The sequence below is a fragment of the Ambystoma mexicanum genome, chromosome 8, assembly GCF_040938575.1.
Source record: "Ambystoma mexicanum isolate Mex_15411 chromosome 8, UKY_AmexF1_1, whole genome shotgun sequence".
NCBI classification, from domain to species: domain Eukaryota; kingdom Metazoa; phylum Chordata; class Amphibia; order Caudata; family Ambystomatidae; genus Ambystoma; species Ambystoma mexicanum.
In genome coordinates, this window is record NC_090929.1 from 770,487,541 (window position 1) to 770,559,629 (window position 72,089).

Sequence of the window (72,089 nt, forward strand, 5' to 3'; positions counted from 1 at the left end):
CGCCCCACCCCAGCTCTTGCCCCGTGTGTCTGTCTAACTCCCCCCCACCCCGGCTCTTGCCCCGTGTCTCTATCCCCCTCCCGCCCACCCCCGCTCTTGCCCCGTGTCTCTTTCCCCCTCCCGCCCACCCCTGCTCTTGCCCCATGTCTCTTTCCCCCTCCCGCCCACCACCGCTCTTGCCCCATGTCTCTTCCCCCCTCCCGCCCACCCCCGCTCTTGCCCCGTGTCTCTTTCCCCCTCCCACCCACCCCTGCTCTTGCCCCCTGTCTCTTTCCCCCTCCTGCCCACCCCCGCTCTTGCCCCATGTCTGTTTCCCCCTCCCGCCCAACCCTGCTCTTTCCACTTCCCTCCCACCCCCGCTCTATCCCCCTCCCTCCCACCCCCGCTCTTTCCCCCTCCCACCCACCCCCGCTCTTGCCCCGTGTCTCTTTCCCCTTCCTGCCCACCCCCACTCTTGCCCCGTGTCTCTTTCCCCCTCCCGCCCACCCCCGCTCTTGCCCCGTGTCTCTTTCCCCTTCCCACCCATCCCCGCTCTTGCCCCGTGTCTCTTTCCCCCTCCCGCCCACCCCGCTCTTGCCCCATGTCTCTTTCCCCCTCCCACCCACCCCCGCTCTTGCCCCGTGTCTCTTTCCCCCTCCCACCCACCGCCGCTCTTGCCCTGGGTCTCTTTCCCCCTGCCGCCCACCCCCGCTCTTGCCCCATGTCTCTTTCCCCCTCCCGCCCATCCCCGCTCTTGCCCCATGTCTCTTCCCCCTCCTGCCCACCCCCGCTCTTGCCCCATGTCTTTCCCCCTCCCGCCCACCCCCGCTCTTACCCCGTGTCTTTCCCCCACAGGCCCACCCCCGCTCTTGCCCCGTGTCTTTCCCCCTCCTGCCCACCCCGCTCTTGCCCCTTGTGTCTCTCTCTCCCTCCCGCCCACCACCCGCTCATGTCCCGTGTGTCTCTCCCCCTCCCGCTCATGCCCCGTGTTTCTCTCTCCCTCCCCCCATCCCCCGCTCATGCCCCGTGTGTCTTTCTCCCTCCCCCCACCCCCGCTCATGCCCTGTGTGTCTCTCTCCCTCCCCCTCACCCCCGCTCATGTTAGTGTGTCTCTCTCCCTCCCCCCATCCCCCGCTCATGCCCCGTGTGTCTCTCTCCCTCCCCCAACCCCCGCTCATGCCCTGTGTGACTCTCTCCCTCCCGCCCACCCCCCGCTCATGCCCCGTGTCTCTCTCCCTCATGCCCACCCCCGCTCATGCCCCGTGTGTCTCTCTGTCTCCTGCCCACCCCCCGCTCATGCCCCATGTGTCTCTCTGTCTCCCACCCACCCCCCGCTCATGCCCCGTGTGTCTCTCTCCCTCCCGCCCACCCCCCGCTCATGCCCCACGTGTCTGTCTCTCTCCCCCCACCCCCCGCTCATGCCCCGTGTGTCTCTCTCCCTCCCCCCACCCCCGCTCATGCCCCGTGTCTGTCTCCTGTTCTCCCCACCCCCCCGCTTATGCCCCGTGTCTGTTCTCCCCACCCCCGCTCATGCCCCGTGCCTGTTGTTCTCCCCTCCCCCTGCTCATGCCCCGTGTCTGTCTCCTGTTCCCCCCACCCCTCGCTCATGCCCCATGTCTGTCTCCTGTTCCTCCTACCCCCTGCTCATGCCCTGTGTCTCTCCTGTTGCCCTCTACCCCCCGCTCATGCCCCGTGTCTCTCCTGTTGCCCCCCACCCCCGCTCATGCCCGTGTCTGTCTCCTGTTACCCCCCACCCCCCGCTCATGCCCCGTGTCTGTCTCCTATTCTCCCCACCCCCGCTCATGCTCCGTGTCTGTCTCCTGTTCCCCCCCACCACCCGCTCATGCCCCGTGTCTGTCTCCTGTTGCCCCCTACCCCCCGCTCATGCCCCCATGCCCCGTGTTTGTCTCCTGTACCCCCCATCCCATGCTCATGCCCCGTGTCTCTCTCCTATTGCCCCCCACTCCCCCGCTCATGCCCCGTGTCTGTCTTCTGTTCCCCCCACCCCCTCTCATGCCCTGTGTCTGTCTCCTGTTGCCCCACCCATGCCCCGTGTCTGTCTCCTGTACCCCCCACTCCGTGCTCATGCCCCGTGTCTCTTTCCTGTTGCCCCCCACCCCCCCGCTCATGCCCGTGTCTGTCTCCTGTTGCCCCCCACCCCCCCCGCTCATGCCCCGTGTCTGTCTCCTGTTCTCCCCATCCCCGTTCATGCCCCGTATCTGTCTCATGTTCCCCCATCCCCCGCTCATGCCCCGTGTCTGTCTCCTGTTCTCCCCACCCCCCGCTCTTGCCCTGTGTCACTCTCCTGTTGGCCCAACCCCCCACTCATGCCCCGTGTCTGTCTCCTGTTGCCCCCCGCTCATGCCCCGTGTCTCCGTCGTGTTCCCCCCACCCCCCGCTCATGCCCCGTGTTTCCCTCGTGTTACCCCCCCGCTCATGCCCCTTGTGTCTCTCCTTTCCCCCCACCCCCGCTCATGCCCCATGTCTGTCTCCTGTTGCCCCCCACCCCCCGCTCATGCCCCGTGTCTCCCTCGTGTCCCCCCACCCCCTGCTCATGCCCCTTGTGTCTCTCCTTTCCCCCCCACCCCCGCTCATGTCCCGTGTGCGCCCTGTACCCCCCCGCTCATGCCCCGTGTCTCCCTCGTGTTCCTCCCCACCCCCTGCTCATACCCCATGTCTCCCTCATGTTCCTCCCCACCCGCTGCTCATGTCCCGTGTCTCTCTCGTGTTCCCCCCACCACCGTTCATGCCCCGTGTTTCCTTCCTTTTTCCCCCACCCCCTGCTCATGCCCCGTTTGTACCCTGTTCCTTCTCACCCCCGCTCATGCCCTTGTGTCTCCCCTGTTCCCCCCTTGCCCCCCGCTCATGCCCTGTTGTGTTCTTTATACACCCCGCCTTCCCTTTGCATGGTGGCTATCTTGGTAAAAGATTTTCCTTCCTACACCAGGACGCCGCAGGCGTCAAGGTGTAGGAAGGAAAATCTTTTTGTTTTTTTTACCACCCGGCGTTCCCACTTTGAGGACATAAGATGTTAGTGGTCTTCATCTATTGAAAAGGATGTTATGGTGACGTTGCACTAATAAAACCCTTTAAAATTTAGGAAAAGAAAAATGTTACAGGGACATTATGGTTAAGTTGCACTAATAAAAACCTATGAAATTCAATGAAAAAACTTTGTTAAAGGGACGTTATGGTTAAGTTGCGCTACTAAAAACCTATGAAATTCAGTGAAAAAATGTTGTTAAAGGGACGTTATGGTTAAGTTGCGCTACTAAAAACCTATGAAATTCAGTGAAAAAACTTTGTCAAAGGGACGTTATGGTTCCAAGTAAAACCAAAAAACCCTTGAAATTCGCCAGTTATGGTAAGCTAAGCAACCAGAAATCGCGCCACCACCGTGCACTGCTAAGACTAACACCCAGGACATCAAAGATGACATCACAAATGTCATTGATGACATCACTGATGACATCACATGTGTATGTACTTTTCATGAAATATGTGTACAAGGGATTCTTATTATAATGTTGCGAAACAAGTGTCAAGGATCATTGCAATAAATATCATACCCTAATTAGTGCATTGAATGATGCATTGATATAAATAGCATTCTATTATGGGGTTCTATCTAGTATACTAAGCTACTCATACAGAAACATAACATTGTGTGCAGTGTACAAGATGAAGGTATAATATTTGTAATGTAATGACCAAAATGTAAGGCAAAAAAATGAGTGATATCTCCGTTCGCTCCGCGGATGGACTTCCCGGTTCGCTCCACGGACAGTGCCCTGATTGGCCGAGCGGCTTGCGTGGTGTCCGCGGACATGCAACGTGTTCGCTGATTGGACGGCGTGGTGCGTGAAGCGCGTCAGATTTTCTGTGGCGCCTGCCATCTTGCATTCGCCGACGACCGCGGACAGTGCGGTGAAACTTGGATTAATAATTTTATTTAGTGGAGTGTGTTGGTTTGTAAGAGTGTTTGGGGAGGGTGGGGGAGTATGAGATAGGTTCAATGTTCTGTTTTTTTTAATGTGCTAGACACTTTTGTTGTGTTTGATTTGTCTGCGGACAACACTGCTGTTCTGAAATTTTCTATATAAACTAAATGGTGGGGTGTTCTGAGGATGGAGTATGTGTCCGTTTTGTTCGCAAGCAAGCTAAAATTGAGTTAAGAACACTCGCAGTGTCCTTAAATGTTCGTACATAAACAAAATGGGGGTGTCCTGAGGACTCTGTCCGTATTGTACTCTGGCAAGTTGAATGTGTTCTAAGAACACTCGCGGTGTCCTGAAATGCTCTGATTACTTGCCGGTAATCTTCATTGTTCCTAGTCCTACTCTTCCTCGTCACAGTACTGACGACTCTCCTCACCCTCCCTGCGGGGAAGGTCCCATGCTCCGGCTTGGTAGTATGAAACTTAGTGATGTGGATGTGGGGGAGGAGTTATAGGAATTTAAAGAAATAGAAGAAGGTCCAGTGTCGGAGGCATGGGCCTCAAGAAGTAAGTACTGGGACGCGGAAGAGTTGACGTGGAGGTAATGTTTGCAATTAAACAAAATGGGGGTGTTCTGAGAACGCTGTTCGTATTGTTCGTTGTCAGGTTGAAAGTGTTCTAAGAACCCTCCTTATGTCCGTTAACATTACAATTTCCTATGGGTCTTACCCGACTTTTTGTCTACTAAACAAACGATAAATCAGGCTGCTGTGCGCCGACATTATGTGATAATCTTATCACTTGCCCCATTGACCTGGCTGACCTGCTTTTGCGACACTAAATCATATCTCCCGCCCCTAAGCCTGACATTATCAAAGCATTCATATTCCCCGTCTCTCTCCATGACGTTACAGGGTGCGTAACCAAATGCGCCCAGTCGTCTCCAGTCCCACGCGACTTTACACAGAACCCGGAAAACAACACAGATCATCTCACAACACAGCGCGCCACAATTTGGAATATGAAACTGTGATTTAAAAGCAAACAGCAAGATTGTACATTTCGTAAAGTACTTTTATTTGACATCAAATGTTTAGAGAATATTCAGCGATTTGCATTTGTCTTTGCTGTCGATCCGCAAAAGTTCATCTTGAGTCACACGCTGTTCCTTTGCGGTACACAGGGTGTTGGTTTATGATAAAAGAAGCACTATGGTCGCATTGATAATCGGAAGGCTGTTCCAACAACGAGGCATTAGACCACCATAATGGTTTGGTATGTTGCTTCTAGCCGCTAGTACCGCGTAAGGCCCAGTCGTCTCCAGTCCTACGTGACTTTACACAGAACCCGGAAAACAACACAGATCATCTCACAACACAGTGCACCACAATTCGGAATATGAAACTGTGATTTAAAAGCAAACAGCAAGATTGTACATTTCGTAAAGTACTTTTATTTGACATCAAATGTTTAGAGAATATTCAGCGATTTGCATTTGTCTTTGCTGTCGATCCGCAAAAGTTCATCTTGAGTCACGCGCTGTTCCTTTGCGGTACACAGGGTGTTGGTTTATGATAAAAGAAGCACTATGGTCGCACTGATAATCGGAAGGCTGTTCCAACAACGAGGCATTAGACTTCCATAATGGTTGGTATGTTGCTTCTAGCCGCTAGTACCGCGTAGGGGCATATTGGTCCTTGGCGATTGTCCCTGTCATGATCTCTGCTTCCAAAAGGGCAGGGTTTTCCCAACTCCCTTGGAAGCAGATCCATAACCCAGGTTCCGAGTGCCAACCAGTCCCAATTGGGACCTTTCGGACCCAGTCCTGGCGCCAGTGGCACCAGGCTCATAAATATGCCCAGTCCCAGCGCTGGAAGCGCCGGGCTCATAATGCTTGGGTGGACTTACCTTCAGCAGACCATGCTGCTTACTTGCCTGCCAGTTGAGCCTCTGATCCTCTTCTGTTTGGAACTACTTTTCCTGTTGGGTGGGGCTGGAGCCACTCCCTAGATTCAGAACACTGGAACTCTTCTGGAAGGCAGGAACTCTTTTCTTACCAGGAACTCTTTTCTTACTTAGGCGTGGCTGTGGAAGGAGACACCTAAGCACTACAGGAGGCTATTTAAACCACACCCGGTGGATGAATCTTGCTTTGCGTTATTCTGCAACCTCTGCAGCAGAACGCTCATCGTGTCTTCTGCATCCGGTCCTGGGTCTAAGGAAAAAGGCTTACCATCCTGAATCCAGTCTTCAGCAACACCTATAAAGACAAGAAAGAACAGGTTAGCATTCCGGCATCTGAAAGGCAAAGGCTTACCATCCTGAATCCAGTCTTCAGCAACACCTATAAAGACAAGAAAGAACAGGTTAGCATTCCGGCATCTGAAAGGCAAAGGCTTACCTACTCTTCGTGCGCTCCGGAGGTCTTCACACTGCATTCCGGCATCTGAAAGACAAAACAAGGTGCGTTTAAAGACATTGGGGAACTTTAATACTCACGTGCCATTACTCCTTTCCACATCTAATCCAGTGGGTATTCCGGCACCCTGCAGCCGCTCCGAACTCGTACCTGCAAAATAAAAAGACAGTTAGAGCGCATAGTGAAGCAGGCAACAAGCGCTTACTTACGTGCTTCCAGGCGCTTCTATTCATCACACGGGCTCCATCTTCAACTCACTTCAGCCCGTCATCCGCCATTGCCGGAACCCTGCAAAACAAGAGACATCATTACTAAAGACTTTAAAGACATTTGAATGACTCGAAACTTACCGTTCGTGCAGTAAACGACGGACAGCAGTCCTCTGAAGTCAAGAGGCCTGCGCTACCTATCCAGTGAAGAAACTGGTTACAGCACCCTGCCCCGAGGCAGATGGAGAGCTCGGCATTCACTTACCTAAGGTGAGAGCGTTAACCTTTGGGGGTCTACAGGAGAGGAGAAGAGGAAAGAGATAGGGACACCCCAATAACCCCAGTTCATTAACCCCATATTTTCTATCTGCAGACATCCTACTCTACACGTCAGGCATACAGTGCACAGAGGTCCAGCCCAAAGAGCCAACCGGGTGCTACACATCACCTTTGAAGATACAGTAGTCGCCCAGTCAAGACCGGCGCCTCTGCGAGAATCAGGTGAGCGTTACAGAACGCAAAGCCTACCGCAAAACTCTCGCCCAGGCGCTATGGAAACCTCGGATACTGACCCCCTAGCCCGGTTACTTGGGGAACTAAGGGCAGAAGTGCATGCAGCTCGTCAGGAAACGAATGCTCTAAGAAGGGAACTAATTATTTCCAAGGAGAGAACAGACAATCTTGCTAGACAAGTGCTACAGTCACAAGCCGGACAGACCCCGTTACCCGCATCAGGGGCAAATCTTCCTTCAACATCCTCTATGAATCCAGTGCAGATCAACCTACCTGGGAATGTACCTCTGGCTCCGCCCGAACGATTTTCTGGTGACCCAAAGAGGTTTGCAGTATTTATCAATCAGTGCCGGTTGCACTTCTTATGCCGGCCAGCAGCCTTTCCAACTGATCAAGCAAAAGTAGCTTTTGTACTTTCGTACCTTAGTGGCAATGCGGCAGAGTGGTCGATCCCTCTAGTTAATCAAGATGATCCGGTTCTCCATGATTTTCAAGCCTTTCAGCTTAGTATGGAAAAACTGTTCGCAAGACATTCACAGGGGCAGGCCTTGGACAATGAGCTTCTTTCGTTGCGACAGGGTAATCAAGACCTTTTGGCGTATATTGCATCTTTCAATAGACTAATAGTGGAAACTCAATGGCCTGAGGACAAAAGGATTACGCTGTTTTATAGAGGTCTACGTGGAGAGCTCAAAGACGTTTTAGCCCAAGTAGTGAATCCCCCACAAGACTGTTCGGATTATATAGACTTGGTCAATCAAATAGATCACAGGCTGCAGAACAGGAAGGCCGATCGTTCCAAGTTTGATGCTCGAGTATTTTCCAAACCGCCAACTCCTTCCAAAGGAGTAGACTCCGGGGAACCCATGCAAATAGGGGGTCTGAAAGGTCCTCTAACACAAAGGGAGCGGGAAAGGAGGAAACAGTTGCAATTATGCCTATATTGCGGAAACTCAGGGCACTTTCTTCGAGACTGTCCGGTGAAACCTGCCAAGAAGGCAGTAGGAGCTGCAGTTACCAAAGTTACAAACTCTGAGCAGGGAAACGACCTCGCCCGACAAGAATAGAGGTCCTCTTGCCGAGCGTGAAAACCAGTTCCGTGACCTCGCATTTCGTGATACCTATGGTCCTCATTAGCCCTGATAATCCAGATCGATTACATGCAATTGAAGCTTACGTCGACAGCGGTGCCATCGGCAATTATGTGGATCATGAAATGGTTTTGAGGATGAATCTAACTCTTTGTCCCAAGGCTGTAAAGGACGTCATTACTACGGTGGATGGTACGGAGATAGCTTCCGGGCCAGTAACGCATACCACTCAAGAGGTGACGCTAGTAAGTCAAGATGGACACTATGAGAAGATCGTGTTCGATGTGATCAAGGCCCCTCAGTTTCAGATTATTCTAGGAATACCTTGGTTAGAGAAACACAATCCTCTGATCGATTGGCGAGCAAGAACGGTCCAGTTTCCAGAATGTGTCTCTACTTGTCACCCTCCACCTGGTGTTGCACTGGCCGCAATTTCTTCAGAGACTCCCCAGCTACCTCCCGAATACCTAGAATACCAAGATGTTTTCCGGAAGGATCAGGCTAACTCTCTACCTCCTCATAGGTCTTACGACTGCCAGATAGACCTGATACCTGGATCTACTCCTCCTTGTAGTAGAATTTATGCCCTCACCGAGCCTGAGAACCTTCACCTTCGACAATACCTGGATCAATACCTGGCAAATGGGTTTATTCGTCCTTCCAAGTCCCCTGCTTCTTCAGCTTTGTTCTTCGTTCCAAAAAAGGAAGGAGACCTTAAAACTTGTATCGATTATCGCTCCCTGAACCAGATCACCGTTAAGAATAGATATCCGTTACCTTTGATCCCTGAACTCCTGGACCAAGTCAGAAAAGCATGCATATATACAAAGCTGGATCTTAGAGGAGCTTACCACTTGGTACGAGTAAAAGAGGGCGATGAATGGAAGACGGCCTTCCGCACCAAGTATGGGCTATTTGAATATCAGGTCATGCCCTTCGGACTTTGCAATGCCCCGGCCGCCTTTCAATATTTTATGAACGATGTCCTCAGAGAGCTCATAGATGTATGTGTTGTTGTTTACATTGACGACATCCTCGTTTATTCTTCATCGGAATCTGAACATCGGAAACACGTGAAAATGGTCCTCGAAAGATTGCGTCAACACAAACTTTTCGCTAAGTTGGAAAAATGTGTTTTCAACGTGACTGAAGTTGAATTCTTGGGATTCATATTATCACCTGGCGGAGTGCGTATGGATTCAAAGAAGGTCGATGCAGTTCTCAAATGGCCATCACCATCCTCCGTAAAAGGTGTGCAAAGCATGTTAGGCTTCGCTAACTTTTACCGCAGGTTTATCCCCGAATTCTCTCGAATAGTCCAGCCCATCACTGCCTTGTTAAAGAAAAACAAACGTTTTGAATGGTCTACTGAGGCGGAACAAGCTTTCCAGGATTTGAAGACTAAATTTATCTCTGCACCAATCTTAAAACACCCTCGCCCCGAACTCCCCTACATCGTGGAAACTGATGCTTCAAGCCTTGCCATGGGGGCAGTTCTATCACAAAAGGACCCGGTAACCAATCAGTTGCATCCCGTGGCATTTTGGTCCCGCAAATGCACGCCTCCTGAAATCAATTACACGATTACTGACAAGGAACTTCTGGCTATCAAGTCTGCCTTTAAGGCTTGGCGGCATTATCTGCTGGGGGCCCGACACACCGTTACTGTGATTACGGATCACCGAAACCTGCAATATTTGAAGACCGCAAAAGCCCAATCCTCTAGACAACTCCGTTGGGCATTATTCTTTGCCGAGTTTGACTTCATAATTACCTATCGACCTGGTACAAAGAACGGTAAAGCCGATGCCCTTTCTCGGATGGGAGTGGAAGAACACTTGGTCAACCCTAAACCTGTACCAATCATTCCCGAACAAAGAATTCTGGGTGTAATCGCCACAGAATCCATAGAGGAAGTTAAGGATAAAGCCAGGCAACTTGTAACTCCAGCAGACATACAGAATTGGCATCTGCAGGGAAAAGACTTTGCAGTAAAGGACAACTTATTGTATTTCCAAGAACGATTATACCTACCCAGCACAGATTTACAGAAAAAAGTAATCTCTTGTTATCACGACTCTTTAATGGAAGGTCATCCCGGTATAGCCAAGACCTCAGAAAAGATCAAGCGCTACTTCTGGTGGCCGTCTTGGAAAAAAGATATCAGAGACTTTATAATGTCCTGTGGAGTATGCGCCCAAAACAAGAGTCAAAAGGAAAGACCAGCAGGCCTCTTACGCCCTATTGACATCCCACCTCGCCCTTGGCATACGCTTTCTATGGACTTCATCACCGATCTACCTCCATGCTCCGGATACAATACGATTCTAGTAATCGTGGACTTATTCTCCAAGATGGCGCATTTCATTCCGCTCAAAGGCTTGCCAACAGCAGCAACTCTGGCCCGAGAATTTCTCGAAAACATCGTCCGACTGCACAGTTTTCCTTCGGTTCTAATTTCGGATCGAGGTAGTCAATTTATTTCTCATTTTTGGCGAAGTTGCTGTCGGTCGGCTCAAATTGATGTGAGACTATCGACCAGTCACCACCCTCAGACCGACGGACAAACCGAGAGGACCAATCAAACTCTGGAACAGTATTTATGGTGCATGCTGCAACAAACTGAAAAAACTTGGAAAGATATCCTTTGGATAGCCGAGTATGCCTACAATAACTCTGTCCATTCGGGAACTGGGAAAACCCCGTTTTTTCTTTTGTACGGCAGTCACCCTCGAACCTCGGAATTGGATCCCCTCCAAGATCTTGAAACACCAGCAGTAGACTACCTGCATTCTACAATCACCCAAGCCTTTAAGGAAGCTGTTTCTCACCTTCAAAGGGCTAAAGAACAATACAAGAAAGGAGCAGATCAACATCGGAATGAAGCCCCTCACTATCAAGTAGGGGATCAAGTCTGGTTATCCACCAAATATCTATCTCTAAAAGGGCCACGCACATTCAACCCAAGATACCTTGGTCCCTATTCCATCACTACCATAGTAAACCCAGTAGCGGTCAAGTTGGACTTGCCCCCGCACATGAAGATACATCCGGTCTTCCACGTCTCTCTATTAAAACCCGTGCAACCTCAAACCCGACTAACCAAATCTCCAAAACCTATCCTAGTGGATGGAGAACTCGAGTTTGAAGTCAAAAGCATTCTGGACTCCAAGATCTCCAAATCTAAACTATTCTACCTAATTGACTGGAAAGGCTACGGCCCCCAAGAGAGATCCTGGGAACCTGCTGAATATGTCCACGCTCCTCGCCTAATCAAAAGATTTCACCGAACATTTCCTGACAAGCCAAAACCCCCTGAGAAGCCCGGTTTGGGAGGGGCCTTGAGGGGGGGTACTGTCATGATCTCTGCTTCCAAAAGGGCAGGGTTTTCCCAACTCCCTTGGAAGCAGATCCATAACCCAGGTTCCGAGTGCCAACCAGTCCCAATTGGGACCTTTTGGACCCAGTCCTGGCGCCAGTGGCACCAGGCTCATAAATATGCCCAGTCCCAGCGCTGGAAGCGCCGGGCTCATAATGCTTGGGTGGACTTACCTTCAGCAGACCATGCTGCTTACTTGCCTGCCAGTTGAGCCTCTGATCCTCTTCTGTTTGGAACTACTTTTCCTGTTGGGTGGGGCTGGAGCCACTCCCTAGATTCAGAACACTGGAACTCTTCTGGAAGGCAGGAACTCTTTTCTTACCAGGAACTCTTTTCTTACTTAGGCGTGGCTGTGGAAGGAGACACCTAAGCACTACAGGAGGCTATTTAAACCACACCCGGTGGATGAATCTTGCTTTGCGTTATTCTGCAACCTCTGCAGCAGAACGCTCATCGTGTCTTCTGCATCCGGTCCTGGGTCTAAGGAAAAAGGCTTACCATCCTGAATCCAGTCTTCAGCAACACCTATAAAGACAAGAAAGAACAGGTTAGCATTCCGGCATCTGAAAGGCAAAGGCTTACCATCCTGAATCCAGTCTTCAGCAACACCTATAAAGACAAGAAAGAACAGGTTAGCATTCCGGCATCTGAAAGGCAAAGGCTTACCTACTCTTCGTGCGCTCCGGAGGTCTTCACACTGCATTCCGGCATCTGAAAGACAAAACAAGGTGCGTTTAAAGACATTGGGGAACTTTAATACTCACGTGCCATTACTCCTTTCCACATCTAATCCAGTGGGTATTCCGGCACCCTGCAGCCGCTCCGAACTCGTAGCTGCAAAATAAAAAGACAGTTAGAGCGCATAGTGAAGCAGGCAACAAGCGCTTACTTACGTGCTTCCAGGCGCTTCTATTCATCACACGGGCTCCATCTTCAACTCACTTCAGCCCGTCATCCGCCATTGCCGGAACCCTGCAAAACAAGAGACATCATTACTAAAGACTTTAAAGACATTTGAATGACTCGAAACTTACCGTTCGTGCAGTAAACGACGGACAGCAGTCCTCTGAAGTCAAGAGGCCTGCGCTACCTATCCAGTGAAGAAACTGGTTACAGCACCCTGCCCCGAGGCAGATGGAGAGCTCGGCATTCACTTACCTAAGGTGAGAGCGTTAACCTTTGGGGGTCTACAGGAGAGGAGAAGAGGAAAGAGATAGGGACACCCCAATAACCCCAGTTCATTAACCCCATATTTTCTATCTGCAGACTTCCTACTCTACACGTCAGGCATACAGTGCACAGAGGTCCAGCCCAAAGAGCCAACCGGGTGCTACACATCACCTTTGAAGATACAGTAGTCGCCCAGTCAAGACCGGCGCCTCTGCGAGAATCAGGTGAGCGTTGCAGTCCCATAAAATGGTGAGGGTCATGAAGTTGTTTAGAAGTAGCTGCACCTGGCAGTTGAAAAATCCGTCGGCCGGGGTCTGAAAATCGTGGCATTGACAGTAGGGAAGGATGTACCTGTTTTAAAAACATAAATTAGTCTCACGAGCCGATCTTCATTAAAAATATTCATTTTATTTATTAGGGTGTGAAACTATTTGCTAGCGAGGATAGTGCAACGGAGTATGATAACTTATTCCCACTAACCCACCCTCTCTCCTCTGCCTTTTTTAGAGCTGTCTGAGTGCCAGGGGACCACTTCTGCGGTGATAGTGCACGGTACAAAACAATATGCCACATTGAACGAACAAGTACAACTTAACTGGGCTTTAACGCCATGCTATAGTTATTATATTCCGGTATAAAATAATCTAAAGGGTTACTTACATTATATTGCCATTTTCCATTGTCTACGCGTAATGCAGTCCCTAAATTCGACTCTGTCTGTGCCAACGGTCTTTCTCATAGTGATATAATATATAAAAGCGCTTTAGTTTCAGAAATGTCATCCTTATCGTCTCTTACGTTTTTGCACCCCTCCTTCAAAAGAAGTCTTTTGGCATGATCCCTGTCTGTCAAGGTCAAAAAACAATAGAACCTTATAGTGCGAGTCCTGGGCCACTCCGGCCCGCGAGTAAAAAATGGAAGCAGCTGACCTTCACTGTGAACAAGCATAAATTCTTACTTTGCAACATTCTGTGTAAAGCCATCCCAGAGAAATTGCTTTTTACACTCCATCTTTGTATATTGTCTGCGTGCTAATGAAAAAGGTTTGTTAAAGGGAGTTTATGGTTAACTTGCGCTACTAAAAACCTATGAAATTCAGTAAAAAAACTTTGTTAACAGGACATTATGGTTAAGTTGCACTACTAAAAACCTATGAAATTCAGTAAAAAAACGTTGTTAAAGGGACGTTATGGTTCCAAGTAAAACCGAAAAACCCCTGAAATTCGCCAGTTATGGTAAGCTAAGCAACCATAACTCGCGCCACCACCGTGCACTGCTAAGCCTAAAACCCAGGACATCAAAGATGACATCACAAATGTCATTGATGACATCACTGATGACTTCACATGTGCATTTACCTTTCATGAAAAGTCTGTACAAGGGATTCTTAGTGTAATGTTAAAAAAAAGTGTCAAAGATTATTGGAATAAATATCAAGTGCTAATCAGTGCATTAAGCTATGCATTGATATAAATAGCATTCTATTATTAACTTCAATCCAGTATACTAAGGTACTCATGTAGAAATATAGGCATTGTGTGAAGCATACATGATGGAGGTGCAATATTCATAAGCTGGCCATGTTGAATAGTGAAATGATAACTGTTTTCATATTAGAGTTTTGCGTACAGTGAAACTTGTGATAAGTAAGTAATAAAACCCACTTACTACATCATTGCATTATTATAGACAAATCTCAAAGAGACAACACCAGATACAAATATGAATATATACAAGGGAATTGAAGTAAGAAAAATAAACTGCAATAGTATCAGAAAGTGTTCATAACATAACTGATTACCTTTATGCAGAGATATGATTGCTCTGTTTCAAAGCTGTTACTTACCCTATCTATATATATCACAAGATGTGTCTGGACCCTAAGGAAAATAGTGTGAGTACAACATATAAAAATATGAGCATATACAGGGAAAGTACAGTAATAAAAAAACATCAAAAGTATCAGAAAGTGCTGATAAATCTACTGATAATTTTAATGCACAAAAAGGATTGTTGTCTTTCAAGGTTGTGTCTTCCCCTATGTATATATTTCATATGATATGATTGGACCATAAGGGAATTATTCTAAGAACATACTTGAAGGATAAGTCTACGAATATAGTAATTTACAATTTTTAGTTCCTGACTGTTACTGAAGAAAATCATGTGGCCTAGATATGTCAGGAAAGGAAAAAAGGGGGAGTGATGTCATCAATGACATTTGTGATGTCATCTTTGATGTCCTGGGTGTTAGGCTTAGCAGTGCACGGTGGTGGCGCGAGTTATGGTTGCTTAGCTTACCATAACTGGCGAATTCCAGGGGTTTTTCGGTTTTACTTGGAACCATAACGTCCCTTTAACAAAGTTTTTTCACTCAATTTCATAGGTTTTTAGTTGCGCAACTTAACCATAATGTCCCGTTAACAAAGTTTTTTTACTGAATATATATATAACCTGCCTATACAAGTTCATGCACAGACATGATTGCTGTATCTCAAAGCTGCCTATTCCCTTATGTTTATGTGTTGTATAATGTGAGGGAATTCTAAGGAAAGTAGTGTAAGTACATAAAAGAAGAGTAAGGTATAGAAACATAGTATCTTTTGCATTTTTACTTCCTGACTGTTACTGAAACAAACCACCTGGCCTAGATATGTTAGTGAACAAAATCAAGAGGTAATAAGATATGTAATGTTATCAGTGATGTCATGAATGACATTTGTGATGTTATCTTTGATGTCATGAGTAACACTGAATTTCATAGGTTTTTACTAGCACAACTTAACCATAATGTCCCTTTGACAAACTTTTTTCACTGAATATATATGTAGATATCATGAATTTCATAGGTTTTTCGTAGGATTCCCTTAGTTTATATACATGTACCATACAACATATTGAACCCCCTGTCCTATGCTAGTGGTTCTGATGTCCGTGGACGTGCGCATTCCCACGGACGGACTCGGCCAACATCAACACTATCCAAAAACCCAGGAGGTATCTAACATTGTTGTATCATGCAATAAACACACTGAACATGTTCAAAGAGCAGCATATAAATAAATTACATTAAAAAATAAATAAGAAGTGCATATGTAAAACACCAACAGTCCAATTACATAGCATATGAAACATAATGGTACAAACCAAAAAAAAATGACATATGCCTCCACAGAATTACCTCACTGATGCTTTATACAGAAACTGCACAACAAATATCAACAGAACACCCATCATGGAAAACATTCAGAGGCTGATTCATGGAATTAATTTCAGCGCAAGCATGCGAAAGCGTGCGAATCGCAGTGCCAGTGCGAAAATCGCAGCGAAACCTGCACACAGCGATTCATGGAAGTCCGTGCGCGTGGAAATCCATGGATGTGCGCCAAAATCCTGTTCGGCGCACGCTGGCGCACACACCTTCAAACAGCATGCGCTAAGCGTACAGCTAAAGTGCACATAGCGCGGTGCAAACAACAAAAGTAGGCGTAACACGGGGCGTGACAGGTGGAATGGGGAACAACGTGTGAAAATGTGGGCGTCACGGGGGAAGTACAGGAGGCAAGTGCGCTGAACGCCCACACGCTCGCCTACAACACGTATTCATGGAATCAAACGGGGCTAACGCGTGCGCTCAAAAAAGACGCACTAATCCGGAAACATGTACGCCAGCAGGAAGCAGGTGTACGTGGACCCGCGCAGCATAAAAGTGCGCGCAAACAACAAACAAGCACAGACACCAAGATGAATAAACCGTTCCTAGCAGCAGTGGTCGTGGGATACCGCAGGAGAAGGAGGAGGATAGTCAGGCCCAGAATTTGCACACCCAGAACCAGCCTTTTTGGGATGCCTGATGACCAGGTGTATGGGAGGTGCAGGGTTCCACCTCACATAATACTCGACCTGGTGAGTGAATGGGAGGATGACCTCACATCACCCACCCTGTGCTCCCAAGCACTCAGCCCCCTGGAGAAGGTCCTCAATGTACTAAACTTCTTGGCCACTGGATCATTTCAGCGGACAAGTGCCATAGTGGGGGGTGTCACTGGCCAAGCAGTCATGCTGCCTGCACCAGGTGTTGGGCATTATGACTGCACGCCCATCAGTCCGCAGGCACATATACCTGCCGAGAACACCTGCCGAAAGGCAGGCTGCCGTCCAGGATTTTTATGGGGTGGCACTCTTCCCCAAAGTGCTAGGTGCCATTGACTGCACCCATGTGGCTCTACGTCCTCCCAGGGCATCTGATCACATCTATAGAAACCGCAAGCACTGGCATTCCATCAACGTCCAGGTAGTATGTGATGCCAAGGGAAAATCACCTCAGTATATGCCAACTATCCAGGGTCCACCCACGACAGTTTCATTTACAGAATGTCAACCCTAAACCGGGACCAAGAAGCTGGGTGGTGTTAGGGAGAATTCTCTGTTTAGGCTGAATTTCCTAACCTAGTGAGTCCCCCAGCAGCTTTGCTGGATTTCTGGAGTTTGTTTTTTTCCATCCTGCCAAGAGTGAGACTCTTTTCTCCCACTCTTGGACATGTATGTGTGTAATTCCTTTGAAATGTCAATGTGTTCGATGGGCTATGGGGTATTTTACTCCATAGGGTCTCATATGTTTTTCTATGTGTGTTACACCGCACCCTACGTGTCGTAACACGGGGGCGCCCTAGCGGGTCCCCCACCATAGACTCCATACCCGGGGACTGACTACTGTCTCCCCGGGCATGTAAAGTCACCATTGGCTTTACTAGACCTAAATTTACTAACAGAACTAGTACCAACCATCTTATTGTGGACGTACTAGTAGGGGTAATTCGATTACTCCTGGATCTGTTACTCGAGGGGGCACTGTCCCGTCCCCCCTCGTCGAGTTTTGGCTGGTGGCAGTGGAAACTACTTGTTATGTTCGATCCCGAACATAACCCTATGGGATTCGTCCCATTGTTGGAGATTGATACTTTTTCTCATTAATCTCTGACGTACCACCGATCTACTTATCTTAAATAAGTTTATCGAGTGGTATTTTCTGCCAGAACTCGGTTTTAAAATTGCGTCTGTGTTCGTCTCTGTGACTCCTAAACCAAAGGTTGAGCCCTTTGTTCCACTTTTGGCGGGCCTCTGTACAGAGACCCTCCAAAGTGGTGCCATTCTGTCTGGGTTACCTCAGGGGTGTGGGAGGGGGTTTAGGCACCCTGGACCGAGTTCCCTTGCCAACTCAGGTCGCACTCTGGAGTGATTGGCCGAGGTGGTGAGCCTTCCCGCTCACCACTTAGCATGTGTTGATTGACAGCTAGGCTGAATGAATGGGGGTCTTCTGCATAAAAGCAGGGCTTTTGGGACTGGATCTTCAGAAGTCGCCACAGGACCTAAGAATCCGACGAGGGTAACGCTGAGCCGACCTGCAACGACGACACCTCCGGTGGAGCCCTGCTGAGCCGACTCACCACTTCCCGACGACAGAGGAGATCTCCCTGCCGGAGAGTCTCTTCCCCTGACTGGTGGGAACAACCAGTCCCCTTTGCTTTTTATTCGCCTCAGGACGCAGTGGTCGAATTGCCCGTGCAGAGCACCTCGGCAACCGGATAGCCACTACCCCTGTACCGCGACCAAAAGGTGGTGCCTTGTGACGGAGCACTCCGCGGCTGGTCTCTTCCCTGGTGGTGCACCGGACTTCACTTTCCTTCGACGACGAGATCATCTCTACTCTCGGCCAAGACCCGACGTGCATCCACCACCAGGAACAACTGCCCCCGCCGGAGCTGCCCTCCACAACAAGGTACCGTGTCCGCCTGGCTTCCCTTTCGTTCAGTTCGAGTGAGGTGTCTTAATCCTCTCCGTTCCACTGGGTCGCCTCCAAGCTTTGCTCATTCTTTGTTCTGAACTGGTTCAATCTGCCGATAACAATTTGCTATAAAGACTTGAATGCATCTCCACTAGAGACTTTTTGGGACATCGCGCCTTGCCTCTCTCCGAGTAGGCCTGGCCTCCGAACTCTATGATCTATTGTGATTCTTGCCTTCCTGCCTTGCATTTTATCCGGTAGGATTGAACTGGGTTGATTTCATAACCTGCCTATCTTTTTCTCTCCCTTCCTAACTAATATTCGAGTGTCATCTAGGTTGAGGTATACACCTCTGTCTGGAAATAAGTGGTACCGGTAGAACTTAGAGTTGTCGATATTTTGCTAGGGGGATTGATCGTTTTCTACTTCGTAGATTAATTGTGTTTGATTTGTTTACCGTGATTTGCTTTAGTGTTTTCCATAGATGTTGTGTTATAAATAAATACCTTACTATCTTTATACTAAGCCTCGTTGCGTGTTTGCTTGTCTTGCTGTGAAGAATTGCCCTATGTTGTATACTCCACATACTGCTCAACTTTTCTTGAGAGAAGTCTGACTGCTCAGCCACAGCTACCAAGTGAATCTGTGTGGTACAGACTGCTACCAAGTGGGTTCACCGCCAACGCCTGTAGTCCTAAATCTTTTGCAGTGGTCCCAGAGGGAACTGCACAGGTTTCCGCCTAACAGGTGGCATGGCGATACATGGCTGCTTGGTGAGTATAAATGCCACAGCACATGCATGCATGTCAGATACTAGGTAATGTCACAACCCCACTAATGATGCCCATCACCACCTCCCCAGGGGACAGTGCCTACCCTCTGAGCACCCACATGATGACGCCAACTCGGAACCCCACCACGCCACCCGAGGTAAGATACAACACAGCCCATAATGCAACCCGGGGCATAGTGGAGTGCACATTCGGAGTGCTCAAGTCACGCTTTCGCTCCCTTGACCGTTCTGGCGGGCAGCTGTTATACACTCCCCCAGTAGTGTGCAGGATCATAGTGGCAGCATGTGTCCTGCACAATGTTGTAACACGCCTGGGCCTGCCGGTAGACATGGTGGTGCCCCCACATCCCCAACCACACGCACGCCCACTGCTCATGGGAGGGGAAAGAGCACGGGGTGAGGCAGCCCGTACGCAGCTGGTGGATAATTACTTCACCTAAAATATACCCCTGTGGGGTGCACACAGCCTTGGCACATACCAGTTGACAATCAATGATGATGACATAAGGGACAGTCAACTGTCGCAACCATACCAGCCTCAGATTGGTCACCTGGAATTGTTACATTGTGTGCATCCCTACCTACACAAACACCACCAATGCTGTGTCATCAAAAGACACTTCCATGCTGCTAAATTCATGACCCCCTTGCAAAATACAACATGACAACAGCGCCATGTCACCCAACCCCTCCCCAGCTCTGCCACCCAACACACCATGGCATGTCATGCTATGTGAAAGCAAACAAAGCAATCCCCAAAACCTGACACAAGTGTCACAAAGTACACTGTCCCTAATGGAAACTGGCCACACACCATATGCTCCCAGTAATGTAGAACTAACAACACACATGACCAAATACTTACCAACTTTACAATGCAGCAACACAACCTCAAACATAGGAAAAACATGACAGTACTAAGTTAAATTAGTCGTAGTCTTACAACCTGAATATGCCACCTTATCGACCCCTTCCAACTGTAGTGTTGCAGCCTTCCAAATTTGTCATTGTACTGCATAGAACATGAACTCCATCTCCAAAGTAGATGGCCTTGTGAAGACATGAGGAATGAACCTGCAAATTTGGAGGGAGACATGGAAGCACAAGCACATATCAATACACCATGCAGTGTACAATACAACAACAATATCCACTAGGAATGTATACACAGTATTGACTACAGACTGCCCACACAGCTCATGGGAGTCCAACGTCACTGTGTAATTCACTGTCACTTGGGCACACCCTTTGCAAGCCCATGGAAACGGGAAGCAGGAGGGGTGTGTGTCTCACGAACCCAATTATCTAACCCAAACTCAGGACAAGCCTGCATGTGCCCAGCTGGAATACAGTGGATGCCCACAGGAGCGACACAAGGCAACACACTGCAAAAAAAATTTAAAAATCAAAAATCAAAAATGGCCATGTGGGGGTGAGGGGGGGGCACCCAGGAGGTCCGAGGACAGGGTGCACACCAACAGCCACCTGTATGGATGTTGGGAAAAAAAACACCTCCATTGGCTCATGGCCTGCACAACTACGCTATTGTGGGAGAATTGCTGCTGTCACTCTCATTACCCTCTACTGCTGCATCAGGAGGTGGTGGTGCTATGGGAGGCAGCCCACGCAAAGCCCTGGTATGGTTCTCGACGGCAGCAAGCATGCGGGTGTTGAAGGTCTGATTCTGGAGGATTAATGTGTGGAGATCCCCATGCACCACCTCACGGGTTGCATGCATTTCTGCACGCATGGCCTCCCGTGATGTCCGGATCTCCTCACGTGTTGCCTGCATCTCAGCTGAGAGCGAACGTTCTGTCCTGAAATTAGTGGACGCCTCAAGGTCAAGAAGAGTCTCCCTAAGGTTATGGAGTTCTTCCCTCAGGGCTTCCCTGTGGGCCTGGGACTCTATTGAGATGGATTGGCACAAAGTCTCCAGTGCCCCCCGTCGGTCCCTGTTGGACCCCAACATGTCTTCCCTGTGTGATTGGCAAATGGAGTCTGTTGCCTGCTGTAGTAGCTCCATCTGCCTTTCAGGGGGGACAATGGAAGTGGCCACCCTCTCCATTGCTTGAGCCATCATTTCAACTGATGCTGCCTGTTGGTTGCCATACCGTACATGGATTGTTCCCATATGGTATTTTCTGGTGGCGTACGGCCACCGCGTCGGCGGGCACCACACCGGTTTGGGGCAAGGCGATCTGCGCCTTGCTGTGTCGGCACTGCCTGAGGCTGCAGGACTGCATTCCCCCTCTGATCTGCTGGCCCAGGAACAGGATCAGATGTTGTGGAATGTAACCCTGCATCCGTAACCGCCAAAGGCGGACTTACCAACACTGACATCCCCATAGAGGGTTCTACCCCTGGTGCAGGTGGGTTGGACAGAACAGAATCCCTGTGGGAAACACTTACCTGCGACGGCACATAGGTCTCATCATCCGAATCAACACCTGAATAGAGGTCTGGGGAGGTGCATCCAGAGACACCCCTGGACAGAATGGTCTGCAGCAAGATTGGGTTCTCACCCACCACCACACCACGTCTCCCACTGGAGCCCGGTCGTGCCTGAGCATCCTCCTGGGTCTGCACCATCTCCTCAACCTCAACAGCATCAAGTGCGTCATCCCCTGCAAAAACATGAAAGACAAAAAATGGAAACAGGCATTAGCACCATAGCACACAAATAGGCCTGACAAGCTACAGAACCAGTACATGATTTACACATGTCCCACATGACTACAACCCTCCCATGCATGCACTGTCACTGAGTTTGAAGGGGAGGCAAAAGGCAGACACTGATGACACCAAGATGGAAGAGCAACACATTTGCTGCATGCTGGGTAGCACTGCCATCACACATTGGCCTGTGAGTGGCATGTCCAATACACATACATGATACATGCCATCACACAGATGGCATGTACCATAGCCATGTTACATTCCACAAGTACATCCATATGTCAGTGAATGAGTACTGTCAGCCATCCATGTGAGATGGACATTATGAGATGAAAAATGCAACATAGTGTGACAAAATAAGCATGTGCCACACACTGCAACACATCCAGTGTACAAATATACAGTGATTGCAGGCCGATGTAGACATCAATGGTTGTGTACTTCAACATGACAGGAAACAACTATCATGTTCCACATTCAAACAGGCCCCAACAATGTATGTGATCAGGCCAATATTCAATCAGCCTGAATGGTCAAATCATTCACCTAACAAGGTAACAAATGTGGGCCAATGTGGGGTTCATTAATGATAGAAGCATGTCACATATGTGACAATAGGGCTGAGAAATGTGTAGCAAAAGTGGGAGAATTGAAACAATTAGCCTGAACGAACACTGAAAAATACAAACAATGCTGTTGCAAGATGCCACTTCAAGGGCAACTGCTGTAATGTTGCGCTAAATTACTACTGTGGGCAGAAGGGATACTGTCACACCCAAATCCAAGGCCACTGAATGTTTTGGATGAAGCACATGGGTGACCCATACCACTCAGGCACACACACCCTCACCTGGCACTCAATCAGAACCCGTCACCCAAACAACATACACATGGATTACACACACATGCATGGGCACTCACCGGACAATGCGTCATAATCAGATAGTTCTCCCACACCTTGGATCTGTTCCTCTGTGACGAAGGCCCCAGCAACAGACTCCTGTTCAGTGAGTTTGTTGTCCTCTGGTGGAGACCCATCGCCAGTCACCAGAGTAGTGGCATGATTTGAGGCCAGCTTGTTCTTTGCTCTGCCTTTCAGGTCATTCCACCGCTTGTAGCAATCATCAGCTGTGCGCCTCACAAATCCAAGGGCACTTATGCGGTCCGCGATGGTCTGCCAGTGTGCCCTACGTTGACCAGGTGTGGTCTTGCACCCTGGAGTCACCAACATTTCCCACCTATGTGCTGACACATAGGTCACAAGTGCATCAAGTTCCGGGTCATTAAAGCTAGGCTTCCTTGATGTGCCGGAGTGTGTAGCCGTGTCTGGGGTCTCAGCCTGTTGTGCCAGAGCACCCTTCTTCCTCTTTTTTGAAGGAGGAGCGGAGCCAGAGTGGCTTACGCCGCTCTGGTCAGTAGGGGCAGAAGCACCGGTGGACTGGGTAGTAGGAGTGTGGGAATGCACAATGACCATAGGTCTTGGTGCAGGCATTGGTTGCAAGGGGTTGTTGGCAGGGGGAACGTCAATTTGATGGACCTGGACCGACACTGTCCTGGCTGGGAGAGTCAGAGCTGGGGCGGATGGAGCTGCAGCTGCCCCTGCAGCCTCCCCACCCTGCCTACTTGGGGCAGCAGATGACATAGCTGCCCCAGATCCACGTGGCTTGGTGACAACAACTTGCACCGCCACATGTGGCCTAGACTTGCTGACCTGCAAGTCAGCCTGGGAGTCATCCTGTGCCAGGTCAGGTGCCACAATGGGCTGGTCCAACAAGGGCTGAGCTGGGATGGTCTCAGCCACGTTTCCCTCAACCATGGGGGGGGCATGGGTGTCCCTGATAGGTCCTCCACACATGGGGGTATAGGGGCACCCTGCGAATCCCGGCCACGTCCCCTACCGTGCCCACCACATCCACCATTTGAAGGTCGGCCACCTTTGCCTCCCTTACCGTTTGGTCGCCTCCCAACCATGGCACTGATGTTGTTGTGCGTATGGGAGGAGCAGTAAACTATTGTCCTGGGCAATTGGGGGTCAAAGGGGTAAGGTACTAGATGGAATTCATACCCTGGTGCTCTAACAAGGCTGTCTGTGACCCCTGGGGGAAGATGACGGGTCACGCAATGCACAGGCAGCCCAAAAACAAAAACTAACGTGCACACAACCCCTCGTAGACCACATGCGTGGAAAAATGAACCTGCACTACGCTGTGGCACAGAGAAACACAAAAATAAGCATAAGCGTAATACACGTAGCCTACAATGACCTTTGAAGGGGTACGCACAGTTGGTAAATACGTGCGCGACTCACCGTCTGCCTGGAAAAAGAACGTGAAAAAGAAGTGCCTGTGCGCGTTGGCAACACCCCCGCTAAAAGAAGAATTGTACGCTGTCTGAGGAGACAGGACAAAAGGAGAAGTGAACGCTGTTTGAGGAAACAGGCCCAAAAAAGGAAGAAAAATGAAAGCTGTCAGAGGTAATAGGGAGTACGAACTAGAAACACTGTGAAGTAATTGCATGTGAACCGACAAGAAGTACAAATTTCACCCACTCGCTCTCCACAAAAAGCACGTACAAGGAAATGGCATTGTACACGTAGCTTTTAAATCAGCCCACACGTACACATCACATACGCGTGTATGCAGGCCCTTTCCTCCAATTACACACGATGACACTCGGACATGCAGTTTTTCCACGTGGACTCTGTCATCAAGTGTTATGAGGGAAACACCCACGCATGTCATGTCACAGACGCGCTTACGCGCTAAGGGCCTTTGGTCCAATGAAACCGCGTACGTGTGCTGACGTGCTTACGCGCTAAGGGCCTTTCCTCGAATTAAATGCAGACGTGCAAGATTTTCACATGCCAAATCACTCCGTATCAAGCTGGCCACGCAACAACACACGGAAGACCACGCTCCTGCCCAGAAGGCCGAATTGCTGCCCCCCAGAGCCCCGAGCACGCTCCCACCTGCCATCTGCTGCTGCCTGACTGCCTGCTGCCCACGTGCCCTGCTATTTGCTGCCTGCACATCAGCCAGGGGTGCAGTTGCTGTGACCACCCCTGCTGGAACCAAAGACTCCCGACTGGTAAACCATCGCTCCACAGCCCAGCCCCAGGACCCAGTTGCCCACCCACTCCTGCCTCGGGGGTTCCAATCTTGGGCACAACATCATCTGGCACCACTGGCAACCCCCAGCCAGAGAGGCAGAGGGCCACCAGCATTACTGCCACCGAAGTTGGTGTCCTGGTGGAGCAAGTCCTGGGGCAGCATGATGCCCTCTTCGGAAGTTCGCGCGCTGACAAGGAAGGACGGACCAGGATCTGGATGGACATTGTGACTGCAATCAACACGGAGGGGGTGGCAGTCCGCGACTTACAACTATCAAGAAGCGCTGGGAGGACTTCACGTCCAGGACCCTCAACAAGGTCTGGCGCCTCTTGAAGGCAGCGGATGCTAAGGGGCGCCGGGGCCACCTGTCGGAACACCAAATGAGGGTCCTGGAATGCATAATCCCAGCGCTCCACGTCCAGGTCCTTGAGAGGCAGACCCTTCTGGAGTCGAGCGGTAAGTGTACATGCATACTGATTGTACGGTGTGCGTGTCGTGGTGTGCCTGTAGTGGGAAGGTTGCACATGTGTTTTTGTATGGCCATGTATGGATGTGTATGTACAGGGGGGTGATGCTGACACATGCGAGTCCTCTCATGTGTGAGACAAATGGATGGTGTATGTGTGGGTAAGCATGCAGGTCAAATGCAGATGTGGGGCCACACATGTTTGAAATTCTGTGTATGTACGTTGGCATGGTTGTGGTATCACACATGGATGGTGGTTCCTGCTGCATGTATCTGCACTGTGTACATGTGCATGTGCGTGTATTTGACAAGTGTGCAACTGTGATGCAACTTGGATTCATGTGACACTGACATGTAGAAGGCTGAATGCCAGATGTGACATGGAAGGCAATCTCTTCACTGTGACAGTTGGTGGACATGTACACATACATGTAAGTGGGTTGGCGTGTGTGCATGTGTTGTGCACTCCCCGTGTTGCATGTGACGTCAGGCTCACCTTTGGATGCTCATGCTGTCGTATGTGTATGGATGGTGCTGGCTGGTGCGATATGGCTGTGGAATTGCTCATGTGTGTGAGTTGAAATGACATGTGTGTTGGGGATTGTGATGCCATGTCTGAAGTTTGACACTGCCACTCATGTGCAACTGTCATGTGTGTATCAGTCCATTGTACAGTGCCCTGATGCCTGTGTTCTTTCTCTCCCTGTCTACAGCGTCAACTGATGAAGAGGGCGGAGAGGGTGCTGTGGAGCACAGCGGCAGGGATTGCAACGCCAGCAGGAGACGCAAGGCCCGGCTCCCCTCCCAAGTTGTCATCTCATCTGGGAGTGAGGAGTCTGGTGCCGCGTCCCAGGCTGCAGGTGCCGAGGGTAGGTCCAAGAGGCGGAGGTCGGAGTTGGACCCCTCGGCAGCAGAAGGGGCAGCTGAGACCCCACAGGGTCCGATGGAGGAAGATGGCACGGAGTCATCCAGGTTGGTGGGGGGTTTGGTGGAGGAGGAGGCCGTGGAAGGGACAGACACAGGGTCTGGAGGTGGGGATTCCACTGGTGCTAGTGGTGCAGTGCACGAGCTGGGACAGGAGGCAGCACAGGCCTCCGCGGACATGCCTGTGTGTAATCCTGTCTCCGATCCTGTGACTGCATCATCCTGCATCAGCAGGGATGCCTACGTCCAGACCCGTTTTCAGGAGGGGATCGGCTTACAACAACTGGCCTTCCTCTCCCTGCGGACGTGGCTATCCGGGACCGAGTTGAGCCTGTCCTGAGTGGGATGGCGTTGCGTCAACGTGGCATGCAAGTTGACCTGCAGTGTTTTCGTGAGGACACTGCACGTCATCTCAAATGTCTCATTGGCCGCGTTGACCTACTGGGACAAGTCACCAGGGCCGGATTCCTCCATTTGCTGAGCCTTGTTCCGACCCCCTCCTCACCTGAACCCCCTATGCGCCAGTCGTCCTCCATGCCATCTTCCCATCCATGTATCACCTGGATACCCTGTGGAGCTGCCTCTGACCCTGAGGCCAGGCTGGTGGAGGAAATATCCATGCCACAGTCGGGAGTCAGACGTCCAGCAGGGGTGGCCACCTCGGCACTGCACCCCAGCCGGAGGAGGACGTGCAGGCAGCAAGAGCCAGGGCACAGGCACAGGCACAGCAGCAGCAGCAACAAGGTGGGAACCATGATGGCTCAGGGCCTTCAACATCGGAGGGGCAGGCATCGGCCAGAGGGCAGGAGGACCCAGGACTGGAAGTGTCTTCCATGTGGCAGCGGTTAGGCCATGCCATAGATGCGGAGCGGCAGCGGGCAGAAGAGGCAAGGCTCACGATGGTCAGGGCGGAGAACTCCATGCGTAGGGCTCGGGGGCAGGCTGAGTGCCTCTAGGCAAATCGCAGGGACCTGGAGGTCCAATTGTCATCGTCCATGCGAACCCTCGGGGCCATGGAAGAGGACCGCCTCTGGGACATCGAGCAGGAGTTCGATGATTCCCTGGGCCGGGAAATCGGGAAGTGAGCCGTCGGACTAGCCCGCTGCCATTGTATATACTTTTTAAAGTTAGGTTTCCTTTTCGTTTTCCTTTTATTTGTGCTGAATGGACAATGCCACACAAATGTATATATAGTTGTATTTTTAGGTAGTTTGTTAGATAGGTTTAATTTGTTTGGTTGGGCTCATGGACCCTTTTCATACTCCAACAATGGATTTATTTGAAATATTTTTTTGGAGTTTGCACATGGATTAATGTATTTTTTTTCCCACATTAGATTGTAAATAGTTGGACTATGGATTCATTTGAATTTTTTTTTTTCTATCATGGACATGAAGCAATGGATTTTCTTTTCCTTTCCTTTGGATTTGCGTTTGTGGAGGGAGAGTTTGGACTGTTTTTCTTGCATTTTTTTTGGATTGGTTATGATTTTCATTCACTCATCTTTTGCACATGCTTTTCATTTCATTTTTGCTATTTTGGTATGATTTCTTTTCATTGATTTCTTTATGTACATAATACATTTTCAAATTTTAGTTCCATGTGTGGGATTCCCTCATTGGATTGATGCATGTGAAAATGTGAAAATGCATGTGAAAACACAATCAATGCCAAACAGGGTATGTGTGTGATGGACATGTGTTGATGTACATAGTTGACTTTTGGTTTGTGTCTTGAGATAGGCATGTCAGTGTGGGGTGGATTGGAAAATCATTGCGTCTCAAGAATGGGGTGGCGTGAAGTGTTTTTTTTGGTGTAGAAGTGGGCCATCATTGTGCATCATTATTTTGTGTAGGGGGGGCATGGGTGGGGGCCTGCTGGCAGGTGCCCCTTACTGCTGGGGGTTCAGGGGGACATGGGTGGGGGCCTGCTGGCAGGTGCCCCTGACTGCTGGGGGTGGGGGTGCAGGGGGACATGTGTGGGGGCCTGCTGGCAGGTGCCCTTGACTGCTGGGGGTGAGGGTGCAGGGTGACATGGGTGGGGGCCTGCTGGCAGGTGCCCCTGACTGCTGGGGGTGGGGGTGCAGGGGGACATGGGTGGGGGCCTGCTGAAAGGTGTCCCTGACTGCTGGGGGGTGGGGGTGAAGGGGGACATGGGTGGGGGCCTGCTGGCAGGTGCCCCTGACTGCTGGGGGGTGGGGTGCAGCGGGACATGGGTGGGGGCCTGCTGGCAGGTGCCCCTGACTTCTGGGGAGTGGGGGTGCAGGGGGACATGGGTGGGGGCCTGCTGGCAGTTGTCCCACACTCCTGGGGGTGGGGGTGCAGGGGGACATGGGTGGGGGCCTGCTGGCAGGTGCCCCTGACTGCTGGGGGGTGGGGGTGCATGGGGACATGGGTGGGGGCCTGCTGGCAGGTGCCCCTGACTGCTGGGGCGTGGGGGTGCAGGGGGACATGGGTGGGGGCCTGCTGGCAGTTGCCCCGCACTGCTGGGGGGTGGGGGTGCAGGGGGACATGGGTGGGGGCCTGCTGGCAGGTGCCCCTGACTGCTGGGGGGTGGGGGTGCAGGGGGACATGGGTGGGGGCCTGCTGGCAGGTGCCACTGACTGCTGGGGGGTGAGGTGCAGGGGGACATGGGTAGGGACCTGCTGGCAGGTGCCCCGCACTGCTGGGGGGTGGGGGTGCAGGGGGACATGGGTGGGGGCCTGCTGGCAGGTGCCCCTGACTGCTAGGGGGTGGGGGTGCAGGGGGACATGGGTGGGGGCGTGCTGGCAGGTGCCCCTGACTGCTGGGGGGTGGGGGTGCTGGGGGACATGGGTGGGGGCCTGCTGGCAGGTGCCCCCCACTGCTGAGGGGCGGGGGTGCAGGGGGACATGTGTGGGACATGAGCGGGGGCCTGCTGGCATGTGCCCATGACTGCTGGGGGTGGGGGTGCAAGGGGACATGAGTTGGTGATCAGTGGTGCAAGCTGACATGTGGCTTGGCTGGGGGGCATGCCCATGGTGGATGGGCTGCCTGCGGGACATGACCTGGGGTGCGGGGTAGTCCCATGTGGTGTGGGCTGCCTGCAGGGGCCATGGAGGGTTTAGAGGGAACACCTGGGAGGACCCACACTGCCAATTCACGTGTAGGACTCCCCGCGCACCCCTGAAATACACGTACCCCACTCGCACAGGGCCTATCGCTTGTGAGACTTCCCGTGCACCCCCGAAATACACATACCCTGCTGAAATCGCGTGTGAGATTTCCTGAGCACCCCCGAAATACACGTACCCTGCTCAAATTGCATGTGAGACTTCCTGCGAACCCCAGTAATACACGTACCCCACTCGCACAGGGCCTATCGCGTGTGAAACTTCCCATGCACCCCTGAAATTACACGTACCCCACTTGCACAGGGCCTATCGCATGTGAGACTTCCTGCGCACCCCCGAAATACACATACCCTGCTCAAATCGTGTGTGAAACTTTCCGCGCACCCCTGAAATACATGTACCCCACTCGCACAGGGCCTATCGCGTGTGAAACTTCCAGCGCACCCCTGAAATACACGTACCCCACTCGCACAGGGCCTATCGCGTGTGACATGAGTTGGTGATCAGTGGTGCAAGCTGACATGTGGCTTGGCTGGGGGGCATGCCCATGGTGGATGGGCTGCCTGCGGGACATGACCAGGGGTGCGGGGTAGTCCCATGTGGTGTGGGCTGCCTGCAGGGGCCATGGAGGGTTTAGAGGGAACACCTGAGAGGACCCACACTGCCAATTCACGTGTAGGACTCCCCGCACACCCCAGAAATACACGTACCCTGCTCAAATCGCATGTGAAACTTCCCGCGCACCCCTGAAATACACGTACCCCACTCGCACAGAGCCTATCGCGTGTGAGACTTCCCGTGCACCCCTGAAATACACGTACCCTGCTCAAATCGCGTGTGAGACTTCCCGCGCACCCCCGAAATACACGTACCCTGCTCAAATCACATGTGAGACTTCACGCGAACCCCCGTTATACACGTACCCTGCTCAAATCACGTGTGAGACTTCACGCGAAACCCAGTTAAACACGTACCCTGCTCAAATCGCGTGTGAGACTTCACGCGAACCCCAGTTATACACGTACCCTGCTCAAATAGCGTGTGAGACTTCACGCGAACCCCAGTTATACACGTACCCTGCTCAAATCGCGTGTGAGACTTCACGCGAACCCTTGTTATACACGTACCCTGCTCAAATTGTGTGTGAGACTTCCCGCAAAACCCAGTTATACACGTACCCTGCTCAAATCGCGTGTGAGACTTCACGCGAACCCCAGTTATACACATACCCTGCTCAAATCGCATGTGAGACTTCACGCAAACCCCAGTTATACACGTACCCCACTCGCACAAGGCCAATCACATGTGAAACTTCCCACGCACCCCTGAAATACACGTACCCCACTCGCACCGGGCCTATTGCATGTGAGACTTCCCGTGCACCCCCGAAATACATGTACCCTGCTCAAATCGCATGTGAGACTTCCCTCGCACCCCCGAAATACACGTACCCTGCTCAAATCACGTGTGAGACTTCACGCAAATCCCCGTTATACACATACCCTTCTTAAATCATGTGTGAGACTTCCCGCGAAACCCAGTTATACACGTACCCTGCTCAAATCTCGTGTGAGACTTCACGCGAACCCCAGTTATACACGTACCCTGCTCAAATCGCATTTGAGACTTCACGCAAACCCCAGTTATACACATACCCTGCTCAAATCGCGTGTGAGACTTCACGCGAACCCCTGTTATACACGTACCCTGCTCAAATCGTGTGTGAGACTTCCCGCGAAACCCAGTTATACACGTACCCTGCTCAAATCGCATGTGAGACTTCACACGAACCCCAGTTATACACGTACCCCACTCGCACAGGGCCAATCACGTGTGAAACTTCCCACATACCCCTGAAATACACGTACCCCACTCGCACCGGGCCTATCGCGTGTGAGACTTCCCGCGCACCCCCGAAATACATGTACCCTGCTCAAATCCATGTGAGACTTCACGCGAACCCCAGTTATACACGTACCCCACTCGCACAGGGCCTATCGAGTGAAACTTCCCACGTACCCCTGAAATACACGTAACTTGCTCAAATCGCGTGTGACACTTCCCGTGAACCCCAGTAATACATGTTCCCTGCTTGCCGTGTGCTGTGTGGCAGCCCTGTATACTGTTACAGGGTTAGCGCAGCCCTTTGCGCTGGATTGGGGATTTTGATGGCTTTTCCTTGCACGAGTGGCGTTCTTGGGGGCGTAACTTGCGCTGCTGCAGGGTCGCTGCACCACTGTGCGCCACGGCTGGTTTTGGTAGTTAAAATCCATGAATACGCTGTGCAGAGATTCGCACGCGCACACTGTGCGCCAGCCGTGTGCGCCACTTCTAATTCTAATTTCTATGAATTACCGTGTCAATATCATTGTCCCACATGTACCTGTACCCCTTCTCCATGTCCTAGCCAACCATCCCTAAAAAATCCCCATCATGAAAAACGTTATGATGAAACTTCAATCCCTTCCTCCCCTACAATCCAACATGTAGAAACCTCTAATTCCCAATATTTGTATCAATTTCTGCATCCCCCTCTCTTTCATAATTTTTAGATTGTTATACAACAATAAAATATTATGTATGCAGTTACCATATTCCTCTGTGTTTTTTAAAAATGTTTTAAAGCCGTTAAGGTGTCTGCGGACGGCGCGACTGTCCGGGATGTCCGCAATTAACCAAAATGGGGGTGTCACCCGCATGCATGCGCATCACAACCTTGGGTCCTACGGACATCGCGCCTGTCTGTGACTGTCCACCATACATGTGTCACACTTTTAATTAGTTTGGGGACATGAACACTGTCCGTAGAACACCCACACACATGCATACACCTGACCCCGCGCATTTGTTGTCCTATGAAGACCCGTCCCATTCGCGAAAGTGGCCACGCTAAGCGTGGGTCCTTGTTCGCGAACACAGTCCTGGCCCCCAGACACTAGAAAAGTGTTTTTTTAAGCAATCCACAGTATTTTCCTGTGAAACTTCACCCTTGCACATATGCCAGACCATGTCCCTAGCGATCTGCATACTTTTTTCAACTATTTGAACTCTTTATGGTGTTCGAGGTGTTTGCAGACAGCACGGCTGTTCGCAAAGCACACACCAGCACCCCTATAAAAGGCCACACCCCAGAGCTGCTTCTCATTCTGTTTTTGGAGTTCCAGGACAAACACTGCTGAATTTGATATTCTGCAAATTGCTGCCTTTGCTGTGCCTCCTGAAACCATTGAAGATGGCAACCATGGCTGCTGCTGCTCCGGCAGGTGCTACTCCGCCCTCAGCACCACCCCCAACCCCTCCACCACCACCACCTGCCCAAGGGCCTGGAGAGGGGAACAGGCATGAGGATGCAGAGGAGGATGAAGAGGATGACAAGGATGAGGTAGTGGAAGTCCCTTCTACTAGCAGTCACTGTGAATCTTGGGTTTGGAGGTTGTTTGCGAATCTTGATGGAGTACCGAAAGCTTGTGCAAAAAAGGTGCGCTGCACTGAGTGCCAGTTGGTGCTCAGTCGTGGCAAACCAGGTTTGTACAGCTATGGTACTACCTCAATGAAGCCACAACTAAGGTTGCTCCACAGTGGGGCTATTCATAGGGTTGTACCCTGCGATAAAGGTAGTAGGTTGAGTTCCTCTGCATTGTCCTCCGTTTCTGCTCCTGCCACCACAAGAGGCACTCCTGTGGGGCAGCACACCACTCCAGCCGCCTCACAGGTCATACGTGAGCACCCCTATAAAAGGCCACACCCCAGCGCTAAGCTTGGGTTCTTGTTCGCGAACGCAGTACTGGCCCCCAGACACCAAAAAAGTGCCATTTTAAGCAATCCACAGTATTTTCCTGTGAAACTTCACCCATGCACATGTGCCAGAGCATGTCCCTAGCGATCTGCATACTTTTTGGAACTTTTTGAACCCTCTTTGGTGTTCAAGGTGTTTGCAGATAGCACGGCTATCCGCAAAGCGTACACCAGCACCCCTTTAAAAGGCCACACCCCAGAGCTGCTTCTCATTCTGTTTTTGGAGTTCCAGGACAGACACTGCTGAATTTGATATTCTGCAAATTGCTGCCTTTGCTGTGCCTCCTGACACCATTGAAGATGGCAACCATGGCTGCTGCTGCTCCTGCTGGTGCTACTTCTGCCTCAACACCACCCTCAACCCCTCCAGCACCACCACCTCCCCGTGGGCCTGGAGAGGGGAACAGGCGTGAGGTTGCAGAGGAGGATGAAGAGGATGACAAGGATGAGGTAGTGGAAATCCCTACTACTAGCAGTCACCGTGAATCTTGGGTGTGGAGGTTGTTTGCCACTCTTGATGGAGTACCGAAAGATTGTGCAAGCAAGGTGGGCTTCACTGAGTGCCAGTTGGTGCTCAGTCGTGGCAAACCAGGTTTGTTCAGCTACGGTACTCCTCAATGAAGCAACACCTAAGGTTGATCAACGGTGGGGCTATTTGTAGGGTTGGACCCTGCGATAAACATAGTAGGTTGAGTTCCTCTGCAGCATCCTCCGTTTCTCCTCCTGCCACCCCAAGAGACACTCCTGTGGGGCAGCGCATCCCTCCAGCTGCCTCGCAGTCCATACGTGATGCTATAGACCCTTACTTTACAAGGGTCACAGTATTGTATATGTACTGCGACACAGTACTCTGCAGGGGGAGACCCTTCCAAGTGCTTTCGAGGCTGCGATCCGGGAGCATAGCAAGGACTGCCACCTATCTGATTAAGGCCGACCCTACATCTTACTCTCTCCACCTGCCCTTTCTTATCCCCGTGGTTGGTGCCCTTTCCTTACCCTCCCTTCCCTTCCTTTCCTTATGTGTCATGTCTGAAAACCCCCAAAAAATACAAAACAACAAAACCCCCCAGAAAAAGGGCTCTTTTCAGAGCCGCCTTTCACAGTTCAAAAACAGAAGTGCCAATGAAATGCTACAGGGCCCTGTGCCTTTTTGGAATTGTGCGGACAGTCCGCAGACATTTAACATTTTTGTGGTGCTGCGCTATCAAAACAATTGCACTCTTCTCCGGAGGGAGTGGTGGCTCTGAAAAGAGCCTAGTCTTGGTGTTTATTTGTGTTTCAAAATCTTCAAATGGTGAACACCAACTGAAAAAGGATTGCTATATTTACAAAAAAGGTTGTAATGCATTTTGTATATTTCGCAGAAAAAATCTGTTTGCCACCATATGTAAGATGTACTCCATCTCTGCGAAAAAATGTGTGTACTACGAAACATATTTTCATTTTGAACATTGCCAACATCTCTCAAAAAGGCACAAACAGCCTTGTTGGCATTGTGCCTCGTTTTCTCCATTTGTGGACCAAATGAAGAAGAACACAGCCACATTTGTCGCGCAACACGAGAAAAAATTACTCAGGAGTTTGGAAACATGTCCATGACTTTCCCAAGTCCTTCTTTCATTGAAATTTGCAAAGAGATTCCAGAGACATGTCCTAAACATTTCCCTCCTCAATGTATAATATTAATGTTTGGATGACACTGTGTCACCAAAGTAGCACAAAGAAGTACCAAATCCAGCCACTTCATTGCACGCACTCCATGGCAGTGCACTTCCACATGAGGGAATCCTAGATGTGCAGCCACTCCACAGCGATCTGCATGCACCTCCAACCAATTTATCCATGAGTCTCCCAAAATCCAGACAATCTGTCTTCTGAAAGACACAGCCATAGCTATTTGCTCTCCTCTCAGGAAACAGACTTTCTGCCAAAGTATCTCCTTTCATATCACACCCAGTAAACCTTATTGACCAATCCCTCACCCTGCACAGTCTCATTTGCATGTCTCTCAGCCACAAAATCCCTGTATGTAATATGCGGTGTCTATGGACAACTGCAGTGTCTGCTGACAAATCGTAATATCTGAGAGTGGGGAATGAAAATTTCAATAGTGCGCCCCACTTCCCCTTTGAGGTTGACTCTGAAAGAGCCTTTTATTTGTTTTTTTGGGAAAGTGCTTATAAAAAAAACAGCTTTCATTTTGTTATTTTTTTTAAACTTATTTTCTTCCTGATGTCTTCACATTATCCTCTGTAAAGCACTCCTTATATTTTGAAATAACATGGCATTTCACAATATGGATAAAGAAATGTAAACCTCCACTCCTTCAAAACCAAAACTGGCAGCCTTATGTTTAAACATAGCATGACTCTCTAAACCATCTACAAATAAATCTCCAACAACCAACACCCTCACTTTCTTCCCATCTGCCATCTTCACTAAAAACACACCATCTCATCCTGCAAAGACCAACTTCAACACCTGATTGGCTAATCCCTACAGTCCCCTTTCCATGCTGGATTTGCTGAGACACCCCAGATGTGGCACACCCTGTCCGTGAACAGCCACGCTGTCCGCGGAGCACGTAACATTGGGGCAGCCCTTCTACCCTTTCAACTTCACTCTCTGCACTATTCCCTCATTGGCTACAGTTAAGCAGTCAGATAACCATCCATCAATCACATCCAAGAACATCCAGGAACTCTACATCTAACTCTATCATCACAATTCAGCACTTTAGATGTACTATTGATCACTCTGAATACAATTCTACTGTGATTGCAAAGCACCTTGAGCAACAACTACTATAAAACTCTCCAAGATTTCTGCTTGCAGATTCATGCACGAACACAAACTACAGGTATGAATATTTTCTGCACAGTAGATGTACAGCTCTTTTATGAATGCATATAAAGAGGGTAATGCCGCTTAGCCTGTGTAACCTGTAAAAAAGCTTATTGTCATTTCTCCCATCTGCTATGATCAAGTGTGACTTGCAAAGCTGTGTGCTCTCCAAATTTTCATTTACCCATATTACTAATTGTAATGTGCAAACTGTTATTCTCTTCATTCATTCTGTCATTTGTGTAACCACTGCCACCTATTTATCCACATTTCAAGCATAATAGCATTTCATGCATTATAGTGCATAGGATGTACATCCAATTTCCTTTCTATACATTCTGGCCATTTTACATACAATATATCATTTGAACTTCCTTTAGAAATGATTACAATAATAATCAGGCACAACACACACAGCTGTCTAACAAAGTGTCATTTCATGTTCAAAGATGGGAGAAATAACAGTATGATTGTAAATGGCAACAACCGTATTCAATTGCATGCAATGAATGGTTTCTTGTTCTGTGTTGTGATATGGGTAAATGAAAACTTGTAAAACACACACCATTAAAGTGACACTTGATCATAGCAGTTGAAAGAAATGCCAACACAACATTTTTACTACTTATCCAGGGTAAGTAGCAGGTATCCTGCATTGTAAATAAATACATTGCATACTTTTCACCACAGTTCCTGTCATTTACCCTGTATAAATAGCAAGAAAAGCATACTGTCATTTCTCCTATCTCCTAACATCAAATAAAGCTGCCTTAAAAAGCCAAGTGTGCTCTTTGTGCTTACTATTGTAATCATTTCTAAGGCAGGTTCAACTTTTATTTTAAGTAAAATATACAGAATGCACTTAGACAAAGGAAACTGCATCTGCATGCACATCTACAGTTATCAGAAAGCACTACTACTGCAAAAACAAACACATACATGTCTACATTAACAACACTGCTAATAACACACATCTTTACTAACTTCTTCCTTTCACAATTGCAGTGAAGACCACTCTCCTGAAAACCAGCAGCGTCTGAAGTACGAACCAGAACTCAGAAGAAACCTACTCTTTGCATCCAAAAAAGTAAGTGTAATACTGTCATAATGTTCTAACTGTTACTCAAACACTGTAGAATTCTAGTATTGTAGAACAAACAATTGTATTTACCCAGCAGCATTAGATTCAGTATTACTAATTGCCCCTTAGCAGATGCACACTTTGTATAGTCATCTGAACACTAGTATGGTAACACACAAATATGAGAATAGCCTTCGCAACCTGAAGTAACAGCCCATTGCACAATCACACACCTCTACACACATACCTACTATCATATTCAGACACTCATGCACAATACACACATACATTGCACAACATCCCAACCCACACTTTATTTTCTTCTCCAACAGACCCCAAAGAATGCCTACCAAAAAAACTCTGTAGAAAGCAACGCAGAAGTAGAGAAAATCAATATAAAAGTGTCCAAAATAAGCATCCACCTCTAGCAGACTTTATACAAAAAGTTTTAACAAAACAGCTGATACAGTGAGTAAGCGAAACAAAAGCAGCTTTCAGTAAGAAACTGTTCCTCCTCTATCAAAATGTAAAACTAAACAGAAAGGTATTAAAAAGACTGCAGCTACCACTAGTGCTAATACTGCACCTATAAATCTTGATGTAGCCACAAGTAACCATACTAAAAAGATTATTTACAAAAAATGTTCCGCCACAGAGTCCTTCAGAACCTTATCAAAACAAGAGAGAAATCATGCACAACCCTTAAAACCTACCTTAGAAAATGAATCCTGGAAGTTCTCATCGACAGTGCAATCCTTCTCAAAAGGAAATTATTTAGTTTAGTTTTAAACAGAATGAAACCACTAACAAAACTAACTACTAAATTACAAAAAAGAGTTCTCAATAAACGGAATATCAACAAAGATAGCGTTGCAAACTTTTGTGGAGGTGAGTGCAGCCACACCACCAGCACAGAAACCATATTTCAATGAAGAAGCATACAAACAAAAGCAAAGAAATCCAATTGCCGTACATAGCAGTGGACTAGAGTATGAAAAACTTAATAATACCATTACGGAACAAGAAACTATGCTCACAAAAATTTCCCCAGAAAACTTAGTATCAACTCTCCATTCCACTGAAGGAATGTGTCCAGTCTACAAATAGCTGTGCACATCAATGTGTAACATAAGCAAAAAACTGTTCACATCTTTACGCCAGTTCCTCAATCAGTATGTGAAAGGCAAAGACAAATTGAAAATAAAACTATTACAAAGTATGCACTTTTGTCTAGTGCAGAAATATACAGGACTACAAGGACATTCATTAGCCTGCATTTCTGGACCTATTTGCAAAAGCACCTTCCACCATATCATAATGATATCAACACACCACTCAACTATAAGAAATATGGTTAATAAACTGTACTATGCCAAAAGTCCTGCTTTAACACTAGCCAATTTAAATATCAATCTTCTACATGGTACAGCCAAATAAGCACTCGAAGAAATAGAGCATATCCAGAGAAAATATTTTGGAAGTGAAAGCCACTTACAATTCAATTCATTAATATACATACAGCTGTCAAGCTTTGTATATACAACAGTTAAAAACATCACATTTACAAACCATATACAATCCATAAAAAGTAGAATATGCATATTTCAATTATACATTAAATTTCACAACTCGATACATTTAAAAATATTTACTATTCTCAAATAAAATTTAGCAAAAAAGTATATTAAATTAAGATTGTCTCCTTGCATAAACGATATCCACAAACTCTCTGTCATACTAATATCAATCTGATTGTTATATGATTTAAAAGTTAAAGTTCTCAACACTTGAAGACTTTCACAGCATATCAAAAGGTGGTGTAATGATTCAATCTCTAAACAGCCACACAATCTACAGAAGCGTCTACTTCGCTCTATACCAAACCATGCACCCCGTGTCTCAAGGGCTATGGAAAAATTGAACTTCATTATGAGATAAGTTCTAAAAACAAAAGGACTTGGATATGCCTTAATATAGTCAGGGAGTTGTGCATGATTCATATAATGCTGACAAAAGTTACCACTATGTGCTTTAGAGGCCAAGGAGACTATGTGTGTCTCATTGCAATGGATCGCTATTTTTCTCCTAAGCCACCTCTTAAATGAATTCACTGGAACATACGTGGACAACACTTGAAAGCCTATCTTCCAATGCTCATGCATGGACATAACTGTTCCCAGGACTCCCAAGTGATTACACTTACGTAATTTCAAAAAGGCAAACATATGGGCTACCACAATGGTTCCATTACAGTTCTATTCAAATATTCTGCCTTAATACACTTCATGTTGAATTCAAGGTAGAGGTGTTCAACTGAGGAATTACTTGGAAGACGCATTAATTTTCTCAATATAAATGCTTCCAAATTAATTAGACGAGACAAAAATCTATGACCCCATACCCAAATTGCATACATAAGCATTGTGAGTACCTTTGCCGTATACATTAATAGAACTGCTGTCGCTGAAAATCCTACATTAGAGCACTAATAGCATTCGTAGCTGTTAGGCAACACGCTTTAACAGATGACCATTGGTCTTCCCAGTCTAGTTTACATCCAGTAAAATGCCCAAGTACTTGTAGCGACTTACTATCTGAAGCTCAATGGGCCTCATTACGAGGTCTGCCGGTAGCCCTGCCGCTATTGGCGGCATGGCTGCCGGCAAAACCGCATCTGTGTCTGTGTCCTCGGAATGAGGACTTACCGGACCATTCCGAGTTCGGATGGCCCGGTAATTCCTCACTCGAGGACACGGACATGGTTCATCCCCATTCCCATTTCAGCCCCCATAGGGCTGAATGGGAATGGGAAAGGGAGTAAACAACGGGCCATTACGAGATGGCCCGTTGTTTGCTCCCTCTTCCCCTCGCGGGACCCGTTATGCACGCCTGGTTTTCCCAGGCGTGCTTGACGTGTCCCGCGAGGGGACCTCGTAATGTGGCGGAACGGGTTGAACGGCACCGCAGCCTTTTACGGCGCCGTTTAACCCGTTCCGCCAGGGTCGTAATGAGGCCCAATGTCATTAAGGTACCACACATATTTTTTAGGAAAACGCTTTGCTGGAAACACCATTATTTTGCTTTTTTCAATGTTAATGCCTAACCCATTCTTTTTAGAATACGCTTCTAGTGCATCTAATAACTTTTGAAGGCCAACTGGAGTGTGGTCTAAAAGCAACAGATCGTCAGCATATGCCAACCACCCTACTGACGAAAGCCACTTACAAAATCCAATAGCTTTACTACAGACTAGCAACAACTTTACAGATGGCAACCTTCTACTAAACACATACAAAAAAGAAATACTCAAGTTTAAAAGCACATCTGCTGAAGTAACAAACCATGTGTGTGTGTGTGTGTGTGTGTGTGTTTGTGTGTGTGTGTGTGTGTGTGTGTGTGTGTGTGTGTGTGTGTGTGTGTGTGTGTGTGTGTGTGTGTGCGTGTGTTTGTGTGTGTGTGTGTGTGTGTGTGTGTTGCCGCAGGACTTTTTATAAGAATAGCACAAAAATTGCAGACATAATGTAGAAAATAGAAGACAACGAAGATTCCAAGTGGTTCAAATTAGCTCTCTATCTTATAGCAGAAAACAAATATGAAATAACTGACCCCTTAATACTTTGCAGTTACTGCACTGCAAAACTTGACAACAACCTATCACATGCTATCACAAATAACTTGGAATTATTCCCACTACCAAACTTCCTTCAACAACTTAACTTGTATGAGAGCATCATAATTCAAACAGTGCACCCATTTCAAGCAATAATATGCCTTCAACCAAAAACAGCAAAACGACCTCTCTCTGAAATACTGAAAGGCATTCTCAAAGAAAATGTACACACTCTGGGAGTACAACATCCAATAGATCACTCTTTAATTTTCTTGGTAAATGGTGTACCTACAAAAGACAAAAAAAGTGGCAACAACTTGTGAAATTACATAAAGTTAGAGAAGCCCTGCAATGTCTAAAAGACAACAATGAATACTGCAAAGAAATAAATGTTGAAGAAAACCTGAGGGAAACCACCGAAATAATTCAAGACTTGTCAGGCACTGGTCAATCTCAATTTCTAGATCCTACTGCAGAATCCAATATTTTAGACCATTATACATTTCACCCATTACACTCTAAAGACACCATATATGATGCACTGGAAACTTACCAAATGCAACAAGCCAAACGATCTCCAATCAGCATATGGGAAAAATGTATAGGAGCACAAGCCTCTTTCCTACTGGAAAAGCAGGAAGGTATGATGAAAGACCCATACAAATAACAGCATCAGAATACCGCTCTTTACGCTTATATTCAGAAGACACCCAATTCAGACAAAACATGGAATACATATTCCACCTTCTCTTTGAAAGTGAACTAGCAACACTATGCTACGGAGTTGCACACACATTAAAATCAGGTACAAAATTTCAAAATATGTCAGCTACGCAATTACTACAAAAAGTGCAAGAAAGAGATGAAGTTTTACAGTCAAGCATTGCAAATCTTTTAGCAAACATGCATGGTACAAAAGACTACTGGTTCCGATGTCATACAGATGTATGCTGTATGATAAGAAACCTTGGCCCACCCACTTGGTTTGTGACATTAAGTTGTACAGAATATACATGGGCATATTTACAAGATTTCCTACACAAAGCAAACAAAAACCAAACAAACATAGCTATAAAAACACCAGGAGAACTCTGTTCTCTAGATCCTGTAAATGTGTCAAGAAATTTCCATCATCACTTCATTGCTATGCTACACTTCATTTGTAATAAAACTGTTTCTCCCCTCAGAGAAGTGCAACACTTCTTTGGGAGAAAAGAATACCAAGCCAAAGGAGCACCACACATGCACATGCATTTGTGGATTAAAGATGCTCCTAAATTTGGTCAGGACAGTGATGCCACTGTTTTGCTGTTCATCCAAAAATATGTCATTTGTGAAATCCCGTCACAAACGACACAGTGACCTTCATGCACACATTTTACAATTTCAAAGACACAAATGTGGGAAATATTGTCATCGCAAATATAAAAACAAAGGGAAATACTACACCAAATGCCGCTTTGGTTTCCCTAGACCAGTTTTAGCAACAGGTCAAGTAAACAACTTCATGTCTTCAGTTAGACATAGTGTCAAAGGTAAATCACCTAAGAACACATATTACATAAAAAGAACAGAAGGATCAAAATACATCAATGATTACAATGCAATCATTGCCTTCCTATGGAATGTAAATATAGATGTGCAGTACATTGCAGACTATTCCACTGCAGTTGCACGATATGTTACAGCCTACTTAACCCGAAGCAGAATAAACAGAGCTCAAAGACCACTGTGATGATATATCATCTGACAAAACACTATCACAGAAATTGTAAGGTTTAGGCATAAAAATGCTCTCCCATACAGCATGTGGCTGCTATGTAGCTGCAGACCATTTAACCGGTACTGCCCTGTATGGAAAATCTGAAAATATAGTATGGCTAAGCCTTGGTCCTGCTAAATCTAAAAAAAGAGTTCTCAAATCATATGAAGACATAGAAACAATAGACAAAAATGATCCCAACAGCCAAGACATTTTGAAAAACAACTCACTAGACACATACTACCTAAACAGAAGTACTGCTTTAGAAACCATGTGTCTATACAACATAGGCTAAAACTTCACATACAAAAATAATATTAAACCAGATGAGAAGAAAGGTGGATACAGTGTGGAAAATTTTGAAGGCAGCTTCGTGAAACCTACCAAACAAAGCGTAATTAATCATATCAAATTGTCATTAAAATCTCCGCAACATAAAGAACTGTATTACATGTCCCTGTTACAACTTTTTAAACCATGGAGAAAAGAAGATTTACTAGATACCTATGACTCCTATGAAGACGCTTTCAAAGCAAATGAAAGCACTATAACAGACGTAAACTTTACAAAATGACAAAACAATGTTGCACAATGAACAGCAACAAGAAGAAAAACTCCTGACACTAGTCAACCTTCTGTAACAGGAAGCCAAGAACCACTTGGATAGCCACTAACAGCAAATGAGGCAGAATTAGCCATGACTGAAGCAGAAAACACCATGTGTCAGTATGAGCAATCTATAGAAGATTTTGCTCTACTAAAATCACAACTAAACAATGAGAAGCGTAGCATTTTCCAAGAAATAACAAAACAAATTGAACATGGTGTGCAGCATGAAACTCCAAATTGTACCTGCCAAGAATACAAACCTATACTGCTATACGTGAGTGGTCAAGCAGGTTCAGGCAAAACATTCTTAATCAAAGTCATCAGCAAGTTCCTCGAACATTTGACAAACAACAAACTGCCAGCTGTTGTAACTGCCCACACTGGTTTAGCTGCCTACAACATAGGCGGTGTCACTTTACACCGATTACTACTCCTTCCAGTAGGACACCAAAACAAATTAGACTATTACAAACTTTCTCCAGAAGCTGCAATGAAACTATGCAGAGTTTTCAAACAAATAGATGAGATAAGCATGGTTTCCAATCTAATGTTAGCCTTCATTCACCTCAGATTACAAGAGGACCTGAAAACAGACTATGAAGAACTCTTTGGAGGAAAACACATTATAGTTTTCAGAGATCTTCTTCAATTAACACCAGTTAAAGGTGAACCTATTTTTTAACCCGTAGGTCACAAACTATGCCATAAAACACTTGGCAGCATAGGAAATGTCAACCTTTGGCAACATTTACAATACAAAGAATTAACTGAAAACATGCGTCAGTCTACAGACCTCACATACGCCAACATTTTAAAAAGTATTAGAGTTGGTGTAATATCTCAAGAAGCATGGACAAATTAGCACACAAAAATGTAAACTGTATGACCTTGTTGCCAACTATTGCAAGCTGTTCACAATACAATGAAACAATGTTCAAAAAGGTGATGCAACCAATAGTTCAAATTCGCTCCTCAGACAAACTGGACGTGTATGGTATGACACTACCCATGTGTCATCAAGCCACAACAAGGCTAAATAGCTTAGAAAACTCTATCTATAAAACCACTGGTTTGGAGAAAATATAAAAATTATCTTTAAACTGTAGAGTAATGCTTAAAAGTAACCTTGACGTGGACCAAGGACTAGTTAATGGATCACTTGGTACAGTTGTTGGCTTTCAAACACACCCACGTGACAACAACATTCAGTTTGTTAATATTCTCTTTGACAAACTATCAGAAGTTAAAAGGAAAGAACGCTCAACTTCCCGCTTCCTTCTTTTCAAAGACATGTATGTAAGCAGAGAACAATTTTCTCTAACTCTAGCATACTAAGTCACCATTCACAAATCACAAGGTCTTATCCTAGCTAAAGCATTGATAGATATTGGTAGCACAGTGTTTAAAGAAGACATGAGCGATGTAGCACTATCAAGGTAACGTACACTTGATGGACTATTTCTAATCAACTTTGATGCAAGTAAAGTAAACACTGATATTCCTTGCATTCTAGAATGCAATATACTGTGTTCACTCTACACCCCCATCTAGAAACCTATCCTGTTCCTAAAAAAACAAAGGTTTGTAAAAGAAAACTACTTCAGACTCAAATTATGCAGGATCTCACAGCAATTCCTCCAAATAAATTAAAAGAAGCTAATACTTCATCAAGGACCACAAACAAAGAAGGATCTAGTGCACAAACAAAGTCAACTACCTCATACACTCCGAACAATTAACTTGGACACATAACTGTCTGGTCCATCCATTGAAATTTTCAAATACAACTGGGGTAAATTGCTATGCAAATATAGCAATCAATATTCTATTCCAATTGCCACCAATTACTGACAAGATTTACTTACACAGGACAGACCAATTGTGTTTGCAAATGTTAGTCCTTCACAGAAATGCAACTAACAATCCTGACAACACTTACAGTGTTTCTGGAATAGAGAAGGAATTGGACTACTGTGCTGGAATGGTCAAATTCATTATAAGCACCAAAGAAGATCCACAAGAATGTCTAATGTACTTACTACAAGTACTGGAAAACAAAAACAAACCTGTAAATGAAATGTTCCAGATTTCATACATGTGGAAACATACATGCACTCTTTGCATCCATGTGGCACAAGAACATGTCCCTAATGAACGCTTTCTGTATGTATCCATACCTAACTGTGAATCCATTCCATTTCAGCAACTTGTACAAAATGCAAACCATGGCAGATTATGTAATACCTGCAATTCAGATAATCACTCCACCTTAGAAATACAGACACATAGTAAATGCGTAATAGTAATGCTTTTACGTTACAATGCAGATGGTACCAAAAACAACTGCAAGCTGACTGGATTCACACATGGACAAGTATCACTTGGTAAGAAATCCTTCACCACAATAGGTATAATCTACCACGCAGGATCCACAACCAATGTAGGTCACTACACTCTATATATAAAAAAGAATTGTGGATGGTTTGAATGTAATGATATTACCATTACTCTAAAACAGAGATTACCAGCAAATCTTGTAAAACTTACTTAATATTCTTAAAACCAAAATGTAATAACTAATCTGTGTAGGAACATCAGCAAAACTTCAACTTCAAAACTATGAACAGTTAGAATACGCCAATAGGTATCTAACTGCCCCAAGATTCTGCAACAAGCAAACAGATAGATGAATGCCACTAAAATGGAACAAGAAATAAACAATTAGAACACACCAACTGGTATCTAATTGCAACAATACTAACACCACTTCCAAATCAAAAACCATACACCTATTCAATTCCTCCTATTGAAATCAACCAAAGAATTATATTGTACCGTAACGTAGAAAGGGAGTTTTTAATCCAGCATGGATTTTTTTTTCCCACAGACCCAATGATTTAATGAACAAACACAGGAACTGAGCAAATTGCACAGTACACTGGTTTGAACTATAGTACTTCTAAAGTACTAACTATGAGGGTCGACAAAATACTAAGGGGGTAATTCATAGAATTCAGCGCACAAGTGGCGCACGCGGATGGCGCACATTGTGCGCAGGAATTTCCACACGCGATTACAGCAGGGTACGTGTAGTTCGGGGTGCGGGGCAAGTTTCACATGCGATCCCAGCAGGGTACGTGTATTTCAGGGGTGCGTGGGAATTTCCACACGCGATTGGGCCCGTGCGAGCAGGGTACGCGTATCTCAGGGGTGCGCGGGAAGTGCCACACGTGATTTCAGCAGGGTACGTGTATTTCAGGGGTGCGCGGGAAATTCCACATGCGATTGGGCCCGTGCGAGCACGGCACGCGTATCTCAGGGGTGCGCGGGAAGTGCCACACGCGATTGCAGCAGGGTACGTGTATATCAGGGGTGCACAGGAATTTCCACACGCGATTTCATCATGGTACGTGTATTTTAGGGTGCGGGGGAAGTTTCACACGCGACATCAGCAGGGCACGTGTATTTCAGGGGTGCGCGGGAAGTTCCACACGCGATCTCATCAGGGTACGTGTATTTCGTGGTGCGGGAGAAGTTTCACACGCAACATCAGCAGGGTACGTGTACTCCAGGGGTGCACGGGAATTTCCACACGCGATTCCATCACGGTACGTGTACTCCAGGGGTGCGCGGGAAGTTCCACACGCGATTGGGCCCGTGAGAGCAGGGTAACGCGCATTTCAGGGGTGCGCGGGAAGTTCCACACGCAATTCCATCAGGGTACGTGTATTACAGGGGTGCACGGGGAGCACCACACGTGAATTGCACGTGTGGGTCCTCCCAGGTGCTCCCTCTACACCCTCCATGGCCCCTGCAGGTGGCTCACACCACAGGGGCCTACCCTGCACATGTCCTGCAGGCACACCATCCACCATGGCCATGAACCCCAGCCAACCCACATGTCAATCAACTTGCACTACTGCCCACCAACGCATGTCCCCCTGCACCCCCAGCCACCAGGGGCACCCTCCACCAGGCCCCCACCCATGTCTCCCACCACCCCCACCCCCCAGCCACCAGGGGCAGCCTCCACCATGCCCCCACCCATGTCTCCCACCACCCCCACCCCCCCAGCAGTGCAGGGGCAGACTCCACCAGGCCCCCACCCATGTCTCCCAGCACCCCCACCCCCCAGCCACCAGGGGCAGCCTCCACCAGGCCCCCACCCATGTCTCCCACCACCCCCACCCCCCAGCCACCAGGGGCAGCCTCCACCAGGCCCCCACCCATGTCTCCCACTCCCCCCCACCCCCCAGCAGTGCAGGGGCAGCCTCCACCAGGCCTCCACCCATGTCTCCCAGCAGGCCCACCCCCCAGCCACCAGGGGCAGCCTCCACCAGGCCCCCACCCATGTCTCCCACCACCCCCACCCCCCAGCAGTGCAGGGGCAGCCTCCACCAGGCCTCCACCCATGTCTCCCAGCACCCCCACCCCCCAGCCACCAGGGGCAGCCTCCACCAGGCCCCCACCCATGTCTCCCACCACCCCCAGCCACCAGGGGCAGCCTCCACCAGGCCCCCACCCATGTCTCCCACCCCCCCACCCCCCAGCAGTGCAGGGGCAGCCTCCACCAGGCCCCCACCCATGTCTCCCAGCACCCCCACCCACAGCAGTGCAGGGGCAGCCTCCACCAGGCCCCCACCCATGTCTCCCACCACCCCCACCCCCCAGCCACCAGGGGCAGCCTCCACCAGGCCCCCACCCATGTCTCCCACCACCCCCACCCCCCAGCCACCAGGGGCACCCACCAGGCCCCCACCCATGTCTCCCACCACCCCCACCCCCCAGCAGTGCAGGGGCACCCACCACCAGGCCCCCACCCATGTCTCCCAGCACCCCCACCCCCAGCCACCAGGGGCACCCACCACCAGGCCCCCACCCATGTCTCCCAGCACCCCCACCCCCCAGCCACCATGGGCAGCCTACACCAGGCCCCCACCCATGTCTCCCAGCACCCCCACCCCCCAGCCACCAGGGGCACCCACCACCAGGCCCCCACCCATGTCTCCCAGCACCCCCACCCCCCAGCCACCAGGGGCAGCCTCCACCAGGCCCCCACCCATGTCTCCCACCACCCCCACCCCCCAGCCACCAGGGGCAGCCTACACCAGGCCCCCACCCATGTCCCCCACCACTCCCACCCCCCAGCAGTGCAGGGGCAGCCTCCACCAGGCCCCCACCCATGTCTCCCAGCACCCCCACCCCCAGGCACCAGGGGCACCCACCACCAGGCCCCCACCCATGTCTCCCACCACCCCCACCCCCCAGCACTCTGGGGCACCTGCCAGCAGGTCCCCATCCATGTCCAACTCATGTTCCCCACCACCCCCACCCCCCAGCCACCAGGGGCAGCCTCCACCAGGCCCCCACCCATGTCTCACACCACCCCCACCCCCCAGCAGTGCAGGGGCAGCCTCCACCAGGCCCCCACCCATGTCTCCCACCACCCCCACCCCCCAGTCACCAGGGGCAGCCTCCACCAGGCACCCACCCATGTCTCCCACCACCCCCACCCCCCAGCACTGTGGGGCACCCACCACCAGGCCCCCACCCATGTCTCCCAGCACCCCCACCCCCCAGCAGTGCAGGGGCAGCCTCCACCAGGCCCCCACCCATGTCTCCCAGCACCCCCACCCCCCAGCCACCAGGGGCAGCCTCCACCAGGCCCCCACCCATGTCTCCCACCACCCCCACACCCCAGCAGTGCTGGGGCAGCCTCCACCAGGCCCCCACCCATGTCTCACACCACCCCCACCCCCCCAGCAGTGCAGGGGTAGACTCCACCAGGCCCCCACCCATGTCTCCCAGCACCCCCACCCCCCAGCCACCAGGGGCAGCCTCCACCAGGCCCCCACCCATGTCTCCCACCACCCCCACCCCCCAGCCACCAGGGGCAGCCTCCACCAGGCCCCCACCCATGTCTCCCATCCCCCCACCCCCCAGCAGTGCAGGGGCAGCCTCCACCAGGCCTCCACCCATGTCTCCCAGCAGCCCCACCCCCTAGCCACCAGGAGCAGCCTCCACCAGGCCCCCACCCATGTCTCCCACCACCCCCACCCCCCAGCAGTGCAGGGGCAGCCTCCACCAGGCCCCCACCCATGTCTCCCAGCACCCCCACCCCCCAGCCACCAGGGGCAGCCTCCACCAGGCCCCCACCCATGTCTCCCACCACCCCCACCCCCCAGCACTGTGGGGCACCTGCCAGCAGGCCCCCACCCATGTCCAACTCATGTTCCCCACCACCCCCATGCCTCAGCCACCAGGGGCAGCCTCCACCAGGCCCCCACCCATGTCTCCCACCACCCCCACCCCCCAGCACTCTGGGGTACCTGCCAGCAGGTCCCCATCCATGGCCAACTCATGTTCCCCACCACCCCCACCCCCCAGCCACCAGGGGCAGCCTCCACCAGGCCCCCACCCATGTCTCACACCACCCCCACCCCCCAGCAGTGCAGGGGCAGCCTCCACCAGGCCCCCACCCATGTCTCCCACCACCCCCACCCCCCAGTCACCAGGGGCAGCCTCCACCAGGCACCCACCCATGTCTCCCACCACCCCCACCCCCCCAGCACTGTGGGGCACCCACCACCAGGCCCCCACCCATGTCTCCCAGCACCCCCACCCCCCAGCAGTGCAGGGGCAGCCTCCACCAGGCCCCCACCCATGTCTCCCAGCACCCCACCCCCCAGCCACCAGGGGCAGCCTCCACCAGGCCCCCACCCATGTCTCCCACCACCCCCACCCCACAGTCACCAGGGGCAGCCTCCACCAGGCACCCACCCATGTCTCCCACCACCCCCACCCCCCTGCCACCATGGGGCACCCTCCACCAGGCCCCCACTCATGTCCCCCTGCACCACCAGCAGTGCAGGGGCAGCCTCCACCAGGCCCCCACTCATGTCTCCCACCACCCCCACCCCCCAGCAGTGCAGGGGCAGCCTCCACCAGGCCCCCACTCATGTCCCCCTGCACCCCCACCTCCCAGCAGTGCAGGGGCAGCCTCCACCAGGCCCCCACTCATGTCCCCCTGCACCCCCACCTCCCAGCAGTGCAGGGGCAGCCCCCACCAGGCCCCCACTCATGTCTCCCACCACCCCCACCCCCCAGCATCCAGGGTCACCCTCCACCATGCCCCCACTCATGTCTCCCACCACCCCCACCCCCCAGCAGTGCAGTGGCAGCCTCCACCAGGCCCCCACTCATGTCTCCCACCACCCCCACCCCCCAGCAGTGCAGGGGCAGCCTCCACCAGGCCCGCACTCATGTCCCCCTGCACCCCACCCCCCAGCATCCAGGGTGACCCTACACCAGGCCCCCACTCATGTCTCCCACCACCCCCACCCCCGGCAGTGCAGGGGCAGCCTCCACCAGCCCCCCACCCATGTCTCCCAGCACCCCCAACCCCAGCAGTGCTGGGGCAGCCTCCACCAGGCCCCCACCCATGTCTCACACCACCCCCACCCCCCCAGCAGTGCAGGGGTAGACTCCACCAGGCCCCCACCCATGTCTCCCAGCACCCCCACCCCCCAGCCACCAGGGGCAGCCTCCACCAGGCCCCCACCCATGTCTCCCACCACCCCCACCCCCCAGCCACCAGGGGCAGCCTCCACCAGGCCCCCACCCATGTCTCCCACCCCCCCACCCCCCAGCAGTGCAGGGGCAGCCTCCACCAGGCCTCCACCCATGTCTCCCAGCAGCCCCACCCCCTAGCCACCAGGAGCAGCCTCCACCAGGCCCCCACCCATGTCTCCCACCACCCCCACCCCCCAGCAGTGCAGGGGCAGCCTCCACCAGGCCCCCACCCATGTCTCCCAGCACCCCCACCCCCCAGCCACCAGGGGCAGCCTCCACCAGGCCCCCACCCATGTCTCCCACCACCCCCACCCCCCAGCACTGTGGGGCACCTGCCAGCAGACCCCCACCCATGTCCAACTCATGTTCCCCACCACCCCCACGCCTCAGCCACCAGGGGCAGCCTGCACCAGGCCCCCACCCATGTCTCCCACCACCCCCACCCCCCAGCACTCTGGGGCACCTGCCAGCAGGTCCCCATCCATGGCCAACTCATGTTCCCCACCACCCCCACCCCCCAGCCACCAGGGGCAGCCTCCACCAGGCCCCCACCCATGTCTCACACCACCCCCACCCCCCAGCAGTGCAGGGGCAGCCTCCACCAGGCCCCCACCCATGTCTCCCACCACCCCCACCCCCCAGTCACCAGGGGCAGCCTCCACCAGGCACCCACCCATGTCTCCCACCACCCCCACCCCCCCAGCACTGTGGGGCACCCACCACCAGGCCCCCACCCATGTCTCCCAGCACCCCCACCCCCCAGCAGTGCAGGGGCAGCCTCCACCAGGCCCCCACCCATGTCTCCCAGCACCCCACCCCCCAGCCACCAGGGGCAGCCTCCACCAGGCCCCCACCCATGTCTCCCACCACCCCCACCCCACAGTCACCAGGGGCAGCCTCCACCAGGCACCCACCCATGTCTCCCACCACCCCCACCCCCCTGCCACCATGGGGCACCCTCCACCAGGCCCCCACTCATGTCCCCCTGCACCCCCACCCCCCAGCAGTGCAGGGGCAGCCTCCACCAGGCCCCCACTCATGTCTCCCACCACCCCCACCCCCCAGCAGTGCAGGGGCAGCCTCCACCAGGCCCCCACTCATGTCCCCCTGCACCCCCACCTCCCAGCAGTGCAGGGGCAGCCTCCACCAGGCCCCCACTCATGTCCCCCTGCACCCCCCACCCCCCTGCCCCCATGGGCAGCCCCCACCAGGCCCCCACTCATGTCTCCCACCACCCCCACCCCCCAGCATCCAGGGTCACCCTCCACCATGCCCCCACTCATGTCTCCCACCACCCCCACCCCCCAGCAGTGCAGTGGCAGCCTCCACCAGGCCCCCACTCATGTCTCCCACCACCCCCACCCCCCAGCAGTGCAGGGGCAGCCTCCATCAGGCCCGCACTCATGTCCCCCTGCACCCCCACCCCCCAGCATCCAGGGTCACCCTACACCAGGCCCCCACTCATGTCTCCCACCACCCCCACCCCCCGGCAGTGCAGGGGCAGCCTCCACCAGGCCCCCACTCATGTCCCCCTGCACCCCCACCCCCCAGCAGTGCAGGGGCAGCCTCCACCAGGCCCCCACTCATGTCTCCCACCACCCCCACCCCCCAGCAGTGCAGGGGCAGCCTCTACCAGGCCCCCACTCATGTCTCCCACCACCCCCACCCCCCAGCAGTGCAGGGGCAGCCTCCACCAGGCCCCCACTCATGTCTCCCACCACCCCCACCCCCCTGCCACCATGGGCCGCCTCCACCAGGCCCCCACTCATGTCCCCCTGCACCCCCACCCCCCAGCAGTGCAGGGGCAGCCTCCACCAGGCCCCCACTCATGTCTCCCACCACCCCCCACCCCCCTGCCCCCCTGGGCAGCCCCCACCAGGTCCTCACAATCCCCAATCATGTGCGTAATGGTCAGCCTCCACAGCCAAAAAGCCCTACCAAGTAACCCATTCACCCACATGGAAATGGAAATCACATGTTACACCCCCAATGTTCATGAAGCTAATGAAGCCATGTCAGTCACACACAATTGTTTCAATTGAATGGGAAAACACACAACATGACATGCATGAAACCAATGAGATGATACCACACAGTGAAGTATGCAAACAAAATTGTATTGAAAAAAATAAAGAATGCTAAAGAAAGAAAACAAACTACAATGTGAATGAGAAAAAATAAGCTGCATGTCCGTATGAAAAAAAAAACTTGAAATCCAAATAGAAAAATTTTTTGTCCAAAGTCAAATGTAAAAAAATCTCCATGCAATAAAGAACTATGTACAAAAATAACAAGGGTCCATGAGCCCAACTGAACAAAGGAAACCTACTAAAAAACCTTCCTAAAAATCAACTATATACAAAAAGTGGAGCAGTGTCCGTCGACTCCAAATCATAAAACGAAAAAAAGGAAACCTAAAACTAAAGAACTATATACAAAGGCGGTGGGCAAGTCCAGCGGCTCACTCTGTGGTGTCCCGGGCCAGGGCATCATCGAACTCCTGTTCGATGTCCCGGAGGTGGTCCAGTTCCATGGCCCCGAGGGTTCGCAGGGACGACGCTGTGTCCTCCTCCAACCCCCTGCGGATTGCCTCGAGGCACTCGGCCCGCCTCAGGGCCCTCCGCATGGAGTTCTCCGCCCTGACCATTGTGAGCCGCGCCTCTTCCGCCCGCCGCCGCTCCGCACCTATGGCGTGGCCCAACCGCTGCCACACGGAAGACTCTCTCTGTCCTGGGTCCCCCTGCCCTCTGGCCGATGCCTGCCCCTCCGATGTCGAAAGCCCCGAGCCTTCATGTCTCCCACCATGTTGCTGCTGCTGCTGCTCTGCCTCTGCCCGTGCACTGCCTCCTGCTGCCTGCACATCCTCCGCCGGCTGGGGTGCACTTGTTGATGTGGCCACCCCTGCTGGACCTCCGACTCCCGACTGTGGCAGGGATGCCTCCTCCACCAGCCTGGCCGCACCGTCAGAGGCAGCTCCACAGGGCACCCAGGTGACTGATGGGTGGGAAGATGGCACAGAGGACGAATGGCGTGTAGGGGGTCCAGTTGAGGAGGGGGTCGGAGCAAGCCCCATCAGACAGCGGAATCCGGCCTGGGTGACCTGTCCGAGCAGGCTGGCGTGGTCAACGAGCCATTCGAGATGACGTGCAGTCTCTCCATGAAAAGACTGCAGGTCACCTCGCATGGCCCGTTGACGCAACGCCACACCAGCCAGGACAGGCTCAACCCGGACCTGGATGGCCACGTCCGCAGGCAGAGGAAGGCCAGTTGACGTCAGCTCATCCCCTGCCTGAAAACGGGTCCGGACGTAGGCATCCCTGCTGGTGCAAGATGATGCAGGGACAGGATCAGGGACAGGATTGCACACAGGCACCTCCGCGGCCGCCTATGCTGCCTCCTGTCCCTGGTCCTGCACTGCACCACTAGCACCAGTGGGATCCCCACCTCCAGACCCCGTCTCTGGTGCTTGCGCGGCCCCCTCCTCCATCAAACCCCCCACCAACCTGGATGACTCCGTGACATCTTCCCCCGTTGGGCCCTGTGGGGTCCCAGCTGCCCCTTCTGCTGCCGAGGAGTCCAACTGCAACCTCTGCCTCTTGGACCTCCCCCCGGCAGCTGCGGCCTGGGACGCGGCAACGGACTCCTCACTCCCCGACGAGATGACAACACGGGAGGGGAGCCGGGCCTTGCGTCTCTGGCTGGCGGTCAGATCCCCGCCGCTGTGCTCCACAGCACCTTCTCCGCCCTCTTCATCAGTTGACACTGCAGACAGGGAGAAACAAAACACAGGCATCAGGGCACTGTACAATGGACACATACACGCATGACAGTTGCACAGGAGTGGCATTGGCAAACCTCAGACATGTCATCACAATCCCCAACACACATGTGATTGCAACTGGCACACATGAGCCATACCACAGCCATATCGCAACTGCCACCACCATCCCTACACATACAACAGCATCAGCAGCCAAAGGGGAGCCAGACATCACATGCAACACAGGAAGTTCACCACACATGTACACACACCACCACACTTGCATGCATGTCTACACCTCTGCCAAGTGTTGCACTGTTCAGACGGGCATCCATGTCACATCTGCCAATCAGGCTTCCACATACAGCTGTCACATGCATCCATGTTGCATCACTTTTGCACCCTTGTCAAATACACACACATGCACATGTACACAGTGCACATACATGCAGCCGAAAACAACATACATGCCTGACATCACGGACATGTCTACTTACATACACATTCATCCAAACATGTGTGCACGCACAACTGCATTTGCCATGCAAGCCCACACACACAAGCACCATCCATGTCTCACACATTACAGCCCTCGCATGTGTCAGCCCCACGGCCCTGTACACCCCCACCCATACTCGACCCCATACAAACAGATGTGCAACCGGCACAATGGCGAATGATCACCACACGCACTGCTCACAATCAGGATGCATGTACACTCACCGCTCGACTCAGACGGGTCTGCTTCTCTAGGACCTGGACGTGGAGCGCTGGGGATATGCGTTCCAGGACCCCCATCTGTTCTTCCGACAAGTGGCCCCGGCACCCCTTGGCATCCGCTGCCTTCAAGAGGCGCCGGGCCTTGTTCAGGGTCCTGGACCTGAAGTCCTCCCAGCGCTTCCTGACATGTTGTAAGTCCCGGACTGCCACCCCCTCCGCGTTGATGGCAGTCACAATGTCAGTCCAGATCCGAGTCCGTCCTTCCTTGTCGGCGCGGGAACTTCCAAAGAGGGCATCATACTGCCCCAGGACTTGCTCCACCAGGACACCAACTTCGGTGGCACTGAAGCTGGTGCCCCTCTGCCTCTCTGGCCGGGGGTTGTCAGTGGTCACAGATGGTGTTTGCCCCGACATGACAACCCCAGAGGCAGGAGTGGGTGGGCAACTGGGTCCTGGGGCTGGGCTGTGGAGCGATGGAATTCCAGTCGGGAGTCTTCGGTTCCAGCAGGGGTGGTCACAGCAACAGCACCCCTGGCTGATGTGCAGGCAGCAAATGGCAATGCACGTGGGCAGCAGGCAGTCAGGCAGCAGCAGATGGCAGGTGGGAGCGTGCTCGGGGCTCTGGGGGGCAGTAGTTCGGCCTTCTGGGCAGGAGCGTGGTCTTACGTGTGCTTACGCGTGGCCAGCTTGGTACGGAGTGATTTGGCATGTGAAAATCCTGCACGTCAGCGTGAAAACCGAGGAAAGGCCCTTAGCGCATAAGCGCGTCAGCACGCATACGCGATTCTATTGGACCAAAGGCCCTCAGCGCGTAAGCGCGTCTGTGACGTGAGCCACACGGGTGTTTCCCACACAGCACGTGATGACAGAGCACACGTGGAAAGACTGCATGTCAGAGTCTCATCGCGTGTGATTGGTGGAAATGGCCGTACACGCAGAAGTGACAAAGCGTGTAATTGGTGGAAATGGCCGTACACGCAAAAGTCACAAAGCGTGTAATTGGTGGAAATGGCCCTGGCGTAGACGCCGCGTAAGTGACGCTGGACGTGTGGGCCTGTATAAAAGGTACGCGTAGAACACCATTTCCTTGTACGTGCTTTTCGTGGAGAGCGAGTGGGTGAATTCTGTACTTCTTGTCGGTTCACACGCGATTTACTTCACGGCGTTTCAAGTTCGTATTCCCTGTTACCTCTGACAGATTTTTCTCCTTTTACTCTTTTACTGGTTTACCTGGGCCTGTTCCCTCAAACAGTGTTCCCTTCTACTGTTGTCCTGTCTCCTCAGACAGCGTACAAATCTTCTTTTGGCGGGGGTGTTGCCAACCAAACGCACTCCTTTTTCACGCTCTTTTACCTGGCAGACGGTGAGTCACGCACGTATCTAACATCTGTGCTTGCCCCGTGTGTAGCCTACCCCTTCAGAGGTCATTCTAGGCTGCGTGTGACACGCATACGTTCATTCTTGTTTTACTGGGTGCCACAGCGTAGTGCAGGTTTTTCTTTCTGCACACGTGGTCTAGGAGGGGTTGCGTGCACGTCATCTCCCTTTTTTGGGGCTCCTGTGCGTAGCGTGACCCGTCATCTTTCCCCAGGGGTTACAATCAGCCTTGCAAGAGCACTAGGGTACAATTACCATCTGGTACCCAACCCCTTTGACCCCCAATTGCCCAGGACTATATTTTACTGCCACTCCCATACGCACATTAACATCAGTGCCATGGCTGGGAGGCGAGGATTCCGTAAGGGTGGCAAAGGTGGAAGAGCCACAAGTGGTGGCCGTGGTGGATCCGGTAGGGGGCGTGGTCGTTACTTGCAGGGGTGAGCCTGTCCCCCCATGTGTGGAGGACCAGTCAAGGGCACCCATAATCCCCCCCCTCCCGTTGAGGCTGATGTGGCTGACACCATCCATGCTCAACCCTTGTTGGACCAGCCCATTGTGGCACCAGACCTGGCTGACTCCATGGCTGACTTCCAGGTCAGCAGGCCTATGACACGTGCGCTGGTGCACGTTGATGTCACCATGCCACGTGCATCTGGGGCAGCAAGGTCATCTGCTGCACCAAGTAGGCAGGGCGGAGAGGCTGCAGGGGCAGCTGCGGCTCCATCCACCCCAGCCCTCACACACCCAGCCCGGACAGTGTCGGTCCTAGTCCAGGCTGCTGATATACCCCCTGACACCATCACACTAGAGCCAATGCCTGCACCAACTCCCATGCTGAGTGTGCAATCCCACACTCCTGATACAGAGTCCACCAGGGCTCCTGCCCCTAGTGTCCAGAGCGGCGTTGGACTCTCAGGATCACCACCACCTTCCAAGCGGAAGAGGAAGAGTGCTCGTCCGGCACAGGCTGATGCCCCAGACACGGCTACACAGTCCGGCCCGTCCAGGAAGCCCAGCTTCACGGATGACGAACTGAATGCACTTGTCGAGTATGTGTCCGCACATGACAACGAGATGGTCATTGTTGCAGGATCCAAGACCACACCTGCACAACGCCAGGCACACTGGCAGACCGTTGCGGACATCGTAAGTGCCTTTGGAATCGTGAGGCGCACAGCCAATGATTGCTATAAGCGCTGGAATGACCTAAAGCGCAGGGCAAAGAGTAAGCTGGCCTGAAGTCATGCCGCAACTCTAGTGACTGGAGGTGGGTCTCCAGTAGTAGACATGGAACTCACTCCACATGAGTCAGTCGCTGGGACCTACGTCACGGAGGAACAGATCCAAGGCGTGGGAGATTTGGCTGATTACGAGGCATTGTCCGGTGAGTGCACATGCATGTGTGTGTCATCCATGTGCATGGTGTGTGTGAGGGCTTCTGTTTGTGTGCCAGGTGAGAGTGTGTGTGCCTGAGTCGTATGGGTCAGCCATGTGCTTCATGCAATACATCCTGCGCAGCTGCATTTGCCCATAGCTGTATCCCTTCTGCCAACAGTAGACATCTAGCCCAACTGCACGCCAGTTGCCCTTGAAGTGTCACCTTGCCACAACATTGTTGCAAAATTTTCCACTGTTCATTTAGTCAGATTTTTTACATTCCACCACTTTACTAGGCATGTCGCAGTCCTCTAGTCACATGTCTGACATGGCTATGGTAAAGTGGAGTGACTTTGTTACCTGGATATCATTTGTTCAAACATGACCCTGTGCAATTGGACCATTTCGGACTGGCAGCTCCAGGTGAAGAATCTGACCTGTTTGAATTAGAAAAGCTATTACATGCGGGGACTGGACAGAATGAATAGGTGCTGCCCTCCTCTCCATCTTCACTCAATAGCAATGGTACATGCCATCTGTGTGATGGCATGTGTGTTTCACCTGCCAATCACAGGCCAATGTGTGATGCCACTGCCAGGCAGCATGCAGAAAATGTGTTCAACTTCAATCTTGGTGTCATCAGTGTGTGCCATTTGCCTGCCCTTCATACGCAGTGAGGGTGCATGCATGGGAGGGTTTTAGTCATGTGGGACATGTGTCAAACAAGTACTGGTTCTCTTGCTTCTCAGCCCTCATTGTGTGCCATGGTGCTAATGCCTGTTTCCATTTCTTTGTTTTTATGTCTTTGCAGGGGAAGACGCACCTGATACTGCTGGGGTTGTGGAGATGGTGCAGACCCAGGAGGGGTCCGAGGGCCTACCAACCACCAGTGAGGGACGTGGTGTGGTGGTGGGTGAGAACCCACAAGTGCTGCAGGTCGTGCTCTCAAGGGGTGTCTCTGGCTGCACCTCCCCCGAGCTGTACTCAGGTGTTGATTCGGATGAGACCTACGTGCCGTCGCAGGTGAGTGTTCCAGGGAGGGATTCTGTTCTGTCTCACCCACCTGCCCCAGGGTCAGAACCCTCAATGGGGATGTCAGTGTTGGCAGCTACGCCTTTAGTGGTTACGGATGCAGGGTCACACTCCGTGACATCTGATCCTGTTCCTGGGCCAGCAGATCAGAGGGGGAATGCAGTCCTGCAGCCTCAGGCAGTGCCGGCACAGCAAGGCGCAGTTCGCCTTGCCCCAGACAGGTGTGGTGCCCGCCGACGTGGTGGCCGTACGCCATCTGGCAATACTGCATGGGAACAATCCATTTACGGTATGGCAACCCAACAGGCAGCATCATCCGAGATGATGGCTCAGGCCATGGATAGGGTGGCCACTTCCATTGTCCCCCCTGAAAGGCTGATGGAGCGACTAGAGCAGGCAACCGACTCCCTCTGCCAGTCACACAGGGAGGACATGTTGGGGTCCAACAGGGACAGGCGGGCGGCACTGGCGACTCTGCAGGAGGCCATCTCCATTGAGTCCCAGGGCCACAGGGAAGCCCTGAGGCAGGAGCTCCTTCACCTCAGGACGACTCTTGTTGAGCTTGAGGCTTCTACACACCAAAGGACAGAACAGCAGCTGGAGCGTCTCACCCGTACGCTCTCAGCTGAGATGCAGGCAACGAGGGCGGAGGTCCGGGCATCCCGTGAGTTGTTGCATGGGGACCTCCGCACACTCATCCTCCAGAACCAGACCTACCACACCCGCATGCTTGCAGCCATGGAGGAGCAGACTAGGGCCTTGCGTGGCCTGCCTCCCATAGTGCAACCACCTCCCGATGCAGCTGCACAGGGTGATAATAGCGACAGCAGTGATACTCCCACAATAGGGTAGCCGTGTGGGCCATGAGCCCATGGAGGTGTTTTTTTTCCCAGGATCCACGCAGGTGGGTTCTGGTGTGCATCCTGTCCTCGGACCTCCTGGGTGGCCTCCCCAACCCCCCCGGGGCCCTTCAATGGCCATTTTTATTTTTTTTTTTATTTTTATTTTTGTTTTTATTTTTATTTCTTTTATTCCCAATTTTTTTGGGACAATTTGTTGGCTTCCGTGGTCCCTGTGGGCATACGCTGCATTGTGGCTGGGCACATGCAGGCTTGTAATGTATTTGGTTCAGATGCTTGGGTTTGAGTCACACACACCCCTCCTGCTTCCCGTTTCCATGGGCTTGCAAAGGGTGTGCCCAAGTGACAGTGAATTACACAGTGACGTTGGACTCCCATGAGCTGTGTGGGCAGTCTGTAGTCAATACTGTGTATACATTCCTAGTGCATATTGCTGTTGTGTTGTACACTGCATGTTGCATTGATGTGTAACTCATCTTCTGTGTCTACCTCCCAATTTGCAGGTCCCTTCCTCATGTCTACACAAGGACCTCTAGTCTGGAGATGTGGTCCATGTTGGCAGCAGTGCACCTACAACTCTGCAGGCGCCAACACTGCACAGTTGGTAGTGGTGGGAGTGCAGGCATTTCCAGGTGGTGAGACTACTAATATTAAACATTAGTGATGTCAAGTTAATGGTAGTACGTGCTCAAGTTTTTTTGTTGGTCCGCCATTACTGTGAGCATTTCACGTGTTGCAAGTTTCTAATAGGGACACTGTACATTGTGACAGTAGTGTCATGTTGTGGGGATTACTTTGTTTACCTGCAAATAGCATGACATGGCACGGTGTGTCGTGTGGCGGTGCTGGGGTTGGGTTGGCTGACATGGCACTGTCCTCTTGTTGCATTTTGCAAGTGGGTATTAATTTGAGCTGCTTGAATGTGTAACTTCACAAAACTGCATTGGTGGTGTCAGTGTGGGTAGGGATGCACACATTGTGACACTTCCAGGTGAACAATCTCAGGCTGATATGGTTTTCACGGTTCTTTCTCCAGACATTCAGGATCAGTGTCAGGTTGAGTCATCATTGATTGTCAGATGGAATGTGCCAGGGCAGTGTGCACTCCACAGGGGTGTGATTTCTATGTGAAGTAATTAGCCACTAGCTGTGTACGGGCTGCCTCCCCCCGTGCCCTTTGCCCTCCCATGCGCTGCGGCTGTGCATGTGGTTGGGGATGGGGGGGCACCACCATGTCCACGGCCAGGCCCCGGCGTGTTGCAACGTTGTGCAGGACACATGCTGCCACTATGATCCTGCACACTACTGGGGGAGCGTACAACAGCTGCCCGCCAGAACGGTCAAGCACTCCGAATGTGCGCTCCACTATGCCCCGGGTTGTAATGTGGGCAGCGTTATATCTTACCTGGGGTGGCGTGGTGGGGTTCCGAATTGGCGTCATCATGTGGGGGCTGAGAGGGTAGGCACTGTCCCCTGTGGAGGTGGTGATTGGTATCATTGGTGGGGTTGTGACCTTGCTCAGTATCTGACATGCATGCATGTGCAGTGGCATTCATACTCACCAAGCAGCCATGTATCGCCATGCCGGCCAGCTTCTAGGTCCCGGCTTAGGGTGGACACTCGGTAAATGAAGCTGTCGTGGGTTGACCCGGGATAGTTGGCATATACTGAGGTGATTATTCCCTTGGCATTACATACTACCTGCACGTTGATGGAATGCCAGTGCTTGCGGTTCCCATAGATGTGCTCAGATGCCCTTGGGGGACGTAGAGCCACATGGGTGCAGTCGATGGCACCTAGCACTTTGGGGAATCGTGCCACAGCGTAGAAATCCAGGGCGGAGGCATGCCTTTCTGCAGGGGTTCTGGGCAGGTATATGTGCCTGCGGACTGATGGGCGTGCAGTGATGATGTTCAAGACCTGGTGTAGGCAGCGTGACTGGGTGGCCTGTGATACACCACCCACAATGGCACTTGTCCTCTGAAATGATCCAGTGGCTAAGAAGTGCAGTACATTGAGGACCTTCTCCAGGGGGCTGAGTGCTTGGGAGCACAGGGTGGGTGATGTGAGGTCGTCCTCCCACTCACTCACCAGGTCCAGTATGATGTGTGGTGGAAACCTGTACCTCCCATGCACCTGGTCATCAGGCATCCCGAAAAGGCTGGTTCTGGGTGTGAATATTCTGGCCCTGACTATCCTCCTCCTCCTCCTTTGGTAGGCCACGGCCACTGCTGCTAGGAACGGTATGTTCATCCTGGGTCTGAGCTAGTTATTTTGTTAGCGCGCAAATTAATGCGTTGCGCGTGTTGTAGGCGAGCGTGTGACCCGCGCACCCCTGAAATCCAGTGCACAGTCCAATAGCGTGTGGAAATTGCCCGCACACCGGGATACAGGTGCGCTGACGTACTTGCGTGTGTAAGTGTCCGCGCACACCTGATATACACGTACATAGGCCAATCGCGTGTACGCGCACTTTTGTCCAATTACACGCGATGAGACTCTGACGTGCTGTCCAATTACACGCGATGAGACTCTGACGTGCAGTCTTTCCACGTGTGCTCTGTCATCACGTGCTGTGTGGGAAACACCCGTGCGGGTCACGTCACAGACGCGCTTACGCGCTGAGGGCCTTTGGTCCAATAGATTCGCGTATGCGTGCTGACACGCTTACGCGCTAAGGGCCTTTCCTCGGTTTTCACGCTGACGTGCAGGATTTTCACGTGCCAAATCACTCCGTACCAAGCTGGCCACGCGTAAGCACACGGAAGACCACACCCCTGCCCAGAAGGCCGAAATACTGCCCCCCAGAGTCCCGAGCACGCTCCCACCTGCCATCTGCTGCTGCCTGACTGCCTGCTGTCCACGTGCACTGCCATTTGCTGCCTGCACATCAGCCAGGGGTGCTGTTTCTGTGACCACCCCTGCTGGAACCGAAGACTCCCGACTGGAATTCCATCGCTCCACAGCCCAGCCCCAGGACCCAGTTGCCCACCCACTCCTGCCTCTGGGGTTGCCATGTCGGGGCAAACACCATCTGTGACCACTGACAACCCCCGGCCAGAGAGGCAGAGGGGCACCAGCTTCAGTGCCACCGAAGGTGGTGTCCTGGTGGAGCAAGTCCTGGGGCAGTATGATGCCCTCTTCGGAAGGGGGTGGCAGTCCGGGACTTACAACATGTCAGGAAGCGCTGGGAGGACTTCAGGTCCAGGACCCTGAACAAGGCCCGGCGCCTCTTGAAGGCAGCGGATGCCAAGGGGCGCCGGGGCCACTTTTCAGAAGAACAGATGGGGGTCCTGGAACGCATATCCCCAGCGCTCCACGTCCAGGTCCTAGAGAAGCAGACCCGTCTGGAGTCGAGCGGTGAGTGTACATGCATCCTGATTGTGAGCAGTGCGTGTGGTGATCATTCGCCATTGTGCCGGTTGCACATCTGTTTGTATGGGGTCGAGTATGGGTGGGGGTGTACAGGGCCGTGGGGCTGACACATGCGAGGGCTGTAATGTGTGAGACATGGATGGTGCTTGTGTGTGTGGGCTTGCATGGCAAATGCAGTTGTGCGTGCACACATGTTTGGATGAATGTGTATGTAAGTAGACATGTCCGTGATGTCAGGCATGTATGTTGTTTTCGGCTGCATGTATGAGCACTGTGTACATGTGCATGTGTGTGTATTTGACAAGGGTGCAAAAGTGATGCAACATGGATTCATGTGACAGCGGTATGTGGAAGCCTGATTGGCAGATGTGACATGGATGCCCGTCTGAACAGTGCGACACTTGGCAGAGGTGTAGACATGCATGCAAGTGTGGTGGTGTGTGTACATGTGTGGTGCACTTCCTGTGTTGCATGTGATGTCTGGCTCCCCTTTGGCTGCTGATGCTGTTGTATGTGTAGGGATGGTGGTGGCAGTTGCGATATGGCTGTGGTATGGCTCATGTGTGCCAGTTGCAATGACATGTGTGTTGGGGATTGTGATGACATGTCTGAGGTTTGCCAATGCCACTCCTGTGCAACTGTCATGCGTGTATGTGTCCATTGTACAGTGCCCTGATGCCTGTGTTTTGTTTCTCCCTGTCTGCAGCGTCAACTGATGAAGAGGGCGGAGAAGGTGCTGTGGAGCACAGCGGCGGGGATCCGACCGCCAGCCGGAGACGCAAGGCCCGGCTCCCCTCCCGTGTTGTCATCTCGTCGGGGAGTGAGGAGTCCGGTGCCGCGTCCCAGGCCGCAGCTGCCGGGGGGAGGTCCAAGAGGCGGAGGTTGCAGTTGGACTTCTCCGCAGCAGAAGGGGCAGCTGGGACCCCACAGGGCCCAACGGGGGAAGATGGCACAGAGTCATCCTGGTTGGTGGGGGGTTTGGTGGAGGAGGGGGCCGTGCAATCACCAGAGACGGGGTCTGGAGGTGGGGATCCCACTGGTGCTAGTGGTGCAGTGCAGGACCAGGGACAGGAGGCAGCACAGGCGGCCACGGAGGTGCCTGTGTGCAATCCTGTCCCCGATCCTGTCCCTACATCATCTTGCACCAGCAGGGATGCCTACGTCCAGACCCGTTTTCAGGCAGGGGATGAGCTGACGTCAACTGGCCTTCCTCTGCCTGCGGACGTGGCCATCCAGGTCCGTGTTGAGCCTGTCCTGGCTGGTGTGGCGTTGCGTCAACGGGCCATGCAAGGTGACCTGCAGTCTTTTCATGGAGAGACTGCACGTCATCTCGAATGGCTCGTTGACCACGTCAGCCTGCTGGGACAGGTCACCCAGGCCGGATTCCTCCGTCTGATGGGGCTTGCTCCGACCCCCTCCTCAACTGGACCCCCTACGCGCCAGTCGTCCTCTGTGCCATCTTCCCACCCATCAGTCACCTGGGTGCCCTGTGGAGCTGCCTCTGACGGTGCGGCCAGGCTGGTGGAGGAGGCATCCCTGCCACAGTCGGGAGTCGGCGGTCCAGCAGGGGTGGCCACATCAACAAGTGCACCCCAGCCGGTGGATGATGTGCAGGCAGCAGGAGGCAGTGCACGGGCAGAGGCAGAGCAGCAGCAGCAACATGGTGGGAGACATGCAGGCTCAGGGCTTTCGACATCGGAGGGGCAGGCATCGGCCGGAGGGCAGGGGGACCCAGGACAGAGAGTGTCTTCCGTGTGGCAGCGGTTGGGCCACGCCATAGGTGCGGAGTGGCGGCTCACAATGGTCAGGGCGGAGAACTCCATGCGGAGGACCCTGAGGCGGGCCGAGTGCCTCGAGGCAATCCGCAGGGGGTTAGAGGAGGACACAGCGTCGTCCCTGCGGACCCTCGGGGCCATGGAACTGGACCGCCTCCGGGACATCGAACAGGAGTTCGATGATGCCCTGGCCCGGGACACCACGGAGTGAGCCGCTGGACTAGCCCGCCGCCTTTGTATATAGTTCTTTAGTTTTAGGTTTCCTTTCTTTATTATTATGATTTGGAGTCGACGGACACTGCTCCACTTTTTGTATATAGTTGATTTTTAGGTATGTTTTTTAGTAGGTTTCCTTTGTTCAGTTGGGCTCATGGAGCCTTGGTAGTTTTTTATACGGACATGCATGTTTTTTTTTTCTCTTTCACATTGTAGTTTGTTTTCTTTCTTTAGCATTCTTTATTTTTTTCAATACAATTTTGTTTGCATACTTCACTGTGTGGTATCATCTCATTGGTTTCATGCATGTCATGTTGTGTGTTTTCCCATTCAATTGCAACCATTGTGTGTGACGGACATGGGTTCATTAGCTTCATGAACATTGGGGGTGTAACATGTGATTTCCATTTCCATGTGGGTGAATGGGTTACTTGGTAGGGCTTTTTGGCTGTGGAGGCTGTCCATTACGCACATGATTGGGGATTGTGAGCACCTGGTGGAGGCTGCCCCTGCACTGCTGGGGGGTGGGGGTGCAGGGGGACATGAGTGGGGGCCTGGTGGAGGCTGCCCCTGCACTGCTGGGGGGTGGGGGTGCAGGGGGACATGAGTGGGGGCCTGGTGGAGGCTGCCCCTGCACTGCTGGGGGGTGGGGGTGCAGGGGGACATGAATGGGGGCCTGGTGGAGGCTGCCCCTGCACTGCTGGGGGGTGGGGGTGCAGGGGGACATGAGTGGGGGCCTGGTGGAGGCTGCCCATGGTGGCAGGAGGGTGGGGGTTCAGGGGGACATGAGTGGGGGCCTGGTGGAGGCTGCCCCTGCACTGCTGGGGGGTGGGGGTGCAGGGGGACATGAGTGGGGGCCTGGTGGAGGCTGCCCCTGCACTGCTGGGGGGTGAGGGTGCAGGGGGACATGAGTGGGGGCCTGGTGGAGGCTGCCCATGGTGGCAGGGGGGTGGGGGTGGTGGGAGACATGAGTGGGGGCCTGGTGGATGCTGCCCCTGCACTGCTGGGGGGTGGGGGTGCAGGGGGACATGAGTGGGGGCCTGGTGGAGGCTGCCCCTGCACTGCCGGGGGGTGGGGGTGGTGGGAGACATGAGTGGGGGCCTGGTGGAGGCTGCCCCTGCACTGCTGGGGGGTGGGGGTGCAGGGGGACATGAGTGGGGGCCTGGTGGAGGCTGCCCATGGTGGCAGGGGGGTGGGGGTGGTGGGAGACATGAGTGGGGGCCTGGTGGAGGCTGCCCCTGCACTGCTGGGGGGTGGGGGTGCAGGGGGACATGAGTGGGGGCCTGGTGGAGGCTGCCCCTGCACTGCCGGGGGGTGGGGGTGGTGGGAGACATGAGTGGGGGCCTGGTGGAGGCTGCCCATGGTGGCAGGGGGGTGGGGGTGGTGGGAGACATGAGTGGGGGCCTGGTGGAGGCTGCCCCTGCACTGCTGGGGGGTGGGGGTGCAGGGGGACATGAGTGGGGGCCTGGTGGAGGCTGCCCCTGCACTGCCGGGGGGTGGGGGTGGTGGGAGACATGAGTGGGGGCCTGGTGGAGGCTGCCCCTGCACTGCTGGGGGGTGGGGGTGCAGGGGGACATGAGTGGGGGCCTGGTGGAGGCTGCCCCTGGTGGCTGGGGGGTGGGGTGGTGGGAGACATGAGTGGGGGCCTGGTGGAGGCTGCCCCTGCACTGCTGGGGGGTGGGGGTGCAGGGGGACATGAGTGGGGGCCTGGTGGAGGCTGCCCCTGCACTGCTGGGGGGTGGGGGTGGTGGGAGACATGAGTGGGGGCCTGGTGGAGGCTGCCCCTGCACTGCTGGGGGGTGGGGGTGCAGGGGGACATGAGTGGGGGCCTGGTGGAGGCTGCCCCTGGTGGCTGGGGGGTGGGGGTGGTGGGAGACATGAGTGGGGGCCTGGTGGAGGCTGCCCCTGCACTGCTGGGGGGTGGGGGTGCAGGGGGACATGAGTGGGGGCCTGGTGGAGGCTGCCGCTGCACTGCTGGGGGGTGGGGGTGCAGGGGGACATGAGTGGGGGCCTGCTGGAGGCTGCCCCTGGTGGCTGGGGGGTGGGGGTGGTGGGAGACATGAGTGGGGGCCTGGTGGAGGCTGCCCCTGCACTGCTGGGGGGTGGGGGTGCAGGGGGACATGAGTGGGGGCCTGGTGGAGGCTGCCCCTGCACTGCTGGGGGGTGGGGGTGCATGGGGACATGAGTGGGGGCCTGGTGGAGGCTGCCCCTGCACTGCTGGGGGGTGGGGGTGCAGGGGGACATGAGTGGGGGCCTGGTGGAGGCTGCCCATGGTGGCAGGGGGGTGGGGGTGCAGGGGGACATGAGTGGGGGCCTGGTGGAGGCTGCCCCTGCACTGCTGGGGGGTGGGGGTGCAGGGGGACATGAGTGGGGGCCTGGTGGAGGCTGCCCCTGCACTGCTGGGGGGTGGGGGTGCAGGGGGACATGAGTGGGGGCCTGGTGGAGGCTGCCCCTGCACTGCCGGGGGGTGGGGTGGTGGGAGACATGAGTGGGGGCCTGGTGGAGGCTGCCCCTGCACTGCTGGGGGGTGGGGGTGCAGGGGGACATGAGTGGGGGCCTGGTGGAGGCTGCGCATGGTGGCAGGGGGGTGGGGGTGGTGGGAGACATGAGTGGGGGCCTGCTGGATGCTGCCCCTGGTGGCTGGGGGGTGGGGGTGGTGGGAGACATGAGAGGGGGCCTGGTGGAGGCTGCCCCTGCACTGCTGGGGGGTGGGGGTGCAGGGGGACATGAGTGGGGGCCTGGTGGAGGCTGCCCATGGTGGCAGGGGGGTGGGGGTGCAGGGGGACATGAGTGGGGGCCTGGTGGAGGATGCCCCTGCACTGCTGGGGGGTGGGGGTGCAGGGGGACATGAGTGGGGGCCTGGTGTAGGGTGACCCTGGATGCTGGGGGGTGGGGGTGCAGGGGGACATGAGTGGGGGCCTGGTGGAGGCTGCCCCTGCACTGCTGGGGGGTGGGGGTGGTGGTAGACATGCATTGTTGATCAGTAGTGCAAGGTGACATGTGGGTTGGCTGGGGGGCATGCCCATGGTGAATGGGCTGCCTGCGGGACATGGGCAGGGGTGCAGGGTAGTCCCCCGTGGTGTGGGCTGGCTGCAGGGTCCGTGGAGGTTGTGGAGCGTACACCTGGGAGGGCCCACACGGCCAATTCACGTGTGGTACTCCCCAGAACCCCTGAAATACACGTACCCTGCTGAAATCGCGTGTGTAACTTCCCGCGCACCCCTGAAATACACATACCTTGCTGGAATCGCGTGTGTAACTTCCCGCGCACCCCTGAAATACACGTACCCTGCTCGCACTGGGCCAATCGTGTGTGGAACTGCCCGCGCACCCCTGAAATACACATACCCTGCTGAAATCGCGTGTGTAACTTCCCGCGCACCCCTGAAATACACGTACCCTGCTCGCACTGGGCCAATCGTGTGTGGAACTTCCCGCGCACCCCTGAAATACACGTACCCTGCTCGCACTGGGCCAATCGTGTGTGGAACTTCCCGCGCAACCCTGAAATACACGTACCCTGCTCGCACTGGGCCAATCGTGTGTGGAACTTCCCGTGCACCCCTGAAATACACATACCTTGCTGGAATCGCGTGTGTAACTTCCGGTGCACCCCTGAAATGCACGTACCCTGCTCGCACTGGGCCAATCGTGTGTGGAACTTCCCGCGCACCCCTGAAATACACGTACCCTGCTGGAATCGCGTGTGTAACTTCCCGCGCACCCCTGAAATACACATACCTTGCTGGAATCGCGTGTGTAACTTCCCGCGCACCCCTGAAATACACATACCCTGCTGAAATCGCGTGTGAGACTTCCCGCGCACCCCGGTATACACGCACACGTATTTTCTGTCAGCGGGTGTACGTGTTTGTGGGTACCCCTTTGCACGTCATTTGTCCTGGAGGGCCACAGTATAGGACATTCATCATGGCAGTATATAGGTGCTATTTGTTGGCGCACCTTTTGGCGCACATTTCTTACAGCCGCTGAGACGCTACCGCCTGCTTTCTTGTGGCGGTCGTGTTTGTGCCTGTGCGCTGGTTTGAGCGTGCGCTTTTTTCACCTATTCTATTCCATGAATACGTGTTGTAGGCGAGCGTGTGGGCGTTCCGCGCACTTGTGCCCTGTACTTCCCCCGTGACGCCCATGTTTTGGCAAGTTGTTCCCCATTCTGAGTGTTACGCCCGTGTTACGCCTACTTTTGTTGCGTGCGCCGCGCTATGTGCGAATTTCGCTGTGGCCTGTGCGATTTTCGCTGTGACCTGGCGCACGCTGTTAGATGGCCTGTGCGCCAACGTGCGCCGCGCACTGTTTTATCGCACATCCGCTGGTTTTCTCGCGCATGGCCTTCCATGAATCGATGTGCGCTGCTTTTGGTGCGATTTTCGCACTTGCACTGCGATTTTCGCTATTCCACTGCGATTCGCACGTTTTTGCCCACTTGCGCCGCGCTAATTATTCCATGAATCGGCCTCTATATCTGTCCGTAGTGTTCGCTAGCAAGTTCAAACTGTTATAAGAACACACGCGGTGTCCTGAATTGTTCGTAATTAAACGAAAATGGAGGTGTCTTAAAGAACACTATACCTGTCCGTACTGTTCGCTAGCAAGATGAAACTATTCTAAGAACACACGCGGTGTCCTGAAATGTTCGTAAAAAAAAAAAATTAAAGTGTCCTAAAGAACACTATATCTGTCCGTAGTGTTCGCTAGCAAGTTCAAACTGTTCTAAGAACACACGCAGTGTCCTGAAATGTTCGTTTCATGTGTGACGCAATTTTAATTAGTTCAGGACCCGAACAGTGTCCGTAGAACATCAAAGCGCATGCCCTAGCCAATCTCCGTGCATTTGGTGTCCTGCGGACATGCGCTTCCTTCGCGGACTTGTTCGCGAACGGATCATATGACCGCGCCCACGCTGATCGAGTGTTCTGAATGCGGACACTGTTCGGGTACCCGAACAAATTAAAAGTACATTTTCAATTAATCCATAATATTTTACCTCACCAAAGCTCACCATGGCACAAGTCCCACATAGTAATCCTGAGTTTGTACATACCTTTTGAAACTTTTCAAACTTTTTTTTGTGTTCGATCTGTCCGCGGTCAGCACACATGTCCGTGAACCGCGCACAAGCACCCCTATAAAAGACCACGCCCTAGAGCTTATTCTCATTGTGTTTCTGGCTATTCTTCAGAGCACAGCTATTTCTCCAGCAACTTGCTGATTGCACCATCGAGATGGCATCCCTGGCTGCAGAACTGCCACCTGGTGCTGCACCTGCTTCAGCACCACCCCCACCCCCTCCACCACCACCACCTCCCCAAGAGCCTAAAGAGGGGAACAGGAGTGAGGATGCGGAGGAGGAAGAAGAGGATGATGAGAATGAGGTAGAGGAAAACCCTACTACCCGCACTAGGCGTGAGTCTTGGGTGTGGTGGTTATTTACCATTCATGGTAATGTTCTTAAGGCGCGTGCGAACCGTGTTACCTGCAATGAGTGCAAAATGATACTCAGTCGCGGGAAGCACGATAAGTACAGCTTTGGGACCACTACTATGAAGCGACACCTGAGGTCATTTCACTCTTGGGCTATTCGCAGGGTTGTACCTTGAGAAGAACGTAGCAGGTTGATTTCCTCTACTTCATCCTCTGTTTCTGATCCTGTCACCACAAGGACCACCTCTGTGGGACAGCGTCTTCCTCAAGCTGCCACACAGGCCATACAGAATGCTGATGACCCTTACCTTTCGAGGGTCACAGTTGTATGTATGTACTGTGACACAGTACTCTGCAGGGGAGAGCGACTTCATAGTGCTTTTGAGACTATCGTCTCAGAGCACGAGAAGATATGCTCACTACCCAAATAAAACCCACTCTACATCTTCCTCTCTCAGCTCGCCCTTTCTTATCCCTGTGGTTGGTGTCTCCCCCTTTACCTTCCTTTCCCCTCCTCTCCTAGTGTGTCGTGTATAAAAAACCAAAAAAAATACAAAATATCAAAAATCAAAAAAAAATAAGGCTCTTTTCAGAGCCGCCTTTCACAGTTAAAAAATAGAAGTGAAAATAAATGAAGCAGGGCCCTTTGTAGTTTTTAGAAGTCCGCGGACAGTTCGCGAACATTTAAAAAATTGGGTTCCTACCCCATCACAAACATTGCAATTTTCTCTGGGAAGAAGTGGTGGCTCTGAAAAGAGCCTTTGGGTGGTGTTAGTAAGTCAAAAATTATAAATGCTTAACACCTACTTCAAAATGGTTGTTTTAATTCCAAAAAAGGTCGCAATGCATTTTGTACATTTCTTAGAAAAATCTGATTGCCAGCATAAGTAAGATGGACTCAATCTCTGCGAAAAATGTATGTACTACGAAACATAATATTTTCATTGTGAAAAGAGGACATGCCAAAATCTCTTAGAAAGGCACAAACAGCCTTATTAACATTGCGCCTTGCTTTTTTCTATTTGTGGACCAAATGAAGAAGAACGAAGCCACATTTGTCTCTGCGCAATCCGTGAAAATATCACTTGAGAATTAGGAAACAAGTCCTTCTTTCATAGCAAATTGTCAAAAAATTCCAGTCACATGTCTTAAACTGTTCCCTCCACAATTATGTCTGGATGTTGCTCTGTCTCCAAAGTAGCACAGAGAGGTAGCAAGTCCAACCACTTCATTCCACGTACTCCCTGCCAGTGTACTTCCACATGTGGGAATCCAAGATATAACAGCTACTCCACAGCTTTCTGCATGCACCTTCAACCAATGTATCCACAAATCTC